Below are 72,089 nucleotides of genomic sequence, written 5' to 3' on the forward strand. Positions count from 1 at the left end.
CGATGGAAAGCCAAAAAATCTGATCCAGAGCTTCACACAGGAAACAAGACGTTCATTATTCACCCAAAACACAAGAGGATATTTAACCCATTTCACTGAGTGGGAACAGCTGGGTCTGCATCTGATAACAGCAGACCAAACACGCTGTCCAAAGTGGTTTATGAAGTTTGAAACTAAATAATTAAACATATTCTGGGTGTTTTTAGTCAAGTCCAGTCACTTTTAATTTTACAGCCAATGATCACATTTCACAAATATGCCTTAAGGGCGTTACAATCTGCTCAATATATGACATCCTCTGGTTTGATCTTTAGTCGTCGATGAAAAACACCCAAAATAAACGTCTTTAGCTGTGAAAAAATAGAAGAGGGATCCATACAGTAGAGGCCTCGTCAGGCTCGTTGGATGTACCCTGGTGGGATACATGCAACTTTTTCAGTCGTAACCTTCCAAGTCTTCTTTTTCTTTTTCCTTCTGCTATCTCTGTTTTAATGTTCCTTCTCGCTATTCGAACCTGAACATCTGAGATGCAACTTCACACTGAAATGACAAGTTTTGACAAATTTATGTGACATTTTCTTTTGGAAAGCTTTAGGCTTTTTAATATGTTCTACCTAAACGACCTCTGTTTTGGGAATTTTCATACTTTCCAGGAAAAAAGTGGACGTGCCAGACATATAACCAGGTCATAACCCACTTTAGAACTCTAAGAGCTTAGAAGAGAAGAAAACAGAGTTCCCATTGGGTCTTAAAAAGTCTTGAATTAACAAAACTGCATTTAAAGGAGTGATATTTACTTTTTTTAAAAATAGAATTATGCATTTTAAAACATTTCCCTGTGGTCTAAATAAACTGTAAATACAATGCTTGGGTCTGAATTCTTCATTAATTCAACCTCCACAACTCTATTTCTGAGTAATGACATCAGAAAGGTCATTTGAGCGCTGGCCCTTTAAATGCAAATGAGCCACTTCACGCCTCGCCCCCTCCAGGTTGTTGACTGTGTTGCTCTGTCCCGTTAATACAACCAACAACTGAACATTTTAGGTAATCGGCTCAAAGTTTGGACATATTTTCAGTTTTTACTACAACCGCTGCTGCTGATAAACAATTTTGGCGTACTCTGAGAAATGTTCATGTTCAATGTTCTTGAACTTGTATGTGCAAATGTTGTGACATAGCTAGTCAATAAAACGTAACAAATTAAGAAGAAATTAAAACAGCTTGTAGAAATCCCTCGATTTTTGCCAAAATGAATATAAAGATAGCTTTGCAGCACCTGGAGGTTCAAATTCAAACTTTTTGAACTATTAGGGTCCAAATACACAAATAAATGAACCAAAGACTACTAAAAGTGGTTTTAGCAAATTTTGACCCCCTTTAATACTTTAAAAAAGTTTTTTAAACTGTGTTAAATTTTATATGGTGGGTCTTAAGTTATGTTGCCATAAACTTGTTGGCTGTATTGTGTTTAACTGAGTCCAAACTGCAACGAAAGTAACATCAGTTGATTCAGTTCCACCTGTTCCAACACGACAAGTTACACTGAAATTAGGAACCAATGATCGCTAACTTTGCAGCCCCCTTTGAAAAATGAAATTGGAAGTAATAAATACATTTTCCTAAATTCTAAAAGTCATGAATTTTTGCCAGTATGGCTGTGAAATGGGCATTATTCTGTGTTAAGGAGTCTCAAAAGTCTTAAATTTAACTTGTTGAAACCTGTAGGAACCCTGGAAAAGCTAATGAAAATAATCAGTAGTTGTGTTGTTGTCTGTGTTCGGTGTTACCATGGTTACCTGCAGCAAAAAGTCAAAGAGAGCCAGTTTGCTCCACTCGTAATGATGGATGGTGGAGCAGCCGGAGTCTGACTTTGGGACGGTGTTTCTCTGCCAACACCTCTGCTTCAGGGAGCTCTGGTACGCCCCCCATGTTAACCTGACAGCGGATTTGCCTGCAGCCGGACCCTCTGTGTGAAGAGATGCGTCCCATGATACCACGGGGCAGGGCTGGCCATCTAAAGCGGGAGGGAGAGGAGGATTATATGGTCAGGTTTCAGCAACTGTTCAGTCAGGAGAAGGCTCGCTGGGTTCCACGCACACTTTGATCAGCTGTTCTCTGGTTCAGGCGGTTCCCTACTGGGGAGCTGCCCAGTCTGACCACATCGGTCAATGTTGGCACTGGAGACGTTCTGCTCCAACTCTGTAGTCTGTAATTATGGATAATAGACTGCTCTCTCAAACACCCCAAAGAACTGCAATTAACAACCGGTCTGTCTCTTAACCCATAAAGACCTAGTGCTGCTTTCACTGCAGCTCCTGAGTGGACTGGTCTCTATTTAACCTTTAGGTCATTTAGCACCATTTTATTATCATATTATCCTCTGTATTTTCCATTTTTCAGTCAAGGTTTGTTTTTCTGTATTTAACCCTTTCAGCATAGTGGTCACTACAGTGGACAGTTATTCTACAGCTGTTCTCTTATATATTCATGGGTTTTGTTGTTTTAGTTCCAGATCAGCCAACACAGTGGACGATTGTGCTTCATCCCGAACACTGCAATTCATATCATTCCTGTAACTTTGCTGTTCTCGATTAACCTGTCTCTGCAAGTAAACATGTTTGAGTGTAAATCAATTGCTAATTGTTATTAGACTGTAATTTACAGTGTTCTTTTTTTTTTTTTTTTAAACTTTTTTCTTTTTGCATATTATCTCCATGACGTGAGTAATAACTACTGTAGTATTAGAGTCAGTCTTCTGTCAGTCTGCCACAGGGCAACTGTGGCTACATATGTAGTTTACCACCACCAGAGGGCGCATGTGAGAGCGAAGGAATAATGGATCAATAATGTAAAGCGCTTTGGGTGTCTAGAAAAGCGCTATATAAAATCCAATCCATTATTATTATTATTATTATTATTATTATTATTATTATCATTATTATTAGAGTATGTTAAAATGTGAGAAAACATCAGTTTAGCAGCATTAAAAATATTTTTATTTCATAGTTTTCACACTTTATATCAGTAAATACATGTTTCTTTGCTTCAAAAATTAAACACATGGTGTCCAGCTGAGTGGACATTTTTGCAAGTGTGAAAAATAGGTTCATAAAAAAATGTCAATCACATTTTTTTTTTTTTTTTCCATGTCTAAAGAGGAATAAAAATATTAAGGTTCTCATAATTCATGCATGAAAGGGTTAAAGGTCCTGAACAGAGAATTCATTTAAAGTGGATCGCAGTGACACCTTCGACCAGAATCATTGGTGTTTTTAAGGGACAAAGACTCCACTTCCCATGAGCACTAGCGCCTACTGTTGTAAGGGTATAACTCTGGCTGAGGCGTGCGTTTGATGCTAATGAATGAGGAGCGGATTCTCTTTACAACTCTTCTTACTTTTCACTACTTAACTCTGCCGATCGGTGTGTTGTTGTCATAGTGACATAAGTCTGCCGTAAAGCAGTCCAGTCTGGTCCGACCCAGGCAGGGACAATGGAAATAGCATTTGGAAATAGCCTGTTTTGGTGCTGATAATCATTTTAAACTGCAGACTACGATCAGGCATATATATAAAATGAGACTTTTTCAACATCACACAGAAAGTTTGTTCAGCAGGTTTAATTTACTGATCATAAAGTAAAGTTGTGGGGGTTTATATCAAAAACAGAGAAGACTGAAGAAAAGGTTGTTTTTTTTTCCAGTAACAATATCAATAACTAAACACAAAACAAGCATCTATAAACACTGTCATTAATCAAACTCCACTGGTTTTACTGGTGAATCAGTGAGTCTGTTTACATGACCATAAAAGTCCGATATCTGGGAGTAATCGGATAATTCTAATAATCAGATCTAAGGCATTTACATGCACTTAAGAAATGCGATCATCAAAAAACCCTGGTTAAGACGCTCCAGTCCATTATCAGATTTCTTTCAGAGTACATAAGTAGTAGTGATGGTAGACTTAAACTTCCTGTTATTGTCTTCTGCTCATGTTGGACTACATCACTTCCATTCTCTACAATTTTAATAGTGTTTACACATGCGCAGACATAAAAGAACGAAATAAATCAGATTAACCTGTATACATGCATGAAGACATGGGAGCATTGGGGTGAAATCCAAGTGTGTTAATCTGATTTCTCATAATCAGATTACTGCTGTCATCAGACAAACCTATCAGATTATCCTGTTTACATGATCACTTGAGTAATCTGATAACTCCAGAAATCAGATCATGATCAGAGTATTGTTGTGGATGTAAACAGGCTCACTGCTGCAGAACATAACAGTGTTTCCATGGTAACTATGGAGCCTCTGAACGTCCAAATGGGTCATATCTGATGACACTGAAAAGCAGAGAAAAACTCCATTTTACCTGAATTATGTACATGTATTGATAGGATTCAGTGGCTCAGAGGTTGTTAAACATTTGAAGTCAGTAGATGCTGTTGATCACCAGCGTCTGTCTGGGTCTTTGAGGGTTAAAGGCAAATTTACTACAACTAATTAACTCCAACTGATGACACAAGTCAAACATCAACATGGGACTGAGATAAAGATCTATCTATCTATCTATCTATCTATCTATCTATCTATCTATCTATCTATCTATCTATCTATATATCTATCTATCTATCTATCTATCTATCTATCTATCTATCTATCTATCTATCTATCTATCTAGTGTAATAATGACCCAGTGAACTTATATCATTGTTTTAAATTATTTTAGGGTCTTTTAATTCCACTTTTATTTTAACCCTTTCATGCATAGTGGTCAGTACAGTGGACAGCTATTCTACAGCTATTCTCTTGTATATTCACAGATTTTTTTGGTTTTATTTGCTTAGCAACCAACACAGTGGACATTATGCATCATCTCATACACTGCAATTCATACCATTACTGTAACTTTCCTGTTCTTGATAAACCTGATCTGCAGTAACATATTCGAATATAAATCAACTGCTAATTATTATTACACTGTAATTAACATTTTTTAATAAGAAAAACATTTTTTTGCACATTATCTGAGTGTAATAACTAGTGTTATAGTATGTTAAAATGTGAGAAAACATCAGATTAGCGGCATTAAAAATGTTTTTATTTCATAGTTTTCACACAGTATGTTGCTTCAAAACTGAAACGCATGGTGTCCAGCTGAGTGGACATTTTTGTAACTTCTTGAAAAACTGGTTCATAAAAAGTTCAATCACATTGCTTTTTTTTTTTTTTTGTTTTGGTTTGGGTTTTTTTTTTGGCTTTTTTTGCCTAAAGAGGAATAAATACACTCAGAAAAAAATCTTGATTAACCCTTTCATGCATGAATTATGCGAACCTTAAGATTTTTTTCCTGATTGTTTTTATTCCTCTTTAGGCATGAAAAAACAATGTGATTGGAATTTTTTTTTTTTTTTTTTTTTTTTATGAACCTGTTTTTCATGGAGTTACAAAAATGTCTACAATGTTACAAAAAAACTATGAAATAAATGTTTTTTTTAATGTTGCTAATCTGATGTTTTCTCACATTTTAACATACTATAATAGTAGTTATTACTCACTCAAATAATATGCAAAAAACAACAAAACACAACAACGAAAAAAAAAAAAAAAAAAAAAAAAAAAAAAAAAAAATATATATATATATATATATATATATATATATATATATATATACCTGTTAATTACAGTCTAATAATTAGCAATTGATTTACACTCAAATATGTTGCTGCAGATCAGATTAATCAAGAACAGGAATGTTACAGTAATGGTATAAATGTCAGTGTATGGGATGGTGCATAAATATCCACTGTGTTGGCTGATATGGAACTAAAACAACAAAACCCATGAATATACAAGAGACCAGCTGTAGAAGAACTGTCCACTGTAGTGACCACTGTGCATGAAAGGGTTAAGGTTCTCATAATTCATGCATGAAAGGGTTAAATAAATGTTCTGTGTTTTGTCTTTTCCTACATAAGTTGCCTTTCAGAAGTGTTGTCATTTGTCTGCTCCACTGTCTGTGTTTGAAGTCTTACCGTGTAGAAAACTAAACTTTCTGCTGACAGCCGGTATGGTTCTGTTCAGACCCAGAACCCGGTCCAAGTGGAACGCAAACACCTCAGTGGTGTCCACGGGGCTGCGGATCATCCACACTGACCCACACACATACTGTTCTGTTTTGCGTATTTTTCTTGTGGGAAGAAAAGCTGGACTCTCCTTCAAACATCAGAAAAGATGAAGAGTCTCCACGTGACACTTTTTTGACGCGTAAAACTTTGGCGTCTGCAAGAAAGCGCATGACGCTCACGTCTTGCGGACTGAACCACGGCGGCGCCTTTTGGCTGTAAATCCGAATAGAACTGGAGTGGGTGTCTGCATCTGGGTGAGATATATGACTGATATCCACAGACTGAACATCCACATCCCTGGTGTTTCTCCAGGAAGTGCTGAGTGCAGGGTTGCGCATAATGTGCCTTGCGTCCCGCTCCAAAGTTTCCAGTTTTTCGTGCGTAAAAGCTGAATTGGTCGTTTTATTCCTTCTCACTTTTCTCCTTAGTTTTGGTCTGACTGTGCCTCGATATTTGCAGGTTTTAGACGCTTAGATTTTAGTGTTATGTACACAACGTTGGACCGGGTCGGCACCACAGAGCTGGCCCCGGTGTCCAAATCCACAGAGTCCGGTAGGGCATCACTAATGTCCAGATGATCCAATCCACGGGTGTGTCTGTATTTGTCATTTTTAATCCTTCGGTCCCGGTGGTGCTGCGAGGATCCAACATGCGAAGCCACAAAACATAAATACACAACACACACACTGGCTATAATTAAAGTCCGTTTGGACAAAGGGCACCTCCGAAAGCCTTTGGTCAGTCTGAAAAAAAGGAAGCACGGCCAGGGAAAGTCAGCCTTCCCCATTAGAACTTATCTTACTGTCATTGAATGTCTTTTGCCCCCAAACTCCAACCAGGGAGGAGCGTACAACTTCCGAAACTCATTTTGGAAGGGTGGATTTGTGGTCATACAACACATGCGGCTACTGCGCAGCTCTGGGATCCACTGGGAAACCACCCTCCAGCCAAACATGATGCAACATGAAGCCCCAGAGTTATTATTTACGTGGAAAAATAATGGAGTCCAACCAGTTTATCCAATTTAAGACCATCCACAGCAGGGCTCCCAAACTCATTTTCTTTCAGGGGCCACATTCAACCCGATTTGACCTGCAGTGGGCCGGACCAGTAAAATAATAACATAATAGCCGATAAAATATGCCAAGTCCAAATTTTTGTCTGTGTTTAAATGCAAAAAAAAAAAAAAAAAAAAAAAAAAAAAAAAATAATATAAATATATATATATATATATATATAATATATATATATACACACACACACACAGGGTGGGGAAGCAAAATTTACAATGAACATTTAGTTGTTTTTTCTCAGCAGGCACTACGTCAGTTGTTTTGAAACCAAACATATATTGATGTCATAATCATACCTAACACTATTATCCATACCTTTTCAGAAACTTTTGCCCATATGAGTAATCAGGAAAGCAAACGTCAAAGAGTGTGTGATTTGCTGAATGCACTCGTCACACCAAAGGAGATTGCAAAAATAGTTGGAGTGTCCATAAAGACTGTTTATAATGGAAAGAAGAGAATGACTATGAGCAAAACTATTACCAGAAAGTCTGGAAGTGGAGGAAGCAACAAAAAACGTACCAAAGCTTTTATTAAAGCTCTCAAATCCAAAATCCTAAAGGATCCAACCAAATCCATGAGAAAAATGGCAATTGAACTTGAGGTGGACAACAAGACCGTTAGAAATGCAGTAGAATATGATTTGAAGTTAAAATCTTACACAAGAACACCAAAACACTTGTTGACAACAGCAACAAATCCAACTTTAGCAATTTTTGGGAATCATGTTTATGGCCACCTTCTAGCCCAGATCTAAACCCTCTGGATTATGCTGTTTGGGGCGTTTTAGAACATGCTACCAATAGAACATCACACAGCAATGTCGACTTTCTTAAAGATACTATTAAAGAAGAATGGGAGAAGTTGTCACCCGAATATTTGAGGAACACTTGCGCAAGTTTCAGGAAGCGTGTGAAGGCAGTTATTGAGAAAGAAGGAGGACACATAGAATACAAACATTTTCTATTATGTACATTTTCTTATGGCAAATAAATTCTCATGACTTTCAATAAACTAATTGGTCATACACTGTCTTTCAATCCCTGCCTCAAAATATTGTAAATTTTGCTTCCCCACCCTGTATATATATTAAATTATGAAAATACTTATGTTTATAAACTATCCAATCAAAAAAGATGTGAATAACCTGAAAAAAAAGAAAGAAATTTCTTTACAAAAATAAGTGCAACAAAATTATGCCTCAACTTTTCATTTCTACGTGTGCATAATGGATCAGATCTACACAGAAACTAAACACTTAATAACAGGCTGAACATTGTTAAAATTGTGCTTAATTTTCTTTAGACATTTCAGGTTGTTCCTATTTGTTCAGGTTATTCACATTTTATTGTTACAGGATAGTTTGAAAATGTAAATATTTTCGTAATTTAACCCTTTCATGCATGAATTATGAGAACCTTAATTAAATTTTTTCCTGAGTGTTTTTATTCCTCTTAAGGCATGAAAAAAACAATGCCATTGAAATTTTTTTATGAACCTATTTTTCATGGAGTTACAAAAATGTCCACTCAGCTGGACACCATGCGTTAAATTTTTGACGCAAAAAAACCAAAACAAAACATGTATTTAAAACCCATCATCAGAAAGTGATAAACTGTGTGAAAACTATGAAATAAAAACATTTTTCATGCAGCTAATCTGATGTTTTCTCACATTTTAACATACTCGAATACTAGTTATTACTAACTTCATGCAGACAATATGCAAAAAAAAACCTTTTTGATTAAGAAAACTGTTAATTACAGTCTAATAACAATTAGCAATTGATTTAACACATGTTACTGCAGATCAGGTTTATCAAGAACAGCAAAGTTACAGTAATGGTATGAATTACAGTGTTTGTGATGATTGTGATGATGCATAAGTGTCCACTGTGTCGGCAAGTATGGAACTAAAACAACAAAAATCCATGAATGTACAAGAGAATAGCTGTAGAATAACTGTCCACTGTAGTGACTAGTACGTATGAAAGGGTTAATGTTATTTTTTGCACTAAAACAGACAAAAATTGGAAGTTGTCATTATTTATAGGTATAGTGTAATATTATTTTCACATCAAACCGAGAAGAAAAATATGGAGTCATTATTTTTTGTCGGTTATTCTGCTGTTATTTGACTGTAGATCATATTGGTCTGTATGTAGAACCTGAACTAAAATGAGTTCCACAGCCTTGACTGTGGAATTTTCACACTTTGCAAATTCATTCCATGAGCCGCATTGGAACATTTGGGGGGGGGCGCATGTTTGAGACCCCTGATCCACAGACTATTATTCAAAGACAAAGTTACACAAACTCGTTCCAATTGTTTCCATATAATGTGACTGAAGAAGCCACTCCTCTCCTTATGTTCTGTGTCCTAAATCAAGTCTATTCCAAAATGTTAACAGATATATACTTCATATAGAGTTGACACCTGATTCACTTTTGGTCGTACTCAAAGCCTCTAATCAATTTTTGCAACTTAACAAACATCTCCTTCAACAATATATTGATAACCCTCTTTGAATGTAGTTAGAATTTGGTGAGATAAGTAAGGGTGGGTGGATGAGGGGTGTTAAAATGTGTGTTTGTTATGTTTGCTTTCTTCTGTTGTACTTTTGGTTTGTTTACTCTGTGTTTAATTTTCAAAATGTGGACAAATTGTAATAATGGATTTTTTTTTATTTTTTTTTAATTCATTCTTCAATAAAAGATAGACAAGATAAAAATAATGGAGCCCATAATATCAGAGCAGCCACTGTACAAAAATGTAAAACAATGCGTAAAATGATCAAAATAAGAACCCAAACTTAAGATGAGGTGATTGTCTCATTATTTTCAACTTTTATGTCAGTTCCCAAATGAATTTTTCTCTCTATTTAACCTTTCTTAATGATTTATCACCATTTATTATAACATTATCCTTTGTCTTTTGGAGTTTTTCACTATAAATCAGGTCTTTTCCTGTATTTAATTCACTGGTCATAAAAATGTTCATAAAAATTCAGATTAAAGTTTAGGGTTATTATATCAAACACAGAGAAAACTGCAGAAAAAGTGACTTTTCTATCATTAATTGAACATAAACCCAGTGTGTCCATCCACTTTCATTGATCTAATTTACTGGTGAATCAAACATTATATGTTTTAAAAACTTTGTAAACAAACAACATATATTTAACTCTAATATGTATATTTTTTAAAGTTATTTTTTTGTGCAAAATATAAACTGAAAAGTGCCCTCTTTCATTGATAAGAAAAAAATAAATGAATAAATTGGTCATTAATTAATAAATGAACTTTTCATCAACAAAAAATAATTACTCATCTACTCAAACTCATTGTGAATAATACAAAATAGAAATGTTCTGAAAATGTAGATTGACAATATAACTATTATTTAAATGTATTGAGTGTTTTATATTTCAGCATTAATTCTCATTATTTATTTTGTGTTATGATTTATTTAATGTAGTTTTTTAAAAGACATTTTAAGAACCCCCTGGGCTTCTTCCAAGTACCCCTGGGGGTCCGCGTACCCCACTTTGGGAACCCCTGATTTACATGTTTTGATAGGATTAGTGGATGAACAGGCATTAAACAGTTTGCATATGTTTTTAGTTGGTGGTGGATGTTTGGGTCTTTATGGGTTAAATGTAAATGTTGAAGGTGAAGGTGATGAGATGCATTGAATCTCGCCTGAGGACAAGAGTAAAACCTGGGAGTTTCAGACGACACCTGCTGGTCTGTGTCCCATAACAGGGTTTTAATGAACAGTATGGAGATGGAAGTGTGTGGAACGGGTAAAAGCGCAAAATAGGAAACACTTAAACACAGGAAACGCATATTTCACCACTAGTCTGAGCAGGATGTCCTGTCTTGAATACAAACAAGTCTATACATAGGAGCAGACTATTGTGTTGAAGACAATAAAAACTGATCACTTCTACTTGACTGTCTCTGCGTTTGCGCGTAATTATGATTTTTTTTTTTTCCTCCCATGTAAATTCTATAACCTACTCAGTATCAGCCTTACAATTAAATGAAATAACACCTTCGACTCTGCTGATTATTTTATATGATTGCACATAATTATACACTAGTCACATGGATTTAATACATCCATTGAAGACAGTGGGTACTGCAAAACAGTGGTTCCAAAAGTGGGTATTTGGAAGAAGCCCAGGGGTAAAAAATACATTAAATAAGTCACCACGTACTGAATATAAAATAAATAATGAGAATTAATGCTGAAATATCAAACGCCATAAATCCATTCATATAATAGTTTTATTGTCAATCATCTACTTTTTCCGAACATTTCTAATTTATTTTATTCAAAATGAGTTTATTTGAGTGGATAAGTAATTATTTTGTTGATGAAAGGTTCATTTATTTATTAATGACCAATTATTAATTTTTTATCAATGAAAGAGGGCACTTTTCAGTTTATATTTACACACAAAATGTACTTTAATTTTTTTTTTTAATTATATACTACAGTTAATATAACGCCAAACGTATCATATTTGATACATGAGTTTTAAAGCCCTCTACATGATTAGTATGATTTTTTTTTTTTTTTTTTTTTTGGACAAACCTAATGTATACAATTAAATGCATGCAATACACAGATAATCCACCAGGTGGGAGGAATTCCTTCACCAGAGGCCTTTCCAGTGACACTACAAGACTGTCATTAATGAGGAAGGAGGCAGAACTTTGGCAATTTTGAAAAGGAATTATCAATTTCTTAGACAGATTTGTGTTCTATTATGTTTTTGTTTGTCCAAGTATAATAATATTTGAGCGTTAAGACTCGATGTACCAAATATGAAACAAATTGAAAGTCATATGTGGAAATTGATATTTGAAAAAATATATGTTTAGTTGTTCAGAAGGACCAATAAAGGCTCCTGTTTCAAAGAACTGGAATTTTCTGTCAATGATTTAATGGTTCAGGCTTTACAGGGTTAAATATATGTTGTATGTTTACAAAGTTTAGTAAATATAAACAGACACCTTTGGCGAAGGAATGTGCCTCATTTTTTCAATCAAAAATGCTGAAGCAAGAGTTGGGGGTACTTGGCTAAAAATATATATTCCAGAGGGTGGTCCACTGTAAAAAGTTTGAGAGTCACTGGCCTAAACCTGTTGTTCTATTAGTGTCACTGTCACTGATCAGATAATTGACTCCACCTGCATGTGTGTGTCCTCACAGCTGCGCACACACACACACACACACACACACACACATATACACATGGCCTGGCTTTGCAGCACTTTTACTGGCTTCATATCAAACAAACAGTCATAACATGCTGCAAGAAAAATGTGCATATGTGCTTTTACTTGTTACTGCATTATTGATGGTGAGCTGCAGCACCGAGGACACTGCAGAACAAGGTGAGTGAATGAGGTGCATTTAGAGAAGCAGGAAACTGTGGGGTTTTGGTTTGCCTTCACTGTCACTTCTGCTAAAATTCAACCAGTGTGTTTAGCTTAGTCACAAGCAATTAAAATAGAGAGACAATGATTGATTTAAAAAAATAAAATAATAAAAATGTATGTAAAAAATTTTAATCTTACCAAGTGAATTTTTCATCTCTCGTCAAATATCTCATCACACTTAAAATAAGACATAATCACCTAAAGAGTAACTTTTCAGTGAGATGTAAGAACTTATCTTTAGACAATAGATCTTGAAAATCTTATTTCTAGAAATCTTACCAAGATAATTTTCACTTTTTTCCTTAGTTTAAGCCAAAAAAAAATCTGCCAATGGAACAAGATACAATTATTTTGGTAAGATTTATTTATTTATCATTACTAAGTTGTTGTTTGTTGATTCACGGTTCAGACTAAACTGTGACAGTTCTGACCTTGTTTGTTGGATTCCAAACAGATCTTTAATTCAGCTATTGACAACACAAACCGTACAGAAAACAGAGGTGATTAGTGCTTTTACTGTGGTTGTATGTATATATATTTACCTCTGCCAGGAGGTACTGTGATCACTTTGCTTTGTGTGTTTGCGTGCGTGTTTGTTAGCAACATAACTCAAAAAGTTATGGATGGATTTTCATGAAATTTTCAGGAAATGTTGATACTGGCACAAGGAAGAAATGAGTCAATTTTGGTGGTGATTTGGGGGGGGGGGGCAGATCTGTCTTGGCAGAGGTCTGCGCTCTCCAAGTGCTTTTTTTGTTTGTTTGTTTATATTTTTTATATATAGATATATATATACACACACACACACACACACACACACACACACACACACACACACAGACATGTCAGCTGAGAGGTTATTCAACTGAAAATGCCAGTGGAATTTACCCAGAAAGTAAAAGTGAACTGGTTCCCCATAGGTCAACGCGCTAGTATTACTTTAATGTTTTTACCCCAAACTGCAACTTTTCTGACTCATAAAATTCTACTTTCAACACATTTAGACAAACTTTGTATTTGTAAATGGTCACACAATTCCAAAGTGATCAAAAAAGTGTCTCTCACCATTGGCTGCCATTTTGTTGTCATTTTGTCAAAGTTAGTTCCAAGATACAATGGAAGGAGCGTGATGTTGGCTCTATAACGGTATATTTTGTTCAATTAAATAAACTCTGGATACATAACTTTTTCTTCTAGGTGTCCAAGATGGGTGGCATATCAAACCAGAAGTATATGATTTCGCCTTTAACTCGACTAATGTGACTCATTTTGTCTACGGCGTTGCTGCCAATGCAGTTGCTGTGTTATTGTACGGAAGCAACTACGTTCCTGTTAAAAGAATCGAAACTGGAGATGGTAAGCATTGAGCTCTTTGGTTTACAGTCTGTTCTTCCTCTGTTGTTCAGTGTCAGTTGTACCATCTCTTACCCTCACATTTGCTGCTGTTGTCCTTCTTAGGGATGTTCTTCCAGTGGGTCAACTGTGCAGCCATATGGTTGGTTTCCATGGTGGGAGACTTGATGCTTCATTCACCCAAATTCTACCCCTTGGCCATGCTCGGAGGGGTGATTTGGGCCACAGGTATTGACACAAAAAGCAGAACGTTGGTCTCGGTGGTTATGGCCTAAAGCGGGGGGGGTCAAACATAACCGACCCACTGAAAGTTCCGATCTGGCCCACGGATGAATTTCCCAAAGTGCAAAAATTACTCTGAATATATTAACAGTATTAACTCATTTTAGTTCCGAACTCTAAAATTTTAACAATATTATGGCTGTTACAAATGTTTTGTGCCTTTGTAGATCCACTGTGATATATGTGTATAAATAAGTTTAGGCATAAAGTTAAAATTGCATTTTTTCTTAAGAAATTTCAGATTATTCACTTTTTTTGTGAAAGGATAGTTTCTAAATCCAATTAGTTTCAGAATTGAATCCTTAAAGACCCACATTTTTTTGGTCACAACTTCCAAGTGATTTTATCATTTATTGTAATATTATCCACTGCATTTTGCATTTTTCACTGAAACTTAGGTGTTTTCCTGTATCTAATTCAATGATCATGTAGACATTCATAAAATCTCAGAGTAAGGTTGAAGGTTTTATATCAAAAACTGAAGAAAAGGCGACTTTTTCAATAAAATCTATCATTTACTGAACATGAACACAAGTGTCTCCATCCACAATCATTTTGTCCACCAGGTTTTATTGATGAATCGGTGTTACAGATGATGGTGTTTCCACGTTCACTACAGAGCCTCTGAAAGTCCAAACAGGTCTTCTCTGATGATCATGAAAGCTGAGACACATTTTACCTGAATTATTTACATGTATTAATAGGATTAGTGGTGAAAAAGTTATTAAACATTGTAGATCCGTAGATACTTTTGGTGGGTGGTGAAATGTTTGGGTCTTTATGGGTTAATTTTACTTTTTTGCACAAAATCAAGGAGAAAAATTTGGAGTTCCTATTATTTATATGCTATTATTTTACTAATCTGGACAGCTTGAGATCATATTTGGCTGTATGTGGCCCCCTCAACTAAACTGAGTTTGACACCCCTGGCCTAAAGTGTTTTCTGAAATCGTCTCCTTCAAAAATCCAGCTGGACTTTGGGCGACATCAATCATCCATCTGCTTAGAGGCTTTAGAGTCCATGTGCTGTTTCAAAAAGTTTAAGCTTTAACTTCTCGATAAGCCTTTGCTTCTTTCCGTCTCTTCTCAAACTGTCTTTACGAGTTGATTCATATGTACACTTATGTTAAATTTATTGTATTCGTTACTTTTTCTGTGATTAATGACCACTGATGGGTGCATATGTAACTGACTTGTTGCTTTTATGTTTTTGTTTTTTTTTTTTTAGTTCTTTTTTTACTTCAAAGTTTGAGACAAACTAATAAAAAAAATGCAGGTATAGAACATATGAGGGGAAAAGATGTAGAAAGTTTAGAGTAACTTTTATTTAATAGAGAACAAATTCTGACAAATTTGACCTTTATTTAAAAGCAGTGACTCGTGAGATTACAAATCTCTTACATGGGGTTTGTATGTGAAAGCAGACAAATCTAAAATAGTTTCCCTCTGAACTAAAGGTGTTAGGTCCAGGAGTTATTATTCTTTAGAAAAATTAGAATAATAATTATGTTCATTCATTCTGATCGTGTCTGAAAGCCTTAAAATTAACAGACAAAAGCAGGACTCCTCAGGCCTAGTTAACGTTAACACTAACTTGACATTTTCTTCTTCTTGCTGCTCAAATAGAAAGATTAAGAAGGTTGAATAAGGACTTGGATCGCAATTATTTTGTTCACGCTCCTTTTATATGTTAATGTCATGTCAAAGCGATAAATCATATTGGGCAGCACTGATTTTTAAAGCAAGCGAAAAACACCAGATTTGACCGAAGTCCTTTATTTTAGATGGATGGATGATTCTGAATCTGAAATCAGAGAAGGAAAAAAAAAAATCAATAAATATGCACAAAATATGCTCCAAAAAACCCCAAAAATGAACAAAATAAGAATTAAAAAGTAAATGCCTGATCTGAACCTTTAGAATCCAGTTCCTCACATCCTTTTGTTAAATTTGTTTGGACGTACGTGGAAAATATTGCAGTTATGTGAAAGTCTGAAGGTTTTCTAAGCCTTAAAATGTTTGTAAAAATCCAAATATGCCTCTGCTTTGAGCACATTCACTTCTCAAGAAACCAATTACAAGTAAAAGTACTTTTCAAGAGGCATTTTTAGCATTTCATAGCTATAAAAAAAATAGACAAGGGTGTTGAATTGACCAATTTAGCAAATATTTCCTTCAGACTGTGAATACATGATGAATGGTGCTGGTGCAAAGGTTTTTTTTTAAATTTATTTTTTATTTTTTCTATTGTTTGCATTTCTCAAAATCCTGATGTGCTGGAGATTTTTATGATTTTTATATTTTCAGACATGGAATCAATCCGTCTGTTTTAGCCCAGATCAGATGTTTTTCCTCCAGTAGCAGACTAAAAGTTGTCTGTCTATAGATAGATGGGACATAAATGTACAAAATGAGCACTAAGTCACAAAAGGAACAAATTAACCCATAAAGACTCAGTGTTAATTTGGTGACACTTCCCAAATGAATTTTTCTCTCCATTTAACCTTTCTTAAGTGATTTATCACCATTTATTATAATATTCTCCTCTGCATTTTGCATTTTTCACTGTCAATCATGTATTTTTCCTACATTTCATTTCAATGTTCATGTAAACTCAAAGTAAATTCAAAAGTTATTATATAAAATCAGAGAAAACTGAAGAAAAAGTGACTTTTTCAGCAAAATATATCATGAACGGAGCATAAAACTAGTGTGTCCATCCACTGTCATTGATCCAACTCCATGGGTTTTACTGGTGAATCAATGGTGTAGAAGATTACGGTGTTTCCATGGTAATTACGGAGCCTCTGAACGTCCAAATGGGTCATATCTGATGACCATGAAAAGATGACAAACTGTATTTTACACCAATTATTTACATGGATTGATAGGATTAATGGATCAGCTGATAATAAACATTTTAGATCAGTGGATGTTTTGGGTCTTTATGGGTTAATCAAATAAATATACACAAAATAGAATGAAAACACGAACAAAATAAGCAAAAAAAAAAAAACCTCAGTGCCTGATCTGAACCTTTAGAATCCAGTTCCTCACATCCTTATGTTAAATTTGTTTGGATGTCCATTGAAAATGTGAAAATCTGAAGGTTTCTAAGCCTTAAAATGTTTGTAAAATCCAAATAATGCCTCTGCTTTGAGCACATTCACTTCTCAGAAACCAATTACAAGTAAAAGTACTTTTCAAGAGGCATTTTTAGCATTTCATTGTAATAAAAAAAAATTCTGAAGAGGTTGTAGAGCGGTTTGATTATATGCTTAATGTGGTTCACAGGGAACATCGCAGTGGTTCCAGTTCTGAAGGCGAGCGGTCTGGGCCTTGGGATTGTTATTGGGGATCCTGTAGTCTGCTGATGGGCTGGGCCAGTTCAAGGTGAGCTGAATTATTCACTGACCCTCAGCAAAGCAAAGTGGAGAATACGCAGAGGAGTATTTCTGTTTTGTAGGTTTGGCTGGTTTGGAATTGCTGTTCCGGAAGTTTCAAGGCCAGTGTTAAATGACTGTGGAGCCGGGTTGTGCATGGCCAGGTAAACTGTACACACATACATACATGCATACGATATATCCTTTTCTTTTTCTCTTTATTGAATATGTGCTACTGAAGCAAAATGCATGCATAATTAAGTCTTTTCTTATTCATTCATTTTTTAATAGACCTTTATTGAATTCAAGGAGATTTGTAAAGTATTATAAAACACTTGCCCTGAACCCACCCCACACAAATATACACATCTATACTTATTAACCGTATAAATATTTACACACATTTATTTATGTACGGCCACTCCACCCACATATACACACAAATACTCATGTTCACAATAGTAAATAAAAAATATCTGTATATACGCTCATACATATTCTATGAAGACGCACACAGCCACTGGTGACAAACACCATCTACTGATCCAAACTGTTTCTCTTTCTCTATTCTATCACTCTCTATCATCCTGTCTCTCTCTCTCTCTCTCTCTCTCTCTCTCTTCTATCCTCATCTTCTCTCCCTCGCTCTCACACTCTCATCCTTTCTCTATCTCCAATCCGCTCTCTCTCTTCTCCATCACTCTCTCTATATTACTCTCTCTCTCTGTCCTGTCACTCTCTCTACCATCCAATCACTCCCTCTCTCTTCTATCCTATCTCTCTCTCTCCTATCTCTCTCTCTCTCTCCTATCACTCTCTATCCTATCACTGTGTCTCTCCTATCTCTCTCTATCATCCAATCATCCCTCTCTCCCTATCTCTCTCTCTACTATCTCGCTCTATATCATCCCCTCTTTCTCTCTCTTCCTATCTCTCTTCCTCTCTTCTCCTATCACTCTCCCTATCGTCCAATCACTCCCTCTATCTCGTCTCTCTCCTATCTCTCTCTCTAGCCTATCTCTCTATCATCCCCTCTCTCTCTCTTCTCTCCTATCACTCTCTCTATCGTCCAATCACTCCTCTATCTCCTTTCTCTCTCTCCTATCTCTCTCTCTAGCCTATCTTCTATATCCCCTCTCTCTCTCTCCTCTCCTATCACTCTCTCTATCGTCCAATCACTCCCTCTATCTCCTTTCTCTCTCTCTATATCTCTCTCTATCCTATCTCTATATCATCCCCTCTTCTCTCTCTCTCTCCTCTCTCCTATCTCTCTCTCTCTATCCTATCACTCTTAATTTTATCTATCTATCTATCTATCTATCTATCTATCTATCTATCTGTCTATCTGTCTATCTGTCTGTCTGTCTGTCTGTCTGTCTGTCTGTCTGTCTGTCTGTCTGTCTGTCTGTCTGTCTCTGTCCTATCACTATCGTCTAATCACTCCCTCTCTCTTTCTATCCTATCTCTCTCTCTCCTATATCTCTCTCCTCTCACTCTCTCTATCATCCCCTCTTTCTCTCTCTCCCTCCTCTCTCTCTCTCTCTATCCTATCAATCCATGTAAATAATTGGTGTAAAATACAGTTTGTCATCTCTTCTGATGGTCGTCAGATATGACCTATTTGGATGTTCAGAGGCTCTGTAGTACCATGGTAACACCATCATCTTCTACAACATTGATTCTCAGTAAAACCCATGGAGTTGGATCAATGACAATGGATGGAGACACTTGTTTTACATTCAATTAATGATATATTTTACTGAAATAGTCACTTTCTGTTCAGTTTTCACAGTTTTTTTGGTATTATAATCCTAAATTTAATTTGAGCTTTAATGGACATCTACATGAAATGTTAAATATAGAGAAAAAAATCATTTGGGAACTACTACAAAAGTAACACTGGGTCTTTATGGGATATATAAATATACACAAACATATATGTTTACAATAGCAAATATATCTTATCTTATCTTATCTTCTTCCAGTGGGTTCATCTTTTTCTTTGTGAAAACTAACGCGCAGCTGCATCCATATTCAGAATCCACACCACTACTTTTCGATAGAGTGAGTATATTGTTAAATATGTTTTTGCTCATTTCTTCTCAGGAACATATGTTTTCACTGCAAGTCTGAACTAATTTGACTTTACAAATATCCCCCGAAGAAGTATCCAATTAATACAAGTGATGCTTTGTTTCATTTTTCTCAGTTCTTTAGGTCGTCTTTGTTTCACCTAATATCATTATTCCATGTGAGGCTGTCTTTGTTTTTGCAGAGAGCTAATTCAGGCAGCTACGGGCTAAGTTCCCCTGAGTTCTGGATTGACACAGTCCGACCAAAGACCAGGCGATTCATGTAAGTTTCACTCATTAGCAGGCAGCGACGTTTGCACAAAAGCCAAGACGAGCATATATTGACTGTGGTAAAGAACATCCTCCTCAAGGAGACAGGACAACGATGATAATGTTAAATATTGCAAATGAAGCTTCAGGCTTTCATCAGCACCTTTATTCAGTCGATACTGGGTGATGTTTGACTTTAACAATAAAATGATTTTGTTTTAATGAGGTTATGAGTTATGTATGGCTTTTCATATGTTAATTCCACTTAATAATTAATAATAATATAACTGGTTGGAAAATGCAGTAGTAAAACACAATGAGTACAGACATGTTTGGTAAAATTTCCCCTTGTGGAACTAACAGAGGAATATCTTATCTTATCTTATCTTATCTTATAATAAATGAAGCTTTAATAGTTAGCCCCAAGTAAATAATCTAAGTTAATGTTGTAAATCTGCATATAAAATCTGAGAGTTGTGTGGTCCTCTGTCTTTTATATATTTATTTTTATTTATTTTATACTTTTAACTATTTGATTTTATAGTTTTATTTAGAGCATTGTTGTACTTTTATGTACTTGTCATTGTTTTTAGTATTTCTTTAAATTGTTTTATTGGTTTTATGATGTGCAGCACTTGTCGTTTTAATGTGCTATATTAAGAAAGTGGATTGGATTTCCTTCACTGTAGGGCACTCATCGAAATATTCTGAATTTCAAAATTTCAACCTTGGTTTGTTATTGGAGGACGTAACAAGACTTTATTACTTTTGTAAAATCTTTTCCATTTTTTTATTATGTAGAAACTCAAGGCCAGTGAGGTTACCGTGTTTGGTTCCTTACCCGTAAATGGCAAAAAATATACATATACTGTATATATACAAGAAGTGAATATAAAAAAATACAAGAAAAAGACATGCAAGGTCAAGGAACATGTATTTTAGAACATTAGAACATCACTTTTAGAACATTAGACCAACATGAGTGCTGGTCCAGACACCTATCCACATCTACATTATCCCTTTGAACATCATTCCTCACATTAGTACCATTACTTAACCCTATAACACCAAACGTATCATATTTGATGCATGAGTTTTGAAGCCCTCTACATGTTCAGTGTGATTTTTTTTTTTTTCCTTGATAAACCTAATGCATACAATTAGACACATGCAATACACGAATAATCCACCAGGGGGAGGAATTTGTTGACCAGAGGCCTTTCCAGTGACACTACAAGACTGTCATTAATGAGGAAGGAGGCAGAATTTTGACAATTTTGAAAAGGAATTACCAATTTGTTAGACAGGTTTGTGTTATACTATGTTTTTGTTTGTTCAAAAAATAACAATATTTGAGTATTGAGAGCCGATGTAGCAAATATGATACAAAATTTAAACTCAAACATGGAAATTGATTAAAAAAAAAAAAAAAAAGGCTCTAGTTTCAAAGAACTGAATTTTCTGTCAATGATTTAATGGTCCAGGCTTTACGGGGTTAGTTTCTTATTTTTTTTTTTATCAATCAATCAATTTATTGCAAAATTATTACAAACAGTTAGAATCAACTATTCATTTACAAGATACATTTTGTAATACGATACCCCAAAAGCAGTCCTCAGCTTATAAATGGTGTCCTTAAACATGTGATAAAAGACACAATTTACATTATAATCTTTAACAAATAAAAAAGTTCTCAATAACTACAAACATATTTTAATCTATTTCTATCAACGATGTTTCATTTCATTACTTCATGGTACCTAACAAAGCAGGTATACTCACTGTTCATGCAGAGGTGGACCTTCCAGACCCTGTAGACCACATTGGACCTGAGATTGTTGACTTACTGTAACTGTTACCGTCACTAGTCGCTTTTCCATTGACCCTCAAATTGTACAAATATAACTAGCACATAAAAATTTACCTAATGAAAAAAATGACAATTTCACCACAACTCTCATTTTTCGACTAAAAGTTTTTGTGCTGGCAAGAGGTGGTTTTTCAGGCACAGTGCAAATGGTATATCGCACAAAACTGCAATGGAAAGACCTTTTTTCACAACTAGAGTCAGGTGAATTAAAAAACTGGATGTTGATGTCTTTGAGTTACTAAAACTCAGACATCATAGAACTACAAACAACACACATCATATTCAAAGCCAAAAATAATCTACTTCCAGGAAAGATATAGAAATTATTCACTGAGAGGGGAGGGAGTTATAATTTAAGGGGTAGATTTAATTTCAAAATTCAGAGGGTGCGCACTACTAGGAAAAGCTTTAGCATATCTGTGTGTGGTGTTAAAGTGTGGAATAGACTGAGGGAGGAGCACAAGGAATGTTCAAACATAAGACAATTCAAAAACACTTATAAGAACATGTTTTTCACAAGATAGAGGGATGAGGGGTTTTAATGATCACCATATGTTCACTGTTGTTTATGTGTATATTTCCTTCTTTGAGTTAGTTATTTGTTTATTTATTCACCAGCACAACTAAGAAAGGCACTGGTAAAAGATTATGTGTATTTGTATGTTGTGTATATGTATAAACGTATGTATGTGTATATGTGTATGTGTTTGTGTGTGTGTATATATACATATAGATATGTAAATATAGAGGAGCAATGTAAGAGGAAGAGGGACATATATTACACTGGTCAACAACAAATTTATTGTTTAAGTTTTTTGAGCTGATTTAGGATCATTTTGGTGTGCTGAATCCAAAAATCACATTAATTTTGCTCAATCAGGTCAACTTTCTGAACTATGCTACATATTGGCTTTTTAACATTTTTGCTACATTTATGGGCATTTTCACATCATATGATACAAAATTCTTTCATATTTCTTGCAATAAACGAGTTCTGAAGATTTAATTTAGCCAATTTATGATTAATGTTTTTTTTAATATTACAGGTGAATGAAATGGCTTCGACTAGAAGATCTTGCAAAAATAAGCCTGACGTATTCTGCTACACTCTGCAGTGAATACACCATTGTACCTAACAGGAATCCTGTCAGAAAATGACTTTTTTTCTTTTAAAACCTATTTTGGGTGAGAACTATATAAAAAAATCAACTGATAAAGTCACAAAAATGTAATAAATTTTGTGAGAAGATGAATTTTTTCAAAATCAAATTTGCAAAAAAACCTGACCTGATTGAGAAAAAACAGATGTCATTTTTTGATTTAGTGGCGCAAAATGGTCTTAATTCAGTTGAAAAAACCTAGACAACTTGCAAAAAACATTTTTTTGTAACCCAGTGTAATTAATAATATTTTGGGGAGAGGGGGTGGGATTAAATCAGTTGCACTTCTTCCCACCCCTTTTCGGGCATGTAAATGGAACTATTGTGCTGTTCTTCTGTCTAAGATTGTTATGATTCTTGATATTTGTATTATTATGTATGTTTTGCTAGTTTGCATATATGTTAAATTTCATCGCATGTTCGGAATAAATCACTAAATTAAATCAAAATGTACATTACAACAAGCGAAGAAGAAGAAGAAACATGTCGTAGTATGTGTGGACACACCAGGAAACCCAATCATTTTTTAAATTTAGTACGAGATAGAGGGGTAATATGTTATAATAATGAAAATATCTGTAAATCAATACCATATTTACGTTCCTCGCCATGTTTATGGAATGACTTCTCATGTCATCTCGTGATAAAAAACAAATCATCGCATTTGTGATTTAACGGAAAAACCAACATTACGCACTTCTGTTTTTTTGACATTTAGTAAATATCGGTGAAGTTTTGCGCAGATGTCCAATGGAAAAGCGACTAGTGTCCAAAAATAGCCACTTGCCCGATCAAGGGTCAAACTAATCCATATGTAGGTTTTTCAGTCTGTTCTGTCTTTTCCTTAGCGGCTGCCTGCTTGCCGTCGTGTCTGGCCTATTATATGGATCTTCATTTGTTCCCATCCTCTACATTAAGAGCCATTCATCATCCCCTGACAGCGTATTCTACGGCGCAAGTGTTTATGGTATGATATAAGTGTTTCACAAGTGCCTCTGAGCTCTAATGACCACATCTTTTTGCTGCTTCAATATATACATGCCCAACAGAATTGCTAATATATAATAGAGTAATGTATGCTGTACAGCTTTGGAAGTTCTTCTTAAACCATTCACCACTTTCCGTCTGCAGTTTATTTTCCTCATCATCCTATTTTCTTATCTTGCTTTGAGTTTTAAATTCCCCCAGGACGCATTAACATATGTAGCTGATGCACATAATAATCACCTTTCAGAAATGGTTTTAGGTCATATTATGCAAAATTATGTGTGTTTACAATTAAAATTTCATGTTTTCATACATAATTTATTAAATCTATTTTCTTACCAGATCATATCATGTCTATGATAAATTGCTGTAAATTTCTAATAAAATTATGAATGTTGCAAGGCCATTATATTGAATCCCAGGAGGGCTAATCATTTTTTCCCCAAAGCTGTACATATATCATCATAAAACATGATTATCTGAAGGCCTGTCTTGTTGCTCTTCTGTCTGGCTTCTAAATTGACTAACTCCACTCGAGTCAAAGTAAATGATGAATAAAAACAGTATTTTTTTTGTCCATCTCCGTAGACCTTGACTACGTTTACGCCCAGTGCTCCGGCATCTTTCTCACCAGCACCATTTACTTCACCATCTATTGTTGTGCCATGAATAACAAGCCTAGAGTTTACTCCAGAGCGGTCCTACCAGGTAATAAAAATAAATGAATAATCTGTTTACTCACAGCTTTTTACCATTTCATTGCATTCAAGATGGTAAATATGTTCTTCATTGAATTTATTTACTCATGAAGATCCAAACATCCACTGGCGAGCAAAACTATCTACTGATGTAAACTGTTTAATACCTGTTCACTGCAAAAATCCAAATCTTACCAAGTGTATTTTTCCTCATTTCTAGTTAAAAATATCTCATCACACTTATAATAAGACATAATCACCTAAAGAGTAACGTTTCAGTGAGATATAAGAGCTTATTTTTGGACAATAGATCTTGAAAATCTTATTTCAAGATATCTGACCAAGATAATTTTCACTTGCTCTATTGGCAGATTTTTTCACTTGAAAAAGGCAAAAAAAAAATCTTGAATTAAGTAAAAAAGAATCTGCCAATGGAACAAATGAAAATTATGTGCATATTTCACCGCGACTGACCCTATTCCAGACTGTTTTCGCAGTATTGAATACACTGAGAAAATCAGATGGGTGGCCTGGCTTGGAAAATAAATGATTTTTTTAGAGGGAAAAAATGCAAAATACAGAGGATAATATTATCATAAATGGTGATGAATCACTTGAGAAAGATTAAATTGAGAGAAAAATTCATTTGAGAACTGACATTAACGTAGCACCGGGTCTTTATTAGTTAAGTATGCTTAACACATTTAATACACTTCAGAGTTTGACGCTGCCGTCTTTTAGTCCTGTAGGTGTATTTGCTTTAGTCTGCAGTATCTTTCCCCCTGTGTCAAGGCCTTTATGCAGTGAGAGATTGGCCCTGTGGAAGTAGAACAAATACTGAAAAAGCTGCATGACTGAGGGCCAGTTGTACCACTCACAATGGATCAACATTGCACTGACTTCAAAGAGAAAGAATTGGAGGAACGTTCAGCTTTTTTCATTCAAAAAGCACAAAATACACTCAAGGAAAAAAGAAAAACGCACCATTTTCATTTCCTCGATTTTTTTTCAGAAATATGACAGTTATTGCAAAATTGCAAACTACAGTGAGTTCAGTACTATTCTGAGTCAAAATGAAATGATTGTTTTCCTGGTTCCGCTTGATTGATTTTGATTAGCAATAAGAACTGTATTTGTGTATTCCTCACCCATGTCTGCTCATGAGTGAAACTCACAGATGAATTGGACCTCTCCTCAATTGTGCACAACCATTCCCTATAAAAAGACACCAAAATGGAGCAAAAACACGTTTGTCCACAATGCCATGACTACTGCAACCGGAGAGAGATCGGGCCACATCAGGCCGAAACCTGTCACAGAGATGTGACAGCCGATTGGCACGGTTCTGCAGTGGTTGTAACATGTGGTCGACCAGATCTGGGACGGTCGTTGGAGGAGCCGGTGGTGTGGTAACGCTCAGCAAGGCGTAAAACGGTAGAGTGGTGGACTCCAAACACCCTGGCTACGGCCCGCCTGCTCCGTCCAGCTTGAAGCATGGCAATGGCCCCATCTCTCTCTAGTTGCAGTAGTCATGGCATTGTGGACAAATGTGTTTTTGCTCCATTTTGGTGTCTTTTTATCGGGGATGGTTGTGCACAATTGAGGAGAGGTCCAATTCATCTGTGAGTTTCACTCATGAGCAGACATGGGTGAGGAATACACAAATACAGTTCTTATTGCTAATCAAAATCAATCAACCCGAACCAGGAAAACAGTCATTTAATTTTGACTCAGAATAGTATTGAACTCATTGTAGTTTGTAATTTTGCAATAACTGTCATATTTCTGAAAAAATCGAGAAAATGAAAATGGTGCGTTTCTTTTTTCCTTGAGTGTATTTGAGATCCTTCACTGGTATGAAGGTGAAGTGAGGCCAAAACTTAACACGTAGTGTTGGATTTTTTTTTAAAAGAATCTTTCATATAAAGTGAAGCCATTTGTCTGAATTACTGTGGTTGTGCAGTGTTCATTCCATGTCTTGGACAGGGTATGCTGAATTATTCAACGTGCCCTAATGTCGAGCCTGTGTATTTGTGGTCATTGTACCTAGAACTCCTCCAATCTCATTCCCTGCTCACACTTATGCGACTATTTTCACAGATATTATTTATTTGTTCCTTTATTTATCAGTGACAATGCAGTGAAACATAATAGACATATAGAACACCTGATGTTCTGCACAAACAGTACATAGCATTCAGCGCCTTCACAAGTCCTGTCCCTGTTTGAGCTTCCTGAGGAAGAAAAGACATTAAATACAAAATTAAAAAAAACAACAATAATATAAAAACAGTGTTAAAGAGGGGTGTCACACACACAGTTAGTGGACCAAGACTGGCCCCCTAAAGGGTTGAATGGGACCCACAGGATGAATCTACAAAGTGTAAATCTTACATAGAAGACACTGACAGTGAAGGATGTCAAATACTAAGTTTTTTTGGGTTTTTTTTTTTCACACTATGTGGCCGTACAAAGTGAAAGTGAAACTTAACACGCTTTACTAATTCCTCTGTCTCCCACTGTTGTGCACCTCATTTTCCTTTCCCCTACCTTTGGAAACTTTTATTTGAGGGGCTGCACATTTGTTGCCCCCTCCCAGAACCGGGCCTGGATGATGCCCTGGTACTTGCTCTGCCGCTAAATTCACAAGTGTCACTAAGTAGCGTATCAAAGACAGGACATTCCTCCAAATGAATCACATGCTGTGTGGACAAATGTTGTAGAGTATTGGAGGGATTTCCCCCCTTTGAAGAAATGGAAGCTTTGCTAGTGTTACAAGTGACCCTGGTGTCATCTTTTTGCATGAAATATAACCATACTTTGGAGCATTTCTGCCTCGACGCCATGTTGGCTACATTCTAAACCAAAAATATGCAGTGTATGTAAATGTCGGTGCAGTCCATAAACAACGTCACTTACAGTACCGTGAAAACAAAACTTCACATGCTTTCAACATTTGCCTCCTGACTTCTACACCTCTTACACACACAAAATTTTCACAACTTCTATACTCCACTGCTCTACGGGCCCCCACAAATACTGGGCTTCATGAATTTGTCATGTTTACACACACACACACACACACACGCGCACACACACGCACACACACACACACACACACACACACACACACCCATCGGTGCCCCAACTTCCACTACCAACACTTAAGGTAACACAAGTTTACAACTCAATTTAAGCGTTTCCACCTTCATGACAGATTAAAGCCTCTGTGTTTGCATCATCCACGGTGTCCACAATAACTTTGGTTTTTCTTCAAGTTTAGACCAGTTGGGATTCGATTTTGTGTCAAGAAAATATCCTTTTAGAAAAACATCCACATGATTGTGAACTGGGCAACCAACTGTGTTAGATAAGTGGTTCATTAGCGTTTCCTGTTTGACTTTGCATTCAACAGATTTAGCTTTTTATGTTCAAATAATGAGGAGGCGTTTGAGGTGTTTAAGGCCAGTTTGTTCCAAATGCCACAGTAGTTTTGATTCCAGGCCCAGGCCTCATGAATGCCCCAAGTAAAACACATGCTTTACTCTGAAATTATTTATTAATTACACTTTATCAGCCTTTGTGTTTGGTTTTTCTGAACCCCATGTCCAGTTCAGGGAAAGGTAAAGTAAATGCACAGCTCATCAAGATGTGAAACAATGCACTGCTGTAAACAACCCAAACCTCAACATTATTTAAGACCATTTTAATTATATTCTACTGCAAGTACACATTGATGATGGAGGGGTGCGCTAATATTTTAGACTAGCGTGTTGACCCCTGGGGAACCACAGGTTGTAGATATGTCAGTTTTATGCTGGGAGAGCTGACTTTTGGGAAAAGATGTGAGTCTACAGTTTATAAGTACTGACATAAAAATTGTTTGGTAAATCATGATATCTTTTCTGTTTTCAACACAGTGTGAAAACTAAAGCCTGGTTCATGGTGGGGTTCACTGCCTCCTGTGCCAGCTCAGACATTTTATAACAGTATTCTCATGGATTGTGAACATGATAAAAGTAATCTGATGCACCTTTCTGTGCAGAGTGGACCTCTCTTTGCTTTTTCCAGTCTGCCAGTGCTCCGCAGGACAGCCATCTCTGTTGTCTGTGTTTGAAGTGACAGTTCGGTCTGTTAACACCCATTTCTGCCGCCATTGCCCTCTCTGTAGTCTGTGTAAAATGGGCAGTCAATCCCTCGGAAGAAGCCGGTGGATCTTAGCATTATCTCCAGATGCTCCTGTCATACTCACACGGACCTGCTTGGCTTTACGACAAAATTACGCAGTTTGAAATGCAAAAGCTTGTAAGAGCAATGAAACAATAATAACCTCCCTACGGTGCCATGTTGGATTGTTCGAGGATTTGAAATCTTGCGTTTTCTTGGTAGTGTTGCGTTGTTCCACGTCATAGAAGTGAGCTAACGGTATTGGATTCCAAAATTACTAATGTCTCCCAAAATATTGGTCCTATCATCTTGTCGTTTTCGCTAGTCTCTTTCATTACCAAAAATACACAAGTATGCCAGCTGCAGCAGTCAGCTCTTTCCAAATTTTATGTGATGCCTGAGACACACAGAGTCCACTTCCTGTTTATAATATAGATAACCCTTTAAGACCTATGCCTATTTTTGTCGCAGCTTTCAAATGCATTTTAACCTTTCCTAAGTGATTTGCATAATAATATCATACTCTGGATTTTTTTTTTTTTTTTTTTCAGTGGAAGTTGGTAATTTATTTGGTTATTAATTTACTGATTATGTGGATGTTTATAAAAGCTCAGACTAAATTCAAAGGTTATAAAAATAAAGAAAACAAATAATATATTGACTTTCAGCAAAATATATCATGAACTAATTGTGAAAACAAACATCTACAACCACTGTCATTTGTCAGACTACATGGGTTTTAATCATAAATCATTAATGCAGAAGATGATGGTGTTTCCATGTCCAATACAGATCCTCTGAACGTCCAAATGCCTCATATCTGATGATGCTGAAAAACTGAGAACTGCATTTTGTCTGAATTATTCCAATATATCATTAGGATAAGTGGTTCAAAACATATTAAACATTTTACATCAGTAGATGCTTTTGGTCACTGGTGACTGTTTAGATCTTTGAAGGTTAAATAAATGAATTTAACACCTTCTGGATGCTACCTGGTGCTCTATTAATGGCAGAAGTTATTGTAAATGAGCATGCAGGACTTGGAAATGTGTTTCATGGCACAGTCAAATCAGACTTAACTGGATAGAGTAATGCAGAGCCTTTGATATAACAGAGTTGCGACACTTCCATATACTCCCGTTGTACACAAAAAAAGGCGGACGAAATATGGACCTACTTCTGGGTTATGGAGGGGCCGATAGTTCCAACAGTGAGTGTTCCAACATTGTGATCTTGCATCGTCATCTTTCAAATTTTCAAGTGTATTTAATGTATTAGCGGACATTTACGTTGTAAATTCTGTTTTCTTTGGTATGTATTAGCATTTGTATAAATTTATATCTCAAACAACTGTTATGTTGGATTTTCAGCTCTAGCCCTATAGTTAGCTAGCTTGACTTGGACAGCTGTTGAGATTGAACCACTGTAATCACAAAGTATGGAGTTTTTAAAATAAGGTAACGTTACTACAGATGTTGTTATCAGTGGGTTTTATTTTAGTTGTTTTGCCGAACCTGGTGGTGTTTGGTTAAGATTGTCAGCTGAGGTCATGTGCTAATTAGGAGAGTTGCTGTAGAGCTGAGTTCTGCCAATAAAAGTTCATTAAAGTTATTATTTATGAGTTAAAGGAGGCAAAACTTCTGTACTTGGCGTTTGTAAGATCCCACTCATCCCATAAGAATTCTGTTGAGTTTTGAGTTTGCTAATGTTGTTTTTAATGAGTTTAGCATCTGTGCTAATGGTAGCATGCTAAGTCCTTTCCTAACTGACACAACAATACATATAGTAGTGCAACAACAGTTGTCTGTGGTTTATTTTGAGATTTGAAAAGAGGTGATGACACTCACATCCAGTCACTAAAAGGTGTGTAGGATCCCAAAGAAACAGCGGATGAAAGAATCAGATCAGGTCCGCACAGCCTGTGAGCTCCTCAAAAACATTTTTTATTCACCACAAGAAGTGACAGTTTGGGCCACAGCTCTTCATCAGACATTATTTTGAGGTTTGCCATGCTCACTGCTGTCTGCCCAATAGAAAAACATGACAGTGCTTGGTTCATACAGAACTGTTCAGACTTACATGAACCATCACCATGACCACCGGAGCAGTGACATCAAAGTGTGTCATAACTCTCTTTATAGGGCTCTGGAATAATGAACAGAAATGGACCCTGAAGTAGGAAGTGACAACACGGATTAACAACCAAATAGTACAAATACACCCTAATTTTGTGCCAAACCTTAAGGACAAATATAATAACTTACACATGTATGCACATTCCTAAAGGAGACAGAAGACGATAGTTTCAGCAAAATCCATCCATGAACCTTAGGCTGTAGACGTCTTGTCTGCAGATCCAGTTGGAAGACGGGGCACGAGGCAAAGTGTGCAGACACCAGCACACCATGACCTGCAGAGATGGATAAAACCACTGGTCATGTTAGAGTTCCTCATCTCCCCATCTATCGTTTTGTTCTGTTTCGAAGGGGAGCCAAAAAACTCCAACGGGCACGCTCCAGAGAGCAAATGTTGAGAATTTACTGAATTTTCCTTTTTGCCACAATCGGAGGGGGAAAAAAGCTGCAGAAAAATTTGTCCTTCATGCCTTTTCATGCTTTTCCTCTAGAAAAATATGTCCAAAAGCTTATGCATTTTAAATTCCTCCTTCACATTATGTTCAAGTGTAGAACCCATGTTATGTTCAGGTGCATTTATGAACTGAAAATGGAATTGAGAAACCTCCTGCATCTTGTAGACATTTTTACCTATACCTTCTCGGCAGCTACCACCTCCTGAAATGAGCGAATATACAAACTTTTACATTTGACTCTTGCACTTCTTGTCTCACATTTTTTATAAACTTTTCATTGTGTGTTTGGTATTTTTTTGTATTTTACCTACAACATGACAGTGAGCTCCTTGTGTCCTTCAGGTCTATTGTCGGGGCTGATGTGGGCACTGGCCACCTACTGCTGGTTTCTAGCTAATAACTACCTGAGTGCAGTCAATACTTTCCCTATTGTCAGCGCAGTAAGTACATCATGTCCTGACAGCTGAATTGGACGGAAGATTGAAATATGTGTTTTCCATCACTTCAGGTGACAGGTTAAATGACTACATTCCTACACCACTCAACTGAAAAGGAAAAGGTCACAAAAACAGCATTGTTACCTTCAGTGGAGTCACTTAAATAATTTTATCTAGTTATTTCATTCAACATTTTCGCTTGAATATTGGGGCAAAATGTCATCATCTTATCAAATGGGAATTTTAATATAATTTGGAAGTGGAATTGCTGGCAGAGTTAATGTCTCCAAAATAAAAGGGTTCATTGTGCAGAGGAGCATAGGTATATTCACAAGAATGTGTTTATTTTCATTTAGATTCAACAAAATGTCTTTTTTTTTTTTTTGGTTCAGAGAAAATGACACAAAAGTTAAGGTATAGACAATACTCAATCAATGGGAGCTTTTCTCATTTTGCTGAATATTTTCTCTTTTTTTGCGCTCACATTTTTATTTTCATTTTCATTTAACAAATAAAATCAAACAGAGGTATTTCAGGTTATACAATATTACTGGAATGGATTCTCAGAGCAAGAATACCAACAGTGAACCCAAGACTTAACAGCATGTCATGGGATACCAAAGAAAACAGTGATAGTATAAAGATAAAAAGGAAACGTAAGGTTAATTACACACACAAAAAAAATAAAAATGCATGCATAACCTACAAGAATACACACAACATACACAAAATATACCAACACACAAACATAAAGGGTGTCCCAAAAATGTATACACACTTTAGATAATTGTAAAGTAGGTGTTTATTAAATTCATTTAATTTTCAAAATGTAATAGAATTTACAAACATCATTTTATTGTTTTGTCTGTTCCGCCTGTTCTCAAACTGACGTCCGTTCTGATCCAGACTCTGCTGACAACGCCAAGCAATGGAATCGCACACATCACCAAACAATTCCCTCGGTATTTGCCTGCATTCAAGTTCAGTGGCTGCTCCTAATTTAGCGACTGTTGCAGGTTTCGTAGCGTAGACTGTGTCTTTTAAGTATCCCCATTAAAAAAAAGTCTAGTGTTCTGAGGTCTGGTGAACTTGCAAACAGGTGGACTGGACAGAGGGGTTTCGTTGAATACCCTCCACATTCACCAGACCTCCCACCACTAGACTTTTTTTATGGGGATACCTAAAAGACAAAGTCTACGCTACGAAACCTGCAACAGTCGTTAAATTGAGAGCAGCCATTGAACGTGAATGCAGGCAAATACCGAGGGAATTGTTTCGTGATGTGTGCGATTCCATTTCTTGGCGTTGTTAGCTGTGTCTGGAATTGAAATGAATTTTAACAAACACCTACTTAACAATTATTTAAAGTGTGTATATATTTTATTAGGACACCATGTATACAGGGTGGGGAAGCAAAATTTACAATGAACATTTAGTTGTTTTTTTCTCAGCAGGCACTACGTCAATTGTTTTGAAACCAAACATATATTGATGTCATAATCAAACCTAACACTATTATCCATACCTTTTCAGAAACTTTTGCCCATATGAGTAATCAGGAAAGCAAACGTCAAAGAGTGTGTGATTTGCTGAATACACTCGTCACACCAAAGGAGATTTCAAAAACAGTTGGAGTGTCCATAAAGACTGTTTATAATGTAAAGAAGAGAATGACTATGAGCAAAACTATTACGAGAAAGTCTGGAAGTGGAGGAAGCAACAAAAAACGTACCAAAGCTTTTATTAAAGCTCTCAAATCCAAAATCCTAAAGGATCCAACCAAATCCATGAGAAAAATGGCAATTGAACTTGAGGTAGACAACAAGACCGCTAGAAATGCAGTAAAATATGATTTGAAGATTTAAATTCTCATGACTTTCAATAAACTACTTGGTCATACACTGTCTTTCAATCCCTGCCTCAAAATATTGTAAATTTTGCTTCCCCACCCTGTATAAGCAAGACAGAAGGAACTTGACATCTAGAGCAGTGGTTCTCAAATGGGGGTACGTGAAGGCACTCCAGGGGGCACGTGTGATTTTAAAATATATTTAAGAAGTAGCATCCATGCAAAAATCCTTTAAAAATAATTATTAAATTAATTAAATATTTCAGGAAAATATATAAGTTCATAAAATGAATTTTATATTCAGTAGGCTATTCAATTTCATCATCCTAAAAACCCAGAGTCTCCCCCATACCAGAATGGTTCGACTCAACCTGTCATATGCTACCTAGCATCACCTGCCAATCACTGGAAAACTCAAACAATGGAGTCGTGGTTGAAGCGTAATTCTTTTTGAGAACAAATCTTTACTATGATCCCAGAGGAGGACACTTTATGTTGATGATTATTTTTATGAGCACAAATCTTTATTTATAATGAAGTTAATTCTTTCTTTCTTTTTTTAGTTATATCTTTTTATTTCCAAATAGTTCAAGAGAGACCACTACAAATGGAGTTCCAAAGTTTAATAAATCAGACACTGATGGCACAGCATTCTGTTTTAAGTCTTTTTTTTTTCAACCAAAAATGCTTTACGCTGGTTAGGGGTACTTGGCTGAAAAAATATTTCACAGGGGGTACATCACTGAAAAAAGGTTGAGAACCACTGATCTAGAGGCACTAAGATGAGAGAGATTTTTCTGAATACATTCAATAGAAAAAATGTTTATTTTGTTCTGTGCAAAAGGCAGGAATCTGTGCCTGCAGAAGGTTAAGTACAGTGATAAAAGCCAATCATGTACGGACAAATGAACTGTATTCATAATTAAGACATTTACCTACAAATATAAGAAATGCCTTAAACAAAGAAGCACATAGTTTACGCCTGAAGACAGAGTTAAGGACATGTAAATAAAATATTAAGTGCTGCTCTTGATTTCAAGAGGCAGCTGTCATTGATTTTTTTTTAGGAGGCAACAGGGAAAACCCGTCTCTGATGAATGTTTCTTTGCAGGAGGAGACTCCAAGCGCAGCGTCTGAAAGTAGTGATTTTCAAGGACAGCTGCTGTTTTTACCCTTTGGGCTGCTTTGAAATGGTTATAGATCAGTTGGGTTTCTAAGATTTAGTCTTGGAAATGAACCAAGATTGTCACTAGTCGCTTTTCCGTTGACCCTCAAATTGTGCAAATATAACTTAATATAACGCATAAAAATTTACCCAATGGAAAAACGTCAATTTCGCGAAAACTCTCATTTTTCAATTTAAAGTTTTTGCGATGGCAAGAGGTGGTTTTTCAGACGTAGCGCAAATGGTATATCGCGCAAAACTGCAATGGAAAGACCTTTTTTCGCAACTAGAGTCAGGAGAATTACAAAACCGGATGTTGATGGATGTTACAGCGAGCGAAGAAGAAACATGTCGCAGAATGTGTGGACAAACCAGGAAACCCAGTCGTTTTTTAATTTGGTACAAGTTGAAGGGGTAATATATAATAATAATAATAATAATAATAATAATAATAATAATAATAATGAATATATCTGTAAATCAACACCATATTTATGTTCGTTGCCATGTTTATGGAATGACTTCTCGTTTCATCTTGTGATAATAAATAAACAAATCATTGCATTTGTGATTTAATGGAAAAACCGATATTACGCACTACTGTTTTTCGACACTTAGTAAATATCAGTAAAGTTTTGCGCAGATGTCCAATGGAAAAGCGACTGTTGTTTCAACAAAAGATTCCTCACAACAATTTACATTTATACCCTTTGTATTTTAAATGGACAGACACTAGACACGTTTTTATTTACGATGTCACACACTTGGGGTCATGAAAATGCTTTTAAACACAACTGTTACTCATCAGTGCAACGTCACTACATTGGATATGTTTTTTTTTTGTTTTTTTTTCATTAATGTATTTATTGTTGAGTGACACGTTGGTGCAGTGGATAGGACTTGTGCCTCACAACAAGAAGGTCCTGGGTTCTTTTCGGGGTGGGACCTTTCTGTGTGGAGTTCGCATGTTCTCCCTGTGTCTGTGTGGGTTCTCTCCAGGTTCTCCAGCTTCCTCCCACCATCCAAAGACATGCACCGATAGTTTAACTGGTTCATCTAAATTGCCCATAGGTGTGATTGTTTGTCTCTATATGTCAGCCCTGCAATAAATTAAACAGAAGCTGGCGTCACAAGTCTGTTTTCTACAACCTGGAAACAAAGTAAAGTAACAGAGGCTGCTGTTCTCCTCCAGACCACAGGAATTACAAAATGCTGAAAGAAAAACATTGATTTCTGAGGGTTTTTTTTTTTTTTTCTCTCCCTCTGACAGTGAAAAACTACCAAACACTGCTGCTTTTACTGTTAACAGTGATCTGATGAAACAGGTGATTTAGGTTCTGAATTCCCATAGAAGTCAATGATCACAGACATATTTTTCCATCCATGTGAGGATCCAGACTGTTTTTAAACCCAGTATATTTACACTGACATGAATGATCTGTGGCTGATGTGGTGGATAAAGTTTAGCCTTTAATGTTATTTCTCCTCCTCCTCCTATTTCTTCTTCTCTGCCCTCTCCTGCTCTTCTCTCTTCTTCTCCTCCTCCCCCTCTGCCTTCACCTACTCCTCTTTCTTCTTCTTCTCCTTCTTTCCTCTTCTCTTTCTTCCCCCCTCCTCCTATTTCTTTCCCCTGCCTTCTCCTCCTCCTCCTCCTTCCTTCTCTTCCTCCTCCCCCTCTGCCCTCCTCTTTCTTCTCCTCTGTCTTGTTCTCCTCCTCCTTCTTATCCTTTCTTCTTCTCTCTTACCCTCCTCCTCCTATTCTCTCTTCTTCTCTGCCTTCTCCTTCTCTTTCTTCTCCTTTTTCTCCCCCACTCCTCTTTCTACTCTCTATTCTTCTCCTCCTCATTCTACTCTTCCTCTCCTCCTCCTCCTTCTCTTTCTTCTCCTCTTCCTCCCCCTCTTTCTTCTTCTCTGCCTTCTCCTGCTCTTCTCTCTTCTTCTCCTCCCCCTCTTTTTCTCCTCCTCCCCCCTACCTTCTCCTCCTCCTCCTCTCCCCCTCTGCCCTTCTGCTCCTCCTCCCCCTCTGCCCTTCTCCTACTCCTCTTTCTTCTTCTTCTCCTCCTTCTTTCCTCTCCTCTTTCGTCCCCCTGCTCTTCTCTCGTCTTCTCCTCCCCCTCTTTCTTCTTCTCCTCCTCCTCCCCCTCTGCCTTCTCCTACACCTTTTCTTCTTCTCCTCCTTCTTCCTCTTCTCTTTCGTCCCCCCTCCTCCTGTCTTCTCCCCTTCCTTCTCCTCTTTCTTATCCTCCTCCTTTCTTCTTCTCTTCCTCCTCCCCCTCTGCCTTCTTCTCCTCCTCTTTCTTCTCCTGTCTTGTTCTCCTCCTTCTTCTTCTCCTTTCTTCTTCTTTCTTCCCCTCCTCCTCCTCCTCCTATTTCTTCTCTCTTCTCTGCCTTCTCCTTCTGTCTTCTCCTTTTTCTCCCCCCTCCTCCTCTTTCTACTCTATTCTTCTCCTCTTTCTACTCTTCCTCTTCTCCTCCTCTTTTTTTCTCCTCTTGCTCCTCCCTCTTTCTTCTTCTCTGCCTTCTCCTTCTCCTCTTTATTCTCCTTTTTCCTCCTCTCTCTTCTCCTCCTCGTCCTATTTCTACCCCTCTTTCTCCTCCTCCTCCTGCTCCTCCTTCAGGGATATGGTCTGGTTGCAGCGCTGTGGGATCCTTGGTTTTCAGAGAGATCAGGGTAAGAATCACTACTCTTATCATGATCAATAATGTAAAGCTTTTTGTTCCATGGATTTTTTGCTCTACACACATTGTACGTAGTCGACAATCAGCTGCAGTTTACCACCGCAGATTTCTTGAATTGATATAACTGGAGGACATCAACATAAACATCATTTTTATCATAAAATTCCACAAAATCTTGGATACTCGTCAGTTCCAGTAAATCTATTGATCACCTCTTTCCCTTCAGGGCTTTGCCAACTGCTTTCTCTTCGTCTTTGGTCTGTGTGTCGTCATGGCTGGATCTTTGCTGATTGCGTTCTCAAAGTTCGGATGAACACTGTCGCATGAAAACAATCCTCAAGTGGTTTTTGAATTCTCTGACTGTAAAAGCTAATGAAACCCTTATGAGAATCAGACCAAATACATCAAGTGATATGTAGGAAATTCCTCAGCGAATATTCAGTGGCAGTGTTTCACGATAACTTTTTGGGGAGTTTCACAAATAAACGTATCTGATAGTGAAGGTATTTAAGTCGCATCTGTCCTCGGCTGCCTTGAACAAAAGTTTTAACATGTTTCTCACCTGCCAACTCTTGTTTTAATGTAATGTTAAGATGATGCACATTTGCTTGTACAGTTCAGACATCATGGTGATTTAAAGGTCAAAATTTTGACATTTGTATTTTTGTAAGATTCAGCTATTAAAGTGTTTACGCAGTAGTCTGGTTCATGTCACGTTAGATTATCTCTGTCTTATCCCAACAGAGCTAATTTTCCATATACTGCTCATTAAAAAGTAAAGTTTAGTTAATTTGCATGATTGACTTCAACATGGGAGTTAACTGGTATTGCAAATACAGCAGCAGTATCACTTCTGAATAAATATGTTCTATTTATTGACTAAATAGCATTGACCCTGTGGGAAGGGGGCAGAGGTTGAGCATAAAACTGCATGATTTTACTGCTGACTTACTTTAAAAACATGCTGAAGCTGCTGGTTTAGATACTTTTGAAACTTTAATGTTAACATATGGACGGGAATGGGATATCAGTCACACTAGTTTAGTGTTTTTCAACCTTGGGGTCGGAACCCCACATGGAATTTGAATGGGGTCACCTGAAATTTCTAGTAATTGATTAAAAAAAAATAATAATAATAATAATAATATATATATATATATATATATATAAACTTACTAATAAAAAATATAATGTGAGTTGAGAGAGACAATCCCAATCCATAAAAGACATGACAAACTGTGAAGCTGAAACTGAAGCACTGTGGTTCTGTTTATCTGTCAAATGTTCATTGTGGTCAGTTTCAGATGCTGCAGCTCTTTCATAATTCATAGTTTGAGTTCTTGTTTGTTCAGTATTAATTGTCAGCCTTGGAAATCCAAGCTGGACTGACTGTACATATCCTGACCAAGGAAAATAAAAATCTCACTTTGTGCAGTAATCTACACCTGGCTTTTCTGCCTCCATCCCTTATAATTTACATTATATAGACTAAATGTCGTCTAAAATTAACATCTATTTACAACATAGTATAGCAAACTATTACATGATCAAATACAAATTAATTTTCGCAAAAAAATGTCTCCATTTTGAATGTCAGGGGTCATCAGAAATTTGTGATGTTAAAATGGGGTCACGAGCCAAAAAAGGTTGAGAACCACTGCACTAGTTTCTCTACATTTTCCCTATTATGAAAAAAATCAAGATATCAAAACAATATAATTGGCTTTTAAGCAAGAAAACTACACAATATGACCAAACAAAAAGCCAACTCCTGGTTTTAACCATGTAAATCCTTCCATCGGATAATTAATGTAATGGGTTAGGGGTCATAAATAGGGGAAGGGTAAAGTAATGTTTCAGCTGTAACAAGTTCTTTAGTCCTAAATGATCCAGTGAGTAGCTTCTAATTCTGTTTGATTAGGGTCAGATTTCACAGCTCTACACATTTATATGTTCATGCAATGTACTGAATGACCAGGTCTGAACATCAGTGGGTGTTTTCTTCGCTGATGACACACACATGTTCCAAGATGACAACACCAGATTCATCAGGACCAGATTGTAAAAGAGTAATTCAGGAGCATGAGACGTCACATGGATTGGACCAGACCTGAACCCCAGAGAGAATCTTTGGAGGAATCTTTACACTTGAAAAAATCTAAATCCAAGTGTCTTTGTCCTCATTTCTAGTCAAAATATCTCAGCACACTTAAAATAAGACAATCACCTAAAGGGTAACTTTTCAGTGAGATAGAAGAACTTATTTTTAGACAATAGATCTTGAAAAGAGTATTTCAAAGAATCTTACCAAGATAATTTTCGCTTGTTCCATTGACAGATTTTTGCTTAATTGATTTTTTTTTTTTTTTTTTTTAATGCAATTTAATTTAAGATTTTTTTTGCTTAATTCAAGCAAAAGAAATCTGCCAAGATCTTGCCCAGATCTTGGGCAAGATCTTGTGCAACTCTGGACAGAAATGTTGTCTTTATTTGTCTAGATTCTCAGTCATCCAGGTCATGGTAATCCTTGAAAGGTTGAATCAGAAGCAACTGGACTTTGTTCTTGATTTGAAAATGTTTCACCTCATCAGAGCTTCATCAGTTTTTCATCAGACTTCATTGTGTTGCGTCTGTGACCCCCACGACTCACAACACATCTCATGTGAGCTCTCAAGGTAATTATATCTCCAAAATCGAGTTTCGGGGATATAATGGTTTTACCCCGAATGACTCCGCCAGATACGCCACCACCGCCATATATCCTTTGTGTGAAAACGGTAACTAAGATGGATTTTTTTACCCCTTGAAAACTAACATAGGGGACCCCTAGTGGAAGAACCCTATCAATTTCAGCTTCTCTAGGAGTATTATAAGTCATCCAAATGGGGGAGCTGTAGGTGAAAATCTGTTTTTTGGACATAAATCAAGCAATAATAGGCCAATTGAAATTTGGTTCATATCGATCGTCTTACAAATGTCCATTTTCTCACTACCATCCAGAGTTCATATGGTGTCACTTTAATTCACTAGGTGGAGATTTGTGGGGAAAAATTGGTGGGAAAAATTGATGGTTGACCATAATTTTGCAACCATCATCTCGATGTAGCTCAAATTGAGTTCATATCATTTGTCTAACAGTTATCATGGATAGATCTATATATAGCAGAGGATTGGGGGGATTTCAGGGATAAACCTTTGCTGTCAGCCATTGACAGCATCAGCCTTGTTTATATCTGGAGAAGATAAATAACCCGGCTCCTGCGCCAACATTTTTAGAACTGATGAAGCCTCTCGGATGAGAAGTGATTCAGCCTTTCAAGGAAATGTTTATATTGACATTGCATAAGCCAGTGTTTCTCAACCACTGTGCCATGAGAAATCATCAGATGTGCCGTGGAAGATTATCCAATTTCACCTGATTGGTACTCTAAGCAAGCAGCGGGATACAGATATATACGACTGCACACGCCAATGATCCACTCTACAACAACAGTTTCCCGTTTTCCTTTGAAAAGTGAAAAAAAGTGCATTCTGTTGATTAAAACCCACCTCACTAGTGATGTGTGGATCAGTGGGTTACCTGCAGGGCCCATGGACCGGGTTGGGGCAGGGGTGATGTGCCTCTATTACACTAAAAGGACCTCAAGCCATAAGCTGTGGGGTCACTGACGCACTTCTCGCAACTTTCTCATTCCAAGACTAGCTTTGCATTATATTTCAATAAATATACTTTTTGTGACATTTTTGTTTGGTGATGTGCCTTGAGATTTTTCTAATGTAAAATATGTGACGGGCTCAAAAAGGTTGGGAAACACTGACATCAGCATTGTGTGACATTAATAATTCAGTAGTGAGTAGGAACCATAATCAGAGCTAAAGGCGGTCCAATGACATATTGTGTGCGTGGCTCTTTTTGAAGGGCTTTGTATGTTTGAACTATTTCAGATTCTCTAAAGCACAGATGTCAAACACTGGTCCTCGAGGGCTGGTATCCTGCATGTTTTAGATATTTCCCTCCTCCATCACACCTGGGAGCCATTCCATCATTATCAGGCTTCTGCAGAGCTTGATGATGAGCTGATCATTAATTAAACCAGGTGCTGGAGGAAGGAAATATCTAAAATATGCAGGATACAGGCCCTCGAGGACAGGAGTTTGACACCCCTGCTCTAAAGATTCTTCCAACCAACTTTATTCAAGTCGTCATCTGGAATAGTTTTCAATTAACATGTTTTCAAAACGTTGGGAATGTTTTCCCTTCCTGTGACATGTTTTTGACATTGAGTGTTGTGCAGAGGAAAGTATTGGTATTCAGGAAATAGCCTTATTCAACCACTTTAGCAATCCATACCAGGTCAAGAACAATTACTTCACCTCACAATTTCCTGTGTCAGTTTCATTTAGAGAATACATTATTGTACATGAGCCATCTAGCACCTAATACAGACATGAAAATTGCCCTTTGAAACAACTTTTTGGTATTTATACCTCACTAGACAGGGCAGTGACAGCAGACTGAGAAATAAAAATGACCGATGACACAAGTTCCAGAAAGCCTTAAAAGCCTGCATTTTCCGCGGTGAACTGACATGTTACCCAAGCATTATGCCTTTTATTTGGCACATCTTTACAATCATCCAATTTGTCCTTTTAATCTGCTGCACCATTCTAGCCAAAAATGTGAGGTGAATGAAACTGGCATTAAGGTTTTTGTTGTTGAAGGGAGTCAAATACACAATTTATTCAGCCATGCTGCTGGTTAAAGGTCATTTTACCATTTCTATAATATCACTTTGGGACTCTGCAGAAATAAACCTGGATGAAAGCTGTGTTAAAGCCCTGAAAGTGTTAGTAATCCATCTGCCTTGAACCTCAACTAAACCACAGAGGGATTAAGAAGCAGTTCCCAAGAAGGCAATCACTGCACTCTACCCTAAAACCATTATCCCCATAGAGCTCAATGTAAGACACTCATGCATTTAGAAAAGATCAAAAGTTGTGTTTGTATAATTGCTAGGGTATTAATGTTTTAAAGTGGTTCTACATAGTATTGAGATTCCAAAGTAGCAGCAGGGGGAGAATGCACATACAGAACATACTGAGGACCAAAACCACAAACCAATAAATACGTATCCACAGACTGAATCACTCACTGAATAAAGTATAAAAGTCATTGTTTATGCACATTTGTATAATGGTATCATCAAGTTTTCCTCTTCAAACTAACAGTCATAGACGTTGAATTTGACAGTCACTCAAAATAACACTTAAAATAACAAATTAAAAAAATCTGTTTCAAAATCCATTTCAAAATCAGAAAAACTACATTTTTAGTTTTATTTTTTCCTTTTCTAAACTTGGGCAGAAAAAAAATTATTATCTATTTGTTTTAACGTACCTGTGTGTAATTTTGCTCTGATTGTTCTACATTCAAAACAAAAATATGAAGTTATTACTTTGGTTTTGTTATTGTGACACTGGAAGTGTGAAGCGGTAGTGCATGGTGATGAGTTTTATCAAAGTCGTTTAAAGTATCTGGTTTTATCTACGATGGCTGCACTCGAGCCTTTTGCAAATTTCATTATGTAGCTGTTTACAAATGGGGCGACCCATGTAGAAATCAGCCATGTTTTATATTGTCAGAGAAACACGATGCTCTGTAATGACAGGAAGGAGGTTCTCATCGCACCACAACCTTAGATGTTCAAACCATGTTTCCGACACTGAACTGGTAACGGCAGTGATCTCTTTGATTTATCAGATATGTGCAGTAATATGAAGCTACATTGGAATACGTGCTGCAGAAACACCACCAAACAAAACATTAAAAGCTGTTTTTTCAGTGTTTTTGTTTCCACTGTATAACTAAAAAACAGCCTGACGTTTCATTTGAAGTTTAAGGTTTTTCCTACTATGTTTAAAGACAAAAATTAAAGAACAGCCAGAAATGTAGTTTTTCCGATTTTATTTTGAAACAAAATAACCATTGAACGAACCATACACGAATTTAAAAATAACTGATAGTTTACATTATAGTTCTGTTAGCCTAGCTCTGTTTTTAGACAGAAAATGGCCGCAATAAAACAAATCTGTTTTCTGTACGGTTTGTGTTGTCAGTAGCTGCATTGTCCAGTGGTGTGAGGAGTCCTACCTTCACATGAACATATCTAAAACAAAAGATATGATCATTGATTTTAGAAAAAAACAGGACAGGCACGGAGTCACTTTAATTAAAAGGTCAGACTATAGAGCAGGTGCGATCATACAAATACCTTGGGACGATAATTGATGAAAAACTGAGTTTTAATGAAAACTGTAGATCTGTGTGTAAAAAGGGCCATCAGCGCCTCCACTGCCTTAGAAAACTGGCACACTTCCACATTGACCGAACCATTTTAACTTTGTTTTATCATTCCTTTATTGAGTCTGTTTTATCTTTTTGTCTGGTGGCGTGGTTCGGTCAGACCTCAGTTGCAGAGAGAAACTCACTGAATCAAATAGTGAGATGGTCCAGTCACCTGATTGGTGAGTCCCAGTCTTGTCCCGCCTCCCTGTACACTAAACAGGTCCAGAGGATGGCTTCATCAGTTCTTAACAGTGACTCCCATCCTTTACAAAGTGAATTTCAACTCCTTTCCTCTGGACGGAGGTTCTTAGTCCCAAGGTGCAGGACACAGCGTTTATAAAAATAGTTTTGTTCCTGTCGCCATCACTGAGCTCAATAAGAAATAGTGACATTGCACTTTACTAACTTATTTAGTTATTTATTCCATTTCTTCGCTCTATTTATTATTATTGTGACTTCAAATTTTAAAAATTTTTTTTAATTGTATGTTCTTACTCGGGTTTTTATCCTGGATTGTTTTTATTGTTTTTATCTTTTCTGGTTTTTATTGTGTTTTATTGCATCTTGTTTTTATTTATTTGATCTTACCTATTTTATTTACTTATCCATGCTGCTTTACTGATGAATGGTGGAACATTGAGCACTTTTTGTTTTGTCCTGTCCTTTTGTCCTGTCTGTAAGCGTGATCAAGTGCTTGTCTTGCATGTTTAATGTAAGTGTTGTAATGCCAAGGCAATCACCTAGACTGCAAAACAAATCTACCTACGGGTATAAATAAAGTGACCTTGACCTTGACCTTAAAGATCTGTTTGGAATCAAACAAGATCAGAACTGTCACAGTTTAGTCTGTAGCTTAGGCATTATTCTCAGCAATTTAGCAAAGATAACATGGCATAATACCTTTATACCTTCATAATCAAACTCACCTGTGCGGAAGAAATGTTGCCATTTCAGCTTTAAATTCATTCTTTTCGTTTAGAGCTGAGTCTAACGGAGAAAACAGCAGCGCTTCTAGTTTTTATCACTTTGTCACTTTTATGGCTCTAAAAATTATTTCTTAGTGGTTCTCATCCCATTTGATCACTTTCTGACACTAATCAACAGCCTCATGGTGTTAGTTTTCCTCACCACGGAAGACCAGCAGAGTGACTCACTACTCCCTCTAGTGGTCACATAAATCCACCGGCCCGTCACTAGAAATACATTCAGTGCATATCTGTACAGTGGAGGGGGATAAAGGTGGGTTAAACATGACAAATTCATGAGGCCCAGCATTTCCAGGTGGCCCAGTGGATATGGGTTAGAAGTTTTGATAATTTTGTGAAAGCTCCGCAGTAGAAGAGAGGCCTAGAAGCCGGGATTCAGCCATTCAAAGTTAAGTTGGGGGGACAAAGCTTTCTCCATCGCAGCTCCAACCCTCTGGAACTCCCTCCCACCTTCTATCTGACACTGCTCCGACCCCAACACCTTTAAATCCCTTTTAAAAACTCATTTATTTTGATGATGATTGCTTTTAATGTTTAATCCTAATGTTTAACTGTTTTATATTCATATACCTGCCTTTTGCACCTGCTTTTAATCTGTTTTTAATATGTCTGGTTTATGTTTTTATCTGCTGCATGTAAAGTGTCTTTGAGTTCTATGAAAAGTGCTATACAAATAAAATGTATCATTATTACCTCCGCCAAGGAGGTTATGTTTTTGCCAGGGTTTGTTTGTTTGTCTGTCCGTTAGTGTGCAACATAACTCAAAAAGTTATGGACAGATTTGGATGAAATTTTCAGGGTTTGTTGGAAATGGGATAAGGAAGAAATGATTAAATTTTGGTGGTGGTCGGGGGGCCCACGGGGGGGGCCACTGATCAGCCTTGGCGGAGGTCTGCGCTCTCCGAGTGCTTCTAGTTATTATTATTATTATTATTATTATTATTATTATTATTATTATTATTAAGTTGTACTTTTGTTTTTACACCCGCTGCGGTTGTTCCGGTATTAATGAAACACACCCCTATAGCTCCAGTTGTTGTAGTATGTTAATCCCCCCTGCTCCAATGACAGATTTACAGATAATTTCTTTTCTGAAGGGCCCACAACATTTACCTTCCATGGGTTCCACAAGTGGTAGTGGCGCCCCAGTACACTGGCATCATTAGCAGAACTTCAGAACTTATGATTCTAATCACTAATGATAATTTTATGTCCTAGTTGAATAATAATAATAATGGATTAGATTTATATAGCGCTTTTCTCTGAATGCATACTCAAAGCACGTACAGAGGATCCATTATTCATTCACTCTCACATTCACACTCTAGTGGTGGTAAACTACAGATGTAGCCACAGCTGCCCTGGGGCAGACTGACGGAGGCGTGGCTGCCAGTTTGCGCCTACGGCCTCTCTGACAATCACCAAACATTCACACACATTCATACACCAGTGTGAGTAGCAGCACTGGAGATAAGGAGGGTGAAGTGTCTTGCCCAAGGACACAACAGCACATGGACAGAGTGGGATTTGAACCACGAACCCTTCGGTTATTGGACGACCTGCTCTACCATCTGAGCCATTGGCCGCCCCCAAATATAAAGTCTAAATACAACTTATGGCTCCTCTAAACCTTCTAGATGGCAACAAAATAGACTTCAAAATCTGTAACATGACAACAGAGTGTAGTCTGACCCAAGCAGGAAGCTGTGGGTGAAGCATCCATGATTTAATGCCAATCAAAAATGTTCCTTTGATAATAGTGGGTACCATTCTGGGGTCTGGAATCCACTTCAAATTCTATATACATGGTCTGTGATAATCAAATACTAACAGTAAGAGAGCATTCAAGTTCAACTCAATTTGTCTTCAACAGAAGGAAAAACAGTTCAGAAAAAGCACAGAGCATTCATGTTAAACCTTAAATTTATGCAAACCAGGATTTATTCAGAGCTGTTCATTCTATTCATCAATGTTAATCAGAAATTCAAATTAACTAATTAAACACACCCTTAGCTTCTACCATACAAAATATACTTCATCTGCTGTGTGGGCTCATTCAGCTGTCCTCAGTGGTTTTAGAGTTTAATTGAAATTTGCATGTTAAGTGAAAAGACCAAACAAAGTAGAACATTAGACTTCATTTTTACATTTATTCTTGATTAAAACTAATTTAAATGAACTTCCTAACTGTTCTTTCCACAATGCACATGATCAGTATACAGGAAAATATGTATGGCAGGTAACGGACCACAGCACACAAATAGCTTCTGTTGCCTTTGATTTTAAAGCCAACTTCTGCGCCTCCTATTGAGAGTGTAGCATGAAATTGAAACAGACTGTTAAAGTCACAGCAGTGTTGGCTACGCTGCATGAGTTCTTGGTGGAAAGCTTTAGGCTGAAAAGAAAATGTACCATAATGGTCTTATGCTCTTAAAAAGGATTGTCACACATGGGGAATCCTGCTCTTCCAGTGAAATCTAGGATGCACAGAGGCAGTAAAATGTTTTGTCATCGTTAAAGCTCCTTAATTTTTAGGAACCTAATTAGTCTGAATGTATGAAAGCGTGATGTGATGTTTAAAGTATCTGTAAATTACTCATTGCACAATGAAGGCCAGTTATTTAGGCACAAACAAGACTACATCAGCTCATAGTTTTAGAAAAACAACATCCTGCCCTTAAAGAAATGAAAGTTTATAACTTTGTATGTGTATTTCCCCTTAAAGACCCAAACAGCCACTGGCGACCAAATTCATCTACTGATCTAAAATGTCTAATACCTGTTGATCCACTAAACTTAACAATACATGTCAATAACTGGTGTAAAATACAGTTGTTCATCTTTTCATGGTCATCAGATATGACCCATTTGGACGTTCACAGGCTCCGTAGTTACCGTGGAAACACCATCATCTTCTACAGCATTGATTCATCAGTAAAAACCACGGAGTTAGATCAATGACAGTGGATGGAGACACTTGTTTTTACATGCAGTTATTGATATCTTTGCTGCCAGAGTCCCTTTTTCTTCCATTTTCTCTGTTTCTGATCTAATAACCCTCAATTTTAATCTTAGCTTTTATGAACATCTACATGATCAGTGAAGTAAATGCAGGAAAATACACAATTTTTATTGAAAAACCACAAAATACAGAATATTATTCTATCACAAATAGTGGCAAATCACTTAAGAAAAGTTCAGTCTGGAGGAAAAATTCATTTGGGAACTGATCTTTATGGGTTAAGATAAATTTATGAGCAACTTTAATGTGTTTAAAGTGCAGATAACAGTACAGTAAACAAAGAATTGAATGTTTTGTAGTCCAAAATATACATGTACCCAGTGACGTGCAGTCAGAGGAGGCAGGGGAGGCAGAGCCTCCCTTGTCAATCTTGAAAAGAAAAAAAAAACTTAACCATAAAATATAATAAATGTTGATAGTTTTCAGTTGGTATGTCCTATAAACTCATTTTCCGTTCGAATCCAATATTATTATTATTATTTATTTATTTATTTATTGTCAATTAGAATAGCAGAATTTCCGCATGCTCCGTTCAAATACAGGGAGGAGGCAGCGCTGTGCTGTGCCTCCCGCAGAACTGTCTCCTCCCCTTATGAACTCTGCTGAAAATATTGTGTCGCTGTCCCTCTGTATATCGCAGTTAAAATGCTTTCAAACACTCTGATTATATGCTTTATCCTTCCATAATCTGCATAACGTATGGAATGTATTTCTGTAATGTGTTTAGGCTCACAAATTAATCATAAAACCGCAGTGAAAAAGTCACTCGGGGAGGCAAACAGTACCCCTGCCTCATGATAGATGGCGCCAGTGAGTCCACAAATTCATGCGCTAATAATCTTCTTCGTTCTTTTTTATACACTTTAATTCACCTCATCAAAAATGGAGGATTACATTTCATGTACAAATAAAGGTAAGACCATAAACTTTTTTTATTTTTAGTTTGAAATGGCTCTTTTTGAAGGTTTCCTGTTGAGTTCCTGCCAGTCTACCTATGCTGACTTGATGCAGAGCCCATATACCCAGGCCATTCCTTTGGCTCACTCTCTCTATTCCAGTTTCTCAGGCAGTGGTGATTTCTCACAGACTGCAGTGGAAGCCCGGCTTCCCCTAAAATTACAAAAATGAAATGGTTAAATATGTTCGGTTGTGTTGACATTTCATTGACCACAAATGTGTTAGAACACGTTCATCTCACAGATGAGTTCGTTCAGAATCAGCTTTATCACAAATCAAAGGACGCGATGTTGTTCACTTCTCCTCCATTCCCGTTGTGCGTTTTTCTCATCCATCTCTGCTCAGTGCATTTGTCCGTAGACTGCAGGCGTCTCTGGGCTTCAATGGGACTGAGTGGAACAGTTGTTTTCGTTGCCTCAAAACTGGACGGTAATTGGATAAATGCCACGATGTTGTCCCGCCCCCGGACGCCGGCCGCCTCTGGGGGTGAATGGAGTTGTGGGCGGAGCTCGGCCGGGCTGGGCGCCAGAATCCCACGTGCTGATTGGAGGATCAGTCGAAAGGCTGAACCCCGTTTGATTGACAGCTAGTTTCAGATCTGCTCCTTCACTGACACAGTTCAGTTTAATACTGTCACACATTCTGCTGTGAAATCAGAGAAACCACTACGAAATTACTCGTTCATTTCTTGCACTGTAAATAAAACACACTCATTGTACTTCCTTGTTTCAATTTGACATAATTTCAGCATTTTTTGGTTTCAGTTACATAATTTAATCATTTCTTGTTCGAGTTTAATATCGTTTTGTAGATAGTTAAATCAATCATACTGTCGGCTAGGTCGGAGTGAAAGGAGCATCTGTAGTTTAAAAAGGCTGAAGTCTTACACCCACAACACAATGGGCCAAGGCAATCTGAGCAGAGGGGACACTGGTCCAGTCCCTGGAAAAGACGCCTACTTGGTACGATAAGGTCACTGAGCATTTTCTTAAAAAGGAACGGAGGGCCGAATGTATGTTTAAATAACTTGACAATTTTTTTTTTTTTATGTAAGCTGACAATGAGCTTCCCCTGTCTGAAAGACGAGCAGCCGCCACTGTTCTCAGGCCACCATATATTTGTAGATCTGGCTCTGAAAGAGTCAGTGCCTCCCCAGCCATGAACCCCACTGCACGTCACTGCATGTACCAAGTCCTTTATCCTGAATAACCATAAGAAAGTCAAATTAGCAGCACCTGGACAAGCAGAATGAACATATAAATGAACAATATGACAGTGATATAGTTAAGGTTGGTTATATTTTGGCACAAAAATGACTGACCACAATAGACATTAAAATAACTAGTCATTATTAGTCGGTTACAATAATAAACAGTTCAAGTAAACAAACAATCATAGATTAAAACAGGAAACTAGATTCAGATTAAGACTATTTTATTAATTCCCAAAGGGCAGTTCAGTTCACAGTTACCCTGCATTATTGAACATCCAAACAATTAAGGACAAACAAACAAATGCAAAACATTCATAGCTGCATATGACAGCCACATACACTACCAGTCAAAAGTTTGGACACACCTGGTTTTTCTTTATTTTCATGATTATTTACATTGTAGATTCTCACTGAAGGCATCAAAACTATGAATGAACACATATGGAATTATGTAGTTAAAAAAAAAGTGTGACATACTTCAAAGTATGTTTTATATTTTAGATTCTTCAAAATAGTCCCATTTTGCTTTTATTACTGCTTTGCACATTCTTAGCATTCTCTCAATGAGCTTCACGAGGTAGTCACCTGACCAAGGTTATTATCGTTAACGAAAACTAACTAAATGACGAAAACTAGAATTGAAAAAACATCTTTATGAACTGAAATAAAAGAAAAAATGATAACTGAAACTGTATTGTGTGCTTACAAAACTAACTAAATCGTATAAAAATTATGGATAAAATTCCCTTCCTTTTCGTGTCTGTCAACATCAGACTGATACAAAAGCGATTTATTTTGCTCTAGCAATTTTAGCTAGCGGCACCATACGAGGGCCGTTCAATAAGTTCATGGCCTCACCCAGAACAGAACAACACAGACTGATAATTTATATTTTATTTTTCAACATAATCTCCATTTACAACAATGCACTTGGTCCATCGATGTTCAAGCATCACTATCCCATCACGAAAGAATGTAACATCCTGTATTATAACAACCAATATTTCTGGGTGAGGCCATGAACTTATTGAACAGCCCTCGTATGGTACTTCACGGTCTGTCATTTGTTGTCACTTGTCGTTTAGAGTCGTCTTCTGGTCCCCGCTCTACCTGGAAACATGGAGACTAAAGTTGGGAGGAAGCAGCAGAGTCCCGCATGAAATTTATTTGAATACGACGGTGAAGAAGAGAAAAGATATGAAAAAACTAAAATTAATACTAAAACTAAGCATTTAGAAAAAAATGAAAACGAATAAAAACTAGCAAACCTGCTCTAAAAACAAATTAAAACTAACTGAATCAGAGGAAAAAAAGTAAAAACTAAATAAAACTGAACTATAATGAAGAATCCAAAACTATTATAACCTTGCACCTGACATGGTTTCCAACAGTCTTGAAGGAGTTCCCAGTGATGCTGAGCACTTGTTGGCCATCTGTAGTCTATCTCATGCCATTTAAATGAGAATGTGAGTCCAAACTTTTGACTGGTAGTGTACACATTCACCTTTCAGTACTCATCGAACAGCAACCAGGCAATAAATTCAACAGTGAAATGACTAAGATGCTAAGAAAGAATAAAAATGTAATAAATAGTAAATCAGCTTCAGTCACCTCCCAGCATTTAGCAGCCTGATAGCTGAGGGAATAAATGAGTTGGAGAATCTGTTTGTTTTCCTAGGGGGTGCATATTAGCACAACCCAGAGGGCATGAGAGAAATGGGTCTAGTGTTTACTCTTAATATCAAAGACAAGTCGTCATCCAAACTAATCCAAATACTTTGTAAAACTGATATTTTTCTCTACATTTGGGCTTCTCATCCACATGTCAACATAGTTTTAAGTTGTAAAAACTGAGATTTCCAAGTGTGGATTTCTGAAAACTCCAGTTTGTCTATATCTGTGTTTGGGGAAACGAGAGACTGGAAAATGATGGCGTCGCACCCCATTTTCTCATATCTAGTGTTGCTTTGTGTAATGAAGCTGCACATGAAACATCGTTTACGTTTAGAACTGAAGTTTTTGTTGCTGCTCACTATCATGAAAGATTAAAGCCTCTGTGTCTATATAAAAAAAAAAAGAAAAATGGAAGAAGAAAATGTCAATGTCGAAAAAGTTCCATCTTTGTGTGGACAGGGCAAAAATGTGTCTGTTAGCTGGAAAAATACGAGTGGAAAATGTGACTTTTTAAGGCAACTTTATGGGTTTAATCAAAGCATTAAAATGGTCACACAAGGTAAACATATCCAGACAATGGGCAGTGAGAAAGACCAGACTGATGGTGGTTGTAGGCAGGTTCACAAGTGAAAGATTGGCAGAATACTGTAAAAATGCAGACAGCTTGACAGAAAGTGGGTGATAGCTGTCAACTGTTTCAGCAAAATAGGCTTATAGGTGAGGAAGAGGGGGAAACTCAAGCTGTGGCTGGTGGACAGAGGTGGAAACAGAGGGCTGAAATTATAGCGGATGGAAAAAAGGATTAGTATTAGGTTGACTTTAGAAAGGCAGAGTCGGGTTTTTGTAAAATACACTAAGCAACTTTAAAAACACTTACAAAAAAAAAAACACTAGAATTGGCTCCAAACAGCTTCTCAGACACACAATGTACTGTTTTTCTGCCTGACTGATTGTGCTTTTTCTCAAGCACAGACCAACTTATGAAAGTTGTACTCCCAAGTGTACAAACTGGGTAGGGGAGTGCAATACTGGGATGGGCTAAACTGTGAACCAAAAATGTGTAGGTTTTGAACATGTGACCCTATGTATAAAAACCCTGAAGTAAAAATGGGGAAAATGCCACACTTGAGTGCAGCTACCCGTGATCAGGCAGTCGGGATGATACGTGCAGGAATGACGTTGCACGCCACTTTGGTGTCCATCACTCCACCATTAAAAATGTTGTGTATACAGTATGTCTCCCAGAATTTGTGCAATAAAAACAATAGCTATAATTGGAAATGGGTGCTTCTATGAAACTGGTACCTGGGGCTAAAAATTCAAATTAGATGTAGACTAAAGTTATGAAGTAAGTTTGGAAGCACTTTGGGTCTATTTTAAAAATAAGCATTTCCTGAGATAAAAGAGAAACTATTTTTCAGAAAAAACGCATTTTTATATTATTTTACATTATATTTAATAGAAAACTCTGTATGTAACATGGTCAAAAGGACACGAAAATTACATGCCAGTATTTTGAAAAATATCTATTTTCTCACAGGTACATTTTGGGAATTGAATTAATTATGCAAGGCAGAGTGTTTCACAAAAATGACCGCTGTTGCAAAATCACTCGTAATTTATGTACATGTAACTGGGCAGGTTCTGTATGTAAGTGGACACGATGGGTTACATACAAAACCTGGAATGAGACTGAGATTCCTGAAAAACCTGCTGATCTTGGTTAGAAAAACCACTAGAATCATCAAACTTACCACAGTGTCTTTATTTATAGGGGTATACAGAACCATTTCAAGCCATGTTTTCAAGATAAAATGCACTAACATCTACGTAGCTTTTTCTGTCCCAATTTTGGTCCTGTTTTTGGCCCCAATATTTTATTAAAAATCCATTATTTTGGGATGGCTCAGAACAAGACTATAATTTTTTTTTGCATTTATCTGAGGTCATCATAGGGTACATCCTGGGGGTGGGGGGGGGTATGTCTAAATTTCTCTTTTATTATTGGGTCTAAAAAAGCTGGCAAAGTGCCAGGTACCATAATAAACCCAGTTTCACAGAAGCACCCAAATATTGTCCATGAATTAAAAGTAAAACACTCATGAATTTCATTGTGTGGTTTTAAATTTACTTAGTGTAGTTAAAAGGACAGTAATAACAGATCTACAGCATATTGTTCCAAGACAGACTCTCTTTTTACACACAAGACAGCCACAGTAAAACCACAAATCACCTCCATGTTCTGTATAGTTTATGTTGCCAATAGATACACTAAAGGTCTTTTTGGAATCATCCAAACAAGGTCAGATCTGTCAGTTTAGTCTGAACCATAGATCAACAAATGGCAACTTAGCAAAGATAATGACAGGTATAAAGTTATTATGTGATGTTATATTTGGAAAATTCCTTCATACTTCCATATATATTTGCCTGATATCAGATAAAACGTCAGATGCAGAGTCATATCCCAGAAATTACGCATTATGACCAGGCTTTCATTCTGTCCTGAAGTTTCTGTAAAGTACTTTTTTTTTCCTTTAGAAAATGACACCACAGGCAGCTATGAGCCACTTTTGATCAAAGGGGTAATTGAGATTGAATGGGTGTGAAAGATCAATGGATGTGTTTTCATCAGTATGCTGTGCTGTATAACACAACCATCCTGACCTCTGTATTCAAACAGGAATGAATTTCACAGGAGGCAATCTTAGGTCATTTTCCATTTTGGCATTTTGTCCCTTGATTTCATTTTGATTGATTCATTTCTTTTATGTTTTAATGACTTGTCATTCTCAAGGCTCAATTGTTTTCCTTCATCATTTTTAGAATTTTTTCACAATTGTATTTTACTCATTTACTTTGGCATATTGAAAATGGCACACTCACCTCAGTACAAATTCCAACTCAATAATTATTGAGTGAATTACAGAAAAATCCACTTTGTCTTCAGGACATTGTTACAAAGGAAAGCAAAACTCTATTAAAACTATCCAGACAGGTGGTATTCATAGGGTCTCTGTTAAGTCGTCATAATGTTGTTGTTTTTTTTTTATCTATACCAAGGGTCTCAAACATATGGCCCGGGGGCCAAATGTGGCCCGCCAAAGGTTCCAATCCAGCCCATGGGATGAATTTGCAAAGTGCAAGAACTCCACAGACAAGGCTGTCAAACTCATTTTAGTTCAGGTTCTACATACAGACCAATATACAGTAAAATAATAGCAAAACAACCTACAAAAAATAATGACTCCATATTTTCTCCTCAGTTTGATGTGAAAAAAATATTGCACTATGCCTATAAATAATGACACCTTTAAATTTTTGTCTTTCTTTAAGAGCAAAAAATATTAAATTATGAAGATATTGACATTTACAAACTATCCTGTAACAATAAAATGTGAATAACCCGAACAAATATGAACAACCTGAAATGTCTAAAGAAAATTAAGCACAATTTTAACAATTTTCTTCCTGTTACTAAGTGTTTAGTGTCTTTGTAGATCCGATCCATAATGCACATGTATAAATGAGAAGGTGAGGCATAATATTGTTAAAATTGCATTTATTTTTCTTAAGAAGTTTCAGTTTTTTCAGGTTATTCACATCGTTTTTTGTTTGGATAATTTATAAAAGTAAGTATTTTTATAATTTAGTGGGGGTTTTTTGCACTAAAACAAAGACAAAAATTGGAGTTGTCATTATTTATAGGTTATTACGCTATTATTTTACTGGTCCGGCCTACTTGAGATCAAATCGGGCAGAATGTGGCCCCTCAAAGAAAATAAGTTTGAGACCCCTGATCTATACCATCTATATCAGGGGTGGCCAACCCTGGTCCTGGAGAGCCACTACCCTGCATGTTTTAGATCTATCCCTCTTGCAACACACCTGATTCAAATGATAAGTCTATCATCAAGCTCTGCAGAAGCCTGATAACGACTGTCAGGTGTGTTGGAAGAGGGAAACATCTAAAACATGCAGGATAGTGGCTCTCCAGAACCAGGGTTGGTCACAACTGATCTATATCATAAGAGGAAAGTGGACTCTGTCTTTGTGTCTCGAGCATTACACAAAATCCGGAAAGAGCTGACTGCTTCAGTTTGGCATACTTACTTATTTATGTGCAAGGAAAAGACTAGCGAAAACAGCAGGTTGATAGGACCAAAATTTTGGGAGATAGTAGTTATTTTGGAATACAATAGCCTTGCTCAGAATCATAGAATCATAGAATTGAAGTGGGTTACCTTGCACCAGATAAACAGTAGGGCCACGTTGCCATGGTGTCAAATTTCCAGCCAGCTGAGAGGTTATTCAACTGAAAATGCCAGTGGAATTTACCAAGAAAGTAAAGGAATGAACTACCTCAGAGGTAAGTTTTCTTATCTACCACATCTAGAATCAGTGGTTCCCCATGGGTTAACATGCTAGTCTGCATTCTAATACTCATACTTGGTCACAGAGGTAGGAGACTTAACTCACAATTTTTATGAATTGAGATTTACTTAACCAACACCAGCATTTTCGCTTGACTTATAGTGAATGATATGATAAGTCGTCCTACTCAGGAACAGATTTATAAGTCGTATTTGGTTTTCGGAGTATGACTGGGTGATTTCTAATGGAAAGGGTTGAACAGTTTCCACTTAAAGTAAGAAACAGAAAAGGAATGAAGAATACAGTAGCCTATTGGAGCACCACTCACTGTTGGTGTTAATTTGGAAGACTTGTAATCAGAGGCTCAACTTTTCATGTACGTAGAATAAATGTTTGTATGACTTGACTTATCACTTGATGTAAACAATGACTTGTCTGTCTTTGGTTTTACTAGGGACTCGTAGAGATTTAGGACTTTCTTGAGACTTGAAGGTTAAAACTGAAGACTTACAGTATTTGTTGCTCTCAAGCAGGGCTGTAACGATATGAAAATTTCATATCACGATCGTTGTGACCAAAATTATCATGGTTATCATTATTATTGCGGTATTGTTGAAATTGTGCTCAAAATGTTCCAAAAAGTACTTATACACACACTGAAATAATTTAACCAAGTTGTATTAAAAACAAACAAACAAACAAAACAAACAAAACAATAAAATAATAGGCACAATGTACCTTCTGTTAGCAGAAACATTCAAGTATTAACCCTTAGTGGTCTGAGCCTATTTTGGCCGTTTTCAGTACTTTTGATTTTGCCTTTATATACTATACAAAAATGTTTACTATACCCATGTTTGGTATCTGTTTTTTTTTTTTTTTTTTCTTTCAGCACAACTTCATCAATATCATGTGCCTATTATTTTTTCACTTTAACCTACTATATCAACAGAGAAGGACAAAAAGCACAAAAAAATAAAATAAAATCCTATTTGAAAAATGTATATACTTTATTGCATAAATAACACAAAGATGCTTAACGAATCTTTTCAAAGACTTTAAAAGTAAATATTGGTTCCCAATATTAGGTTTATAAAATCAAAATTGTAATAGATTAAAACTATACTTGAGGGGTTTTTTTCCCCTAAAAGTGTGGTAATCAAACACGGTTATCATGATAATGACAATTTTAACGGTAATACTAGCCGTCTGCAGTTTTACCACGGTTTATCATTACATCCCTACTCTCAAGTGTTACTTCTTCCCACCTGTTTTGTTCATAACTCACTGGCATTTGTTTTCAATATGAAACGGACGAAACTTCAAACATATGGCATTGTTTTTTTTTAAACACACTGTACTGCCAACTCTTTTTTCCTAAACCTAAACAAATTATTTTAGTAACTCTCTAAAGGCTAGATATTTTTAGAACTATCCTGTACATCAAAACATCAAGCTACAGCTCCTGGACTGTCGCCTCACAGAACACAACTTTCAAGAACAAAATCTGTTTGGACCAAAATGTTTCTGCAAAGAGTTGGTATGTTCTCTCCATTTCCTCCAGTTTCCTCTACTGTCAAAAATAGTGGTTTAGATCTGTGCTTGGTCCTCTGGAACCCTTAGTGACAGGCTATGGGTGAAGGTTTATTCATTTTATTATCCCCATAGGAATATTCAGTCAGTCTCTGCATTTTACCCATCTTATAATACACAGTAGAGCTGCACAATATATCATTTGAGCATCGTCATCGCAATATACATTGGTCTTCAAGACCCAGATGATCTCCAATAGTGCATGGAACTAAGACTGTTGAAAAAGCCATCACTGCTTTAGTGTCCAACAGGCAGGGTTTTTTTTGATTGAACTGAATAAAATGTCAGAGCAATCAGATTTATATAGTCAATGATGATGTCAGAGAAATCTCCTGAATGAGGCAGCTGATCTAATCTGATGCCAACCAAAATTCCAAGAAAACCAAACTCATTCAGTAGATCCATGTATTGGTGACATCATCAGCTCACTGGTAATTGATGACTAATAAATGGTTTACAATACATGAGATATGCAAAATAAGAATCATATTTGTTGTGGTTTGAAAAAAAAAAACTGGCATGAAACACAATCGCGAATCGAGAATCCTAGAACCATCATGAAATTTTACATTTTGTAAGCATATGTGATGGTCTTTCAGAAAATAAGTTCTTTTGGTTGGTACTCCTTGTCATACCTGTGGTATTTGAAAGTGAAAATTAATAAAAAATGTTATTTTGCAATTTTATTACGACACAAACAACAAAAACAGAAAAGGATCATACCCATTAATAAATGCTGATCTGATTACTCTATATACTTATGTAAAAGGATGTGTAATCATTTGCAATATATCATATTTGGTTTGTGTTTAATTGGTCAATAAATATAGGGGTTTGTAAAAGTTTCAAGTTTATTTTCCAGATTTCACAAGGTCATACCACAGTCCCAATAAAGACAATGTTATTGATAATATACATATGCAATTTATATGTCATAGTCATTCATTGCTGAAAATTTCATGCATTTAGCTAGAAAACTTACTGAGATATTGCACTCTAAAATTTGCTGCATTTTAAGACAATCGCGAAATGCACCAAAAACGGCAAGAGGGGTACCCCGTTCATGAATTTTTTTCTTCAAATGTATTTGATATATCAATCTGAAATTTTGGCTGAGGTGTTTTTCAGTGTTGAACTTTATATGGTAAAAATTTCAAGCAAATATAAGATGGTCGAGCAGGAGGCACTTGTTGAATTGAGGTGGAATGACCCATGTACCTGTTTCTAAAGGTGGGGGGAAACTGGAAAACATGGCTGTGGAGAGAACAAGTAAACTCAATAACAGGACGAAATAATCAAAATGAGCTGAACTCTGCTTTAGTACCATGTCCATACTAATGTTGATATTTCACAAAATGTATATTTCTGTCTATATTTGGGGCTCACCTTCAAATCCACATAGCATTTTAGGTTGCAAAAACAGAGATTTTGGTAATCCAAGGGAAAAGTATGTGTGTTGTTGCTTTGTGTAATGAACCTACACCTGATATATCTAATGCAGGTCATACACTGTAGTTGCATAAACCTACAGTTGTGGAAAAAAATTATTAGACCACCCCTTGTTTTCTCCAATTTCTTGTTCATTTTAATGCCTGGCTCAACTAAAGGTACATTTGTTTGGACAAATATAATGAAAAAAACAAAAACGGCTCATAAGAGTTTAATTTCAGAGTTGATATCTATCCATTTTGCATGTTTTCTTGATAATAACCAAAATCACTTCAGTTCTTAAATCAATATCTATGGCATTTTACTGACATAAACGGTGCTTTTAGACATTCCATGTTTTCTTCTCTGTATGTTTTAGTCACATGATACACACAGGAGTTAGTGACTGATTGCATAACCTTGGTTTTTGATGACTTTTGATGGTATAATAATTTTTTTCTGTGACTGTATACATGGCCTGCAGGGAATTATGATCAGCACAGACACTTTGGGGATGGACCAGACCAGTCGTGGACTAGAGTTGTGGCAAAATCCATGTAATGTAAAGAATACACTTTAACAACCTGGACCAACACTTAAAGTAACTGAAATTTCAAACTGAATCTGTTGTTGCTGTTCAACTTTGTGACCTCTGCTACAAGAAATATCTTCCACAGTGTCCACAGTGGTAAGACCAGCATGGAAGGAGATCTTTTGTGAAGTTAAGAGATAACAGTGGAAAATAACGAGTTTAGAAATGTATCCTGTTGAAAGGGCGAAGGTCTCCCCAGAAGTAAAGAGTGACCCTTTACTTTGATTCATTATGTTTCATCTGAGTATTGTATCAAGACTACAAAAACAAAGGTGCCCTTTCTTTTTTTCTTTCATAATGTCTTCATGCAACCAATTAACCAGCAAGATTCCCACTGGTGTTCCATTTTATTCATAGCCCATGGTGGGGGGAAAGGAGATTCTGTAAGTTTGATATCACAGCGAGTTGCAAATCGTCTTTTTTGTTGGTCACTTGTGGCAAAAATGGAAATATATGTAACTGTTAGGAGACAAAAGTGATGACAGCGCAACAGGTGTTTTCCGGGATTTAATAAAGAATCTTTTTTTTTACTATATTTCTTTGCCAGTTTGGAGGATACTTGTATACTTTTGTGATTTTTTTTTATTATGACAAGTGTTGAATTGAATTTTTTCCACATAAGTATTCTTTAGTGTTTACTCCATTATGAGTTTCAGACCATTACAGTCCATGAACACATTAAATCACATCAGTTATTTTGGCCTGCAGAGAGGACACAGCTTTGCTCTTGTTAATTTATTTAAATAAAAATTGCCTTTTTTCAAAGCACTGCAGGACTTCTAGATAATATCTGACAGTCAGGATTTCACAGAGGGAGGCGCATTATACCCCAAAATTGGCATGGCTATATTTCACTCCACTCATCTCATTCACTCCTTAATTTCTCAGATAAGAGCAGATCCAGTCTCCTGCTGAGCTCCTGCAGAGACTCTTAACTGAGGACATACTTCAAATTGGGCCCCTAGAGTAAAATGAACATTATGTCAGAGACTGCAGTGTGAATCCAAGGGTAATGATCAATGCGTCCACTTTTAAAATATATATAGTTATTACAAATTATACGAAGGTGGTTACTGTGGGTCCTTGAGTGCATCATTTATCATAAACCATGTTGGGATTGTTTCGCACAGTGACCTGTTTAAAAAGAGAAATAAGACGTCTCATGATCCAATACTTTATCGCCATAAAACTACTTGTTAGTAGATTACTTCTGTGTCCATTACAGGAGAGTAGAAAGATCATGTTGAGAGAAAAAAATACAAGTACCACCACTGATAAAACACTATCAGTGACAATTTCAGTCTGTCTCAGCCTTAGCCTTATTAGCATCCACCTTTCATTTACATCCAGTATCCAGAGAGTATATTTTCCTATAGATGAGAGAATATCGGCTCTTAAATGATGTTACATTAGTAATATGGTGAAGAATGCAGGTCACATATGGGCAAAAAAATCTAATGTGGGCCACATTTACCTGCAGTTTGAATGTAGGCTGAGTGTGGTCAGGGGAACACTGAGGAAAACATGTCTTTATAGAACAAAAACAAAACTGTAGCCTATTAAAATATGCTCTGAATAGGCGGTCATCTGAATCATCTATTTGGTATGAATGGAAGAAGAAAGGCCAAAAAACAAACACATAGGACAACACAGTCTACCACTGGGAGGCTTACAGTAAAATAACAAACATAAAATAACTGAACTTGTTATTGAACTTTTTAAAATGTTCCCTCAGTCTGAATAAATCAGCCTTTGCCTATTAATGACCTTTAGCTGCTGTTAGCTTTTTTGCTAGTGATGGCTTTTTTTACTTTGTAATATTATGTATAATTATGATGTAGTTTGATGAATGTCATTAGTCAACACAGTTGAAACAGAGAAGTTATCAAAATAGTTTTTAAAATACCTTTATCATATTTAATGATCATTTTGAAAAAATGTTTCACAAAATGGTGTACAAAAATCTCGATTTTATTGGTTTTGGGAGCAGAAATCCTGGTATTTAGTCAGGACAGCACAAAAACAGGAAATCCTAGCATAGAATATTCAATTTTTGCAAAATAGATTATGAGATTGGGTGATGTTTTATATTAAGTTCTTGAGAAATGTACCCTGCTATAAAACTAGTCATTGTTTGAAGTGAATAATCAGTAAAATTAATAAATACAACTCATGGACTTCAAGTGTACCCTAAATTATGGAATCACTCAACTACATGTATCCTGTCTATAAAAATTATATAAAAATGAATCTAATATTTAGTATCTACTAAATATCACATGTATACACATTCATTTATTTCGTTATAGATTTGGAGTTAAACTGTGTGTGCCTACAATGGCAGCACCTCTTATTGTGCTAATTGTTGAAGCTACTTGCTAATGCTAATGCTATGAGCTGTGTGTATTGCATAAAATGCAAACATCGAATTTCACAAAAGTGGATACTAAAATGAATTAACCTTAATCTGAGTCTTTAACTTCCAGAAATTGCCATAAATTATTTACAAATGCAAGTGAGAGGAAATAGCACTCTCACACATCCTTAGCATAAATTGCTATTTTGATATGGATTGGATAGTGGCATGGATACGCTCTGCTAACTTTGTGTAAGTTGTTATATAAGGGCATACTTTTTTTTTGACAGCTGTCATTTTTTGGAGCCATGATGTAATTTGGCAGGTGTTGGTGTTGCATTTATTGTTAATGTTTAGCTGCAGTGTGCCAGCTAACAGCTAACGCTAACAATTCTTGATAAGGAGCGAATGCCGCTGTACTTTTATATTACTGTATGTATTTATAATGTTTTTGTGGTAACTTTATTACCGCAGGGGGAGGCCATGGTTCAGGAGGTAGAGCGGGTTGTCCAAAAATTGAAGGGTTGGTGGTTCAAATCCTACTCTTTCCTAGTCATGTGCCGTTGTGTCCTTGGGCAAGACACTTCACTTACCTTGTAAAGCGCTTTGGGTGCCTTGAAAAGGGCTATAGAAATCGTATCCGTTATTATTCATGTCAAAATGTTTTAGTGGGTCAGAATATTTTCACTGATGGTATTGCTTTGAAGTACTCATATAGTACTAATGCCGAGAACTGGATGTCAGCTTTGATGGAGTCCTTTCCCCTGGAGGACAGTTATGAGAGGAGGTTGGCAGGATGATGTTATATTTTTAGATCTTTGCACTGAATGCAGGTCATGTAGATGTCAGAGATGGGGGCGAGTTTGCAGCTGATGATTTTTGTGGCGTATCAAACAATTCTTTTCCATTTGTTTCCATGACTATAAACAGCCCAAACCTTTTGAGCTGGCACAGGAAAAAGAGCATTTTGTGGGCTTTTTTGATTGACACAGGTTGAGTTGTCATTCTGCATCACCTTCAAACCACTGATGGCTGTCCCATGTCTCTGTGAATCAACCACCAGCGCACCATAGGGTTTATTTACTTTGTTGAAGGACATGAAATACTGCATATTATACAGAGTGGAATAGAATAGAATAGAATAGAATAGAATAGAATAGAATAGAATAGAATAGAATAGAATAGAATAGCCTTTATTGTCGTTGTGTCTACATTGAAATTAGGAGAGGAACTCTAGTCATTGCAGCAATTTAACAAAACACCTTTGCTACAGAAATAAGAATAGAGCAAATATAAAATTACAAAAACTAATAATAAGATAGGAAAATATAATTACAAAAAATACAGTTTAACCAAATAACATAATAGAGTTTAGTAGAATAAAATAAAAACTGGATGAAATATGAATAGATGCATTTTACAGTATTAACAGTATGTGACATTATGTATATCTATGAATAATATTAACAGTATTTATTATCATGAACTAGAAAAGCACTCAGAGAGCACAGACCTCCGCCAAGGCAGATCAACCCCCTCACCCCACCCAATCACCGCCAAAATTTAATAATTTGTCCCTTGTGCCAGTACCAACATTTCCCTAAAATTTCATCAAAATCCTTCCATAACTTTTTGAGTTATCTTGCTAACAGACAAACCCTGATGAAAACATAACCTCCTTGGCGAAGGTAATAACAGTATGTATCTATTAACAGTATTAACAGTATGTATTTCCAATAAAAACAGTATGTATACCTATGAACCAGGTCTGTATAAACAACTTCCAATCTGACTCAGCAGATCTACTGTGTGGTGTGCCCCAAGGCTCTGTCCTGGGACCAGTGCTATTCTTACTCTATGTCCTCCCACTTGGCCACATTATCCGACAGTATAGTGATGTCTCCTATCATCTATTCGCGGATGACATCCAGATATACTGCTCCTTTAACTCCTCTGAGCCCCACAAACTGAGTTCTTTAATCAACTGCTTGTCAGAGCTGAAGCAGTGGCTAAATGATAACAGCCTCCAGCTGAACTCCAGCAAAACAGAGACCCTCATTATTGCCCCGGATAGTGCAATCCCAGGGATCAAACATCACCTTGGAGACCTGAGTTCCTCGGTAAAGACCAAACTGAGGAATCTGGGTGTCATCTTTGACCAGGACATGTCTTTAGAATTCTACTCCAAACACCTAGTCAAAAACTGTTTCTTCCACCTACGCAACATCTCCAAACTCAGATCTATGGTGTCCATAAATGAGCTCGAGATGATCGTTCACACTTTTGTATCTTCTTAGACTACTGTAACAGTCTGTTCACATGCTTAAACAAGAAGGAGCTGGCCCGTCTACAGTTTGTCCAGAACTCTGCTGCCAGGCTTCTGACCCGCACAAACAGGAGAACCCACATCACTCCCATCCTTAAATCTCTCCACTGGCTCCCTGTTCTATATCGTCTTCATTTCAAAATTCTTGTGCTAACTTTCCGGGCTCTACATGGCCAGGCCCCTGCATACATTGCTTCCCTGATCCAGCCCTACAGCTCGACTCGTAGCTTGAGGTCTTCAGGACAGTACCTGCTGATGGTTCCACGGACCTGTTTTAGCACACGCGGTGACAGGTCTTTTAAAGCTGTGGCACCACATCTATGGAATGACCTGCCTCTACACCTACGGTCAATGGTCTCTGCAGAGAGCTTTAAGAAACACCTCAAAACCCTCCTGTTCAAAAAGGCTTTTTAGTCTCCCACCTGACCCAGGACCACCACAGACTGATTACACTCTATGTATTCATCATAAAGTACTCCATGTGTCGTCCCCCCCCCCAGTCTCTCAAGATCTCTATCGCTCTCTCTTTTCTCCTCCTTTACTCGCTCTCTCTCTCTCTTTAACCCCAACTGGTCAAGGCAGACAGCCATCCTTCAGGAGTCTGGGTCTGCTCGAGGTTTCTGCCCGTTAAAGGGAAGTTTTTCCTCGCCACTGTCTCCAATCACAAGTGTTTGCTCCTGAAGGATTCTGTTGGGTCTCTGTAAACTTAATTTGATTCTGATTTGAATTGATAAAGCACTTTGTGACTCTGTCTGTGAAAAGTGCTCTATAAATAAAATTTATTTACTTACTTACTTACTATAAAAATCATGCATTTATTTTTGATAAATGATAGTGAAAAAAAAATTGTCCAGTGAGTACAGATATCTTTTAGATATTTATTCATTGAGTTTTCTGTTGTTAATTTCAACTACTTATATTCTGTGCCAGAAAGATAGAAGGTCTAAAATTCAGCGGTGTGAAGAGTGGCTGACTCACAGTTGCTGTAATTTATCATCGAAAGCAGAGCTGAAATCCACAGAGAGAGCAAAGCAGAACTTCACTCCTGTAGCATATTTTAATTCCAGGTGGAGGCGAGGTAGAAGTCACAGCTAGTATATATTTTCAGATGAAAACTCCAACACAGTTAAAAGAAATGTTTGTCAAACGAGTGAAGCTGTGAGTAAAATAAAATAGTCACAACTGACCTTTAAAAATGAATCACTTAATGTTGCAGATACTCCAAGAACAGAAGAGAGATAAATATACACAAGTAAAAATATGTGAGATAAGATATGCCTTTATTTGTCCCACAAGGGGAAATTCCAGATTACAGCAGCAGAGCACAAAAAGCACACAAGAAAAGCACACAAGAGCAGAGAAGTGCAAAATCAAAGAATAAAGACAAATCCAAAAAGCTATATATTACTTCCAGTTGTGTGTATGTTAATCATGCTATAGGTCGAACAGAGACACAGTTTAATGCACAGAATTATTTGGAGCAGTTTCTGTTGTGGAGCCTGACCTCTGCAGGATGGACAGACCTGCGATACCGCACACTTATGGAGTATCAGCCTGTCACTGATGGAGCTCCTAAGTGCAGTGAGTGTGTGTTGGATGAGGTGGGAGTCTTTGTCCGTCATGGAGGACAGCTGGGTGGTCAACCTCCTCTTCCCCACCTCCTCCACAGGTTCCAGAGGACATCCCAGGACAGAGCTGGCCTTCTTTATCAGTTTGTCCCGCCTCTTCCTGTCAGCTGCTGTGATACTGCTCCCCCAGCAGACCACACCATAGAAGACTGCAGAGGCCACCACAGAGTCATAAGAGGTCTTCCAGAGTGCCCCCCACACCCCAAAGGACCTCAGCCTCCTGAGCAGATAGTCTGCTCTGACCTTTTTTATAAAGTGCAGTGGTGTTATTAGTCCAGTCCAGTTTATGGTTCAGGTCACGTAGATGTCAGAGATGGGGGCGAACTGATGTCATAAGGCCCTTTTCCACCAAAAGCCCAGGAACTTTATTACCAGGAACTTTAATACCAGGAACTTTATTACCAGGAACTTTATTACCAGGAACTTATTTACCAGGAACTTATTTGGAGTAAAAGAGTTCCTGGTAACTGCGTTTCCACCGCACCCCAAAGTTCAGGGTAACTTATTCAAATCATATGCCTCAGAATCAAACTCACCGGTGTGGAAGAAATGCTGCCATTTTGTTTTACTTTTACTATCTGGTCACTTTCTGATTCTTTGGTCAAAGGTCCCATGGCGTTATTTTTTACCTCACCATGGGAGATCAGCAGAGTGACTCACTACTCCCTCTAGTGGTCACATAAATACCCCGGCCCATCAGTGAAAATATATTTTGTCCAATACACTGGCAACTTCAGAGCTCTTTTTTTTTCTAAGCACTCTGAAGATAATGTTAGTTTAATATTTAACCCTAGAAATACTACAAATATGTACTTTAAAAAATCCACCCAATATATTGCCCAATAGCCTATTACAGATGAGGGATTTGCCTCAATATCAATCAATCAATCAACCTTTATTTATAAAGCGCTTTTCATGCACAGATGTAACACAAAGTGCTTTACAGAATTAAAAACAATTACAAAATAAAAACAGAATAACAATTACAAAGAAAACCCCTCCCTCCCACCCTCCATACTAGACACGCACACACACACACGCCCACACACTTACACACATGCACACGCACACAACAGGGAGACATGGCAATAGGCTTTAATGTGTACAAAATACATCAACCCTCTGTCCTTTTTAGTCTCAGATCAAATGAAAAGAAAAAACTTATAACCTGAAAAATTCTTACCATGATTACATTTGATGACGAAAAGAGTTGTATTTCTTGTCAAAAAAAAAAAGAAAGAAAGAAAGAAAAGAAAACAAGACTGAGAAAATAAACTTTTCTTGTACCTGTTGTGTGCAGTACACAGCAGGTACAATCTTAACCAAGAAAGCAGGCATGAAGTATGAAAGTACATAAAGTCAAGGTCTTGGGGGGAAAAAAATATCACTTTTTAAAAAGTCTGGCATTTTTATTTGGATAAAGAGCAAGTACCCTGTGTTTAGTAAGGGTTTGTAGATCATAAATCCCTAAAAAAAAAAACTAAATTATCCCCTGGTTATTATCCTGCTGTGTAAATTATGTCCACTATCAACCGCTCAGTGGATGACGACAAACCAAAGCGTGAGGAAACATAAATGGGTCTGGGTTATCAGTATGCAGGGGGGGCTCCAAGACTCAAATCACACAAATAAACCAATTAAGGATTTTCCTGTGTGTATTTTTCTGATGACGTTCGAGTGAAGATGGTGACGTTGGTAGAAACCCATCTGTAAGAGATAGATCCAAATGTGGACCTTTACATAGCTGAGCTTCACTTTGACGGAGACAATGAGAGAGTACAATTAGCCTTTCCAGCCTATAGAACAGTTCTTTTTCTAAGAAATGAATGTAGGACGTCAATCTGTTACTTAAGCTGCCACTAGTTGCATTTCACTGCAGCCCTTTAACATATCAGATCCAGTTTAAGTCTAGTCATGATCCATAACTATCACAGACATGGAAACGAAATAAAGACCACAGCCTGAGGCATATCATTACCATCTGAAACAGATATCTTTTAGGAGAATAGTAATGACTGCATGCCACAGATAAGAAGCTTTTTTTTGTTTGATTTCAAGCTAATTTGCAAATCAATAGCATAACTTTTTCTTGATGAAAATGGGGACTTAGATCTTAATTTTTAACACTCTTATGTTGAAATCACACATATGAAGTTGAATTGAGTTGATTGACAGTCATCCTCCTGGCTGCCTAGAGGGGAATGAGAGGGAAGAGAGTCAATCATGCAGCCAGGAAGTTGGTTTTCATAAAATAGTCAAACTGCTACAACTAATAAAACAGAGCAAGAAACTGTAGCATTTAGCATAATCCTAACTACTCTTATACTCAGTGCCAATGAAAACGCAACACTTGAAGATTCTTATATTTTTTTTAAATTGATGAGGATTTTTATTCCATAAGCTCTTTGGAATTAATCATAGGCCATTTCTATACAGTAAAAATAAAAAATCACATCCAAATTTGTTGACAAAAAATAAGGATAAAGAAAGAAATTCAAGGACCCCCAAAACCAAAAGTCACGAAGCGGTCCCGGAGGTGCTGCAGCTCAATGTAGCAATCTTGCTGTGGCGTGGTCACACATGCTCATCCAGGGCGAGGTCTGTCTGCAGTTGAGCCAGTTTCTTCATGCCTCTGTTGCATCCTGACTATGGTGGACACACTGCATCCAAAACGGCGCGCCACCTGCCGAGCAGAGATTCCGGCCTCCAGGAGCCCCATAGCATGGCATCTGTGGTCACGTGTCAGTCTAGGCATCACTGAGTTATTACAAATGATTTTGGTGCTTTTCATCTTGCCTTTATATACAGAATATGACCACTCCTTAACTGACCACAGTTCCTTAAGTTGAGCAGTTCATTGCTGAGCAATGAGAAAAACAAGTCTTATGAATGCAGACAAGTTCATTCAAGCGTGACAATAGCTCAACCCATCTCAGGTTGTTAATAAATTATCTGGGATTATCTTATACAAGTGAAACTCAAACATACTGATGCAGCTCAGGAACAATAAAACACATTCAAGTGTTGCGTTTTCATTGGTACTGAGTATATAAGCCTTTAGAATATAATACAAATGGCAGAAGAACTCATTTATACAGGGATCAGCAGTGGTGTAGTGGTCCCTGGAGACGTGGGTATAATCTAAATATTTGCCTTTTGTTTTTTAAGTCCAGAAAAATGCCCTGTTTTAGAAACAGTGACATGTCAGACTGCTCTATTTAGTTTACCCAAAAATCCATCTGGAGTATTTGCTCACTATTATAAAATAATCATGAATAGATCAGGACCAGTTTGTAGTTATTACTGGTCACACAAGCAGCTGCATGAATGTAAATGTATTCAAGATGAGGCAAACATAGGCTAACGTTAGCCTTTCATGACGTTAGCCTTTCATAACATTAGCCTACTCACACGGTTTAACTATTGGTGACAACATCTCTTCTTCTCTAAATGTGCAGTTATATTGCCAGTACTTGGCACCTGAAGTGTCCAGTCAGGTTCCAGAGGTGGCCAGTGCTAGTTAGCAATACTTTCCTCAGCATGACCCTCCCTACTCTGCCTCTGATTGGCTCATCAGTCCTCATGCCTAAAGTTAACCAATCTAATCAATGAAGACAGTGAGTACTAGCCAATTAGAGGCAGAATAGGGCGGGTCATGGCTTCACCATCCTAGGGGAAAAAATGGGCATTTTGGCTCAGATACTACTGAATGGTGCACATCAAGGGGAATTGAGAAGTGGGTATACACAATGCTGACTGAAAAATAAGTATTTATACCGGCGTATACCCTGGACAACACCACTAGTGATAAGCTATAACATTCTGACCATCGACAGACGAAGTGTTGATAATATTATTTCATTATAATAACATCTTTCAGTGGGTTGGATAATATTAGGCAGCAAGTGAACATTTAGTCTTTAAAGTTGATGTGTTGGAGGCAGCAAAATAACCAACATAAGGAACTGTTTAACTTTGACCAGGTCCATGTAGTAACGGTGATGACTGGGTCAAAGCATCTCCACAACTGCAGGTCTTGTTCAGTGTTCCTGGTCCGCAGTGGTTAGTACCGAAAAATGGACTAAGGAAAAACATCTGAATCTCAGGGTAATCAATCATCTGTAGGAGGTGTTGGACAAATAAATCGGATCTGTATAGGTCTACCTCTCTACTTCCAGGACTTCAGGGATCTGCTTCTAACATCTTGGTCCAGATACCATAGCACACCTTCAGAGGTCTGGTGGAGTCTGGGCCTCGGATTAGAGCTGTTTTTTGTGGAAAAAGGGGAACCTAAACAATATTAGACAGATGCTGGACTGGTTGAGGTCCAGTTGTTCTTTAGACCACTTTTGATAGGTACTGACCACTTTCCATTGAGAATGAACAAGATCTGGAGATACTCTGACCCAGCGATCTGGACGTCACAATTTATTCCTCATCAAAGTCACTCAGATCCCTTCTCTTGACCATTTTGTTGTATTTAACACATCGACTTCTCTAGGACTAAATGTTCACTTGCTGCCTAATGTATCCCACTCCCTGACAAGTCCTGTTGTAATGAAATACTCAAAATTAATGCCACTTTACATGTCAGTGGTCACAATGTTATGGCTGATCAGTGTATACAGTGGTTAAAAAAAAGTACGTGAACCCCTTTAATCCATAAAGACCCAAACATCCACCGGTGACCAAAACCATCAACTGATCTAAACTGTTTAATACCTGTTGATCCATTAATCCAATCAATACATGTAAATAATTGGTGTAAAATGAAGTTTGTCATCTTTTCATGGTCATCAGATATGACCCATTTGGACATTCAGAGGCTTCGTAATGAACGTGAAAACACCGTCATCTTCTACAACATTGATTCACCAGTAAAACCCATAGAGTTGGATCAATGACAGTGGATGGAGACACATGTTTTTACGTTAAGTTTATGATATATTTTACTGAAAAAGTCACTTTTTCTTAAGTTAGTTCTGTTTTTGATATATTAACCCTCAAACGTTATCTCACCATGATGATTAAAGTACATGATAAGTCAATTAAATATTGGAAAATACCTGATTTTCACTGAAAAAAATGCAAAATGCAGAACATAATATTATGAGAAATGGTGATAAATCCAATCCAACTTTATATGTAAAGCACTTTAAAACAATCACAGTGGACCAAAGTGCTGTACAGAAGAATAAATAAAACCAAAATAAAAGAATAAAATACAAGAATAGATTAAAAGACATAGAACTGTAAACAAAAGAAAACAGTGCTGTACAGAAGAATAAATAAAGCCTAAATAAAATAATAAAATACAAGAATAGATTAAAAAAAAAAAAAAACTTAAAAAGCTGTACAATTTAAAACAACAAAAATAAACTTAAGAAAGGTTAAATAGAGAGAAAAAATTATTTGGGAACTGGCACAAAAATAGCACTGGGTCTTTATGGGTTAAATGTCCTTGTTGTCTCTACAAATTGGTTGTAAAATGTTACCCAATCTGTGGCAGCAATGTCACAAGTAATGTTCTTAACCTAATACCATACATACAGTGATAATGGTTCATGTGTTTATTGAACATTTTCATTGTGCTGCAGGAAAAAGTAAGTGAACTCTTGGATTTAACTGGTTGAACCTTTTTTTTTTTTTTTTTTGGTAGAAATTACCTCAACCAAGTGCTTTTAGTAGCTACTTGTCATGTTTTTTTTTAGCAATTCAAGCAGAAAACTACAAATTTTCTCAGGGTTCACACATTTTCTTACCACTGCATACTTTTTTTTTTTCTTTTTTTCTACTGTACTGGTACTCACAGCTTGTCATTCACCCACACACTCCTTCAGCGTTAGCAACATGGGGCTGATTGTATTGCCCAAGGACACTTTGACATATGGATAGAGACAACTGAAGATCGATTCTGGACCTGCAGAGAGCTTCAGATGAGGAGTAACACAAACCTCATGGGGAT

At 36.9% G+C, this 72,089-nt stretch overlaps 2 protein-coding genes across 2 annotated transcripts in view; one reads left to right on the top strand and one right to left on the bottom strand.

Moving 5' to 3' along the window:
- Positions 1–7,072, bottom strand: part of gask1b (golgi associated kinase 1B) — a 14,522-nt gene extending 7,450 nt beyond the window's left edge. The window contains 5 exon segments of the mRNA XM_030144766.1: positions 1,800–2,017; positions 6,046–6,156; positions 6,159–6,215; positions 6,218–6,589; positions 6,592–7,072. Coding sequence (XP_030000626.1) covers positions 1,800–2,017; positions 6,046–6,156; positions 6,159–6,215; positions 6,218–6,589; positions 6,592–6,925 — 1,092 coding nt within the window. The 5' untranslated portion in view covers positions 6,926–7,072.
- A 5,510-nt stretch (positions 7,073–12,582) lies between these two features.
- Positions 12,583–37,942, top strand: tmem144b (transmembrane protein 144b). Its single transcript, XM_030146128.1, is given in 14 exon segments — positions 12,583–12,619; positions 13,862–14,020; positions 14,123–14,245; positions 17,594–17,647; positions 17,650–17,692; positions 17,766–17,846; positions 19,668–19,746; positions 19,958–20,037; positions 23,903–24,021; positions 24,630–24,749; positions 31,842–31,939; positions 37,569–37,593; positions 37,596–37,621; positions 37,856–37,942. Coding segments are annotated over 14 exon segments (1,131 nt in total).
- The last annotated feature ends 34,147 nt before the right edge of the window (positions 37,943–72,089 follow it).

The sequence above is a fragment of the Sphaeramia orbicularis genome, chromosome 10 (assembly GCF_902148855.1).
Source record: "Sphaeramia orbicularis chromosome 10, fSphaOr1.1, whole genome shotgun sequence".
Lineage (NCBI taxonomy): Eukaryota > Metazoa > Chordata > Actinopteri > Kurtiformes > Apogonidae > Sphaeramia > Sphaeramia orbicularis.